Source organism: Trichosurus vulpecula, chromosome 3 (genome assembly GCF_011100635.1).
Source record: "Trichosurus vulpecula isolate mTriVul1 chromosome 3, mTriVul1.pri, whole genome shotgun sequence".
NCBI lineage: Eukaryota > Metazoa > Chordata > Mammalia > Diprotodontia > Phalangeridae > Trichosurus > Trichosurus vulpecula.
The window spans coordinates 97,799,476-97,871,564 of NC_050575.1; the positions used below are offsets into that span (position 1 = coordinate 97,799,476).

The following is a 72,089-nucleotide window of genomic DNA, read 5'->3' on the forward strand; positions in this document are numbered from 1 at the left end:
ATCTTATATATATTTATGTATATCTGATGGAGCTAAGATTACTCAAAGATAAATTCTCCACATTTAATGGCAACTTTAGAAAATTAATTTCAATCATTTCCAGTTTGGCACAAATCTACATTAGGACTTTAGGGCACTGCACACCTAATAAGGAGGTTCTCTTCTCTGACCTTAAATTTGACTTAACCACGATACACACAATCTCTTCTTATAGCTCCTATACCACACTTTCCTAAGGATCAGGTTCAAGATAGGCAATTTAAGAAGTTCTTCAGGAGCACACAGGAGGGCACATGGTGTTTCCATTTATATGAATTAAACCCCAACAATTAATGGAAAAATAGAAAAAAAACATATGTGTATATGTATATGTACACACACGCACGCGCGCAAATGAAATTTCCCTTCAAATCTATTTAGGAAAAAAATTATGACAGTAGCTTTATTTTCATTAATAATTGTTTCTTTAACTCATCACAAATGAGTTAATAATCCCTTAAAAAAGCCACCTGGAATAGAAAGTTAAATGTAGTATGTTTGCAAGGGAGAGAGCTTACTTATTTTCTGTCTTGAAGAATATTGCACAACCATCAACATGTTTTCTTTCCTGTTCTGACATTGTCCTAGCTCTAGATTTCGGACTAAAGAATCCATTATAGCCGCGCTCCTTTAGCTCTACCAGAAAAAACTGTAATACTGTTCAGTTTCAACCTCCTGAAAAATCATAAACAGCAAAGTATTTCAGTTCCCTAAAAACAAATTCATTATGACACAAACTATTACAAGCATACCCTACCTACTATAATTATTTGGTTATATTAAAACATAATGTTAGGTGAAAAGGGGCAGTCAGTATCAAAGGATCACTACCTGTTAATGGATGATGATATTACAGCTGACTTTAGTTATAATGTATTAACCTTTTATTGCAAAAAGGCATTGGTCAGGGCAATCTTATAAAGGGTATGCCTGTATACCTACATGTTATTTGAAAAGTGTTGCACTTGAGTTACAGAGACAGGAACTGCAAAGGCCCATTCCCTTTTTTCAGTACATTTTCTCACCTGCTTGTTTTTCATTTTACAAGTACAAACTGCCCAGATCAATTCTTTTGGTACCCAGGAACACAGAAAAAACCTAAGATGTAAAGATGCTGTTTTACCCAGGCAATTTCAAAGTAGTTAATTATAATGTCATTCTAGAGACTGGTGTGTAAGCACCACACATGTAAATTTTCCATAAAGTCAATGTGCCCTAATCAAGATGGTGCTAAAATAAAAAGAAAATCCCATATACACAGCTCCATTTTCCCAGGTACTTCAGACTAAAATATGTTGCAGCAGTGAGGACAATGTTGGCCACACTCAGCTATTATCAAAAGCTGAAATTAATTCACCAGGGCAGTACAGGGTCGCTGTGGGAAGTTGATAGTCGTTTGCCCACTAGGTCTCGAACCTAGGGGATTAATGCTAAAGCTGGATTACAGGAAACTTATAAATATAGGAACGCAAATAACGTATACTTCATTTGTTCCTTACTCTGGCAATTCTGAAAGATGAGATTTTGTACATTTAAACAAAAGCTTTTCTCTATAAATTACCTGAAGACTTATGATGTCAGCATTGCAGCTCAAGATCTCCTGCATAATGGCTTTTTTTCTGTACTCCCAAGTAAGTGCCCATGATGGACAATACCCATATAACTGCCGAGTTGCATACTTATCACAAAGAACGTTGTAGCACATGACAGAAAACAAAGCTGTAGGAAAAAAAATCATTTAACTTATTTATATACATTTCAGAAAAAAAGATTTTTACATTCTTTAATGCTAAACTTTGATTTAAGGTGCCTTAATTTAGAGGATAACATAATACTGATAAAAACAAAACAGTTCAGACTTGGTTTTTAGACATTCAATGCATTAGCCTCTAAAATGCAAGGTTTCCAAGGTTCTCCAATTCTTCCCCCTTCTTCTCTCCCCACCCAAACAACACTCATGGAGAAACATGTAAAATTGATAGAAAGTTATATTGAAAGCCAAGTCTTGTTCACTTCTGCAGAACTACACAGTTAACTTTTGTGAAAGCATAAGTAAAATCCTGTTACAACTAATTATGAAGTATTATACAAATTATTTTCATCAAATTTAGAATTTCAAAGGGCATCAAAGTCAACTGGCAAACCTCTTAGTCAAGCAAGAATTTTGTTGTCCTGAAAGTCTACTGAATCAAATGCTGCTTGATGCACGTGGGGCATTACCTAGGTCTTGAAGATTTTGATTTAATGTCTATCAAATAATGTTAGCAATAAGAGGACCTCAGATACCATGTAAAATCACAGATGAGAAAAGTGAGGCTCAGTCCAAAGTATAAGTGAACTAGGGCTAGAACTAAAATCTATCAAATTCCAAGCCAGTCCTCTTTCCATTACATCATGCAAATATCTTTTTGCTGGAACTAAATCTGACTGTACTTTACAGGGCACAGAAGCTGGGCATGCCTATGGAGAAGTTTAGTTTTCAAACTGTGATTATTAGGATTTTACAAATTAAGTCCATTGTAGACAGATTTCTTACAAAGACTACTTTAAAAATGACCACAATTATTGGTATGCCCTGACTTTAATTATATTTAATAAAAACTAGTAGGAAAAAAAAAGCAAACAAAAACAATGCTACCAACCAGTTGGCCTTGTTCTGTCTGGTTCTTGTAACATAATCCAAGATCTTGGAGGTGGTTGTTCTGTTGCCACTAGTGGAATATTAACACAAAATGAAATGACAATATTCTATTTGTCTTCCCAAAAAAGTAATCTAAACTAATTACCACTTACTTGTTTTTCCAGTACCTGCCAAATTATCAAGCAATAGTTCAGTAGCCTTCTTGTCCCATCTGGTTCCTGATAGAGGTTCAATATATCTTGTGTAAGTGGATTTCCTTGAAGTATTTTAAAAAAGCAAAATAAGACCCAATTTATAAGTATTCAATTTAGAAATATCAAAACTCTGAATATTAATTAATTTGAAATTTCATAAACTAGATTAGCCTAAATTATTTTAAATGAAATTGTGCTTTAGTCAGGAAAAAAATCTTGACAGACAATAGCAAAAGCCAAGAAATAAACTTTTTTTTTCTCTTTGGATTTTAATCAGATTAAATGAAAAGGTAAAAGTAATTAATGTATAAGTATGAAACCTGTTTGCTTCTCAGGCTACAGTACTCTCTCAGCTCATGGGTAAATTAGTTAACAAAGACAAATAGATTAATTTCGGCCTATATAGTAAAGAATGAAGAGTACTGAACTTAAGAGCCAAAGGATGTGGTTTGAAGCAGTGGTTCTCACTTAATTGGTTTATTGGCAAGTCAGAACTTTGCTGGCCCTCATTTTCTTCATCTAGAGATAATAATACTTAAATACCTGGCTGTGGTAGAGAACATGCTTTGTAAAAACCAAACCACTATATAAAAGTGAACTTTATTATTACTGTGACTATCAGTACTTGGAAGACCAAGTTACCATGTTTATCAACTTCAAAGACAATAAAAAAGTGGAAGGTGCAGCTCTTGTACTAGCCAATGGAATAAGGATCTAAAAAGATTTCTGACAAACTGGAAAGATAGGCCCAATTTAACATGATGAAATTTAACATGGTAAATGTAATTTTCAGTAATTATTTCTTGAATTTAGTATATATAAAGTTGTATAGCTTTTTTTTTAACTTAAGCACAAAAGCACAGGACAGCAGCACGGTAAAAAACAGCATTGCATTCACATCTCAAACAATATGCCATAATAAATTCCCATATAGTAAGGATCTAAATACAAAAAACTTAAAATATGAACAAGAAGAAATATATTGCAATTGCATTTTTTCTTGAGTATTTTTGTTTTTATATTATTTTCATTTTCAAATATATCCTTTTCCCTCCCATTACTAGCTATCCCTTATAAGAAAAAATATAAATGAGAAAAAAAATTTCATCAGCAAAATCAACCTGTCTATGGTGTCCGATAACATATTCAATAATCCACATCACATCATCCACCCCTTCTTATCCGTCAAGGAGGGGTGGGGGTAGGTGAAGGTAGAGGAAGGATTATTTTCTCATCTTTGGAACCAAGTTTGGTCATTATAATTACATAGTATCCAGTTTGGGGCTTTTATTTTTTTGATTCCTGTTCTTCCACGTACATTGCTATAGTCACTGAGCACACTGTTTTCCTGTTTCTACTTATTTCACTCTTCATTAGTTCCTAAAAGTCTAGAATGAAGCTCATGTCGAGTAGAGATCATTTCATTCTTTTTTTTTGGAGGGGTGAAGGCAGGGTATTTGGGTTAAGTGACTTTTCAAGGTCACACAGCTAAGTCAAGTGTCTGAGGCCGCATTTGAACTCAGGTCCTCCTAACTCCGAGACTGATGCTCTACTCACTGCACCACCTAGCTACCCCCATTTCATTCTTTATACTTGTATCCCCAGGGCCTGGCACAGTGCCTGAAACATAATACATACTGTTTATCAATTGATGTTTCTGAGGACAGTATTTCATTACATTCTTGTACCACAATTTGCATAGCTATTTAGCAACCAATGGGCACGTACTGTTTCCAGTTCTTTGCTACCACAAAAGGGTTGGTATAAATATTTTGGCATATATTGGACCCTTCTGTTTCTGATCTTCATAGGTATATATGCTTGGCTGTGAGACATGTGGGTCAGAGTATATGGGCATTTTAATCATATTTTTAATATAATTCAAAACTGACTTCCAAAAAAGTTGGACCAATTCATAGGTGTACCAGAGTAGTGTTTGTGTTTCTGCAGCCCTTCAAATGTTTATTACTTCCATCTTTCGTAATCTTCGCCAGACTGCAGGTGTAAAGTGACACTATTTTTGTGATTATTAGTGATTTGGATCAATCTTTCATATAGTTGTTAATAGATGGCAATTCTTTTGAGGACTTTCTGTTCACATCTTTTGACCACTTAATTATTGGAGGCCACTTAAATTATTTTTGTTAATTGCCCACATATTTTGGGTAACAGACACTTATTCAATATGTTTAATGCAAATATCACCCCAGTCAACACCACCTTGCCTTGTTATCCTAGCTGCACTAATTTTCTTTGTGCAAAAGTACAACTGAAATTATCCTATTATCTTCTGAAACAGGATACTTTAGTTACTATCTTGCTAAAGTTATTATATACACTGAAAAAAACTCTACTGGTATAAGGAACTCAGAATGAGGAAACTCTTGCGACCAATGCAGAATTCTATTTCTGTGTGCCAGAGGCAGCACCTGAACTTCAGGCCTCCATAGCTCCCAAGCTGGTTTTCTATCCACTAACCCATGCTTCTATAGATCAATGGACAGATAATGTGAAAAAGCCCTAGAAGTTTTATTATAACCTTAAAATGAACCAACAGTGTAACCTGACTGCTAAAAAAAATTATGGCAATCTTAGGCTAATTAAAAGAAGTATACAGAACAATAAAAGAGAAAATGCAGCCACATATTATACGGTGCGAAAACATTGGAATATTTTTTTCAAATCTGAGTACTAAATTTTAAAAGTTTATTGACAGAGTTAAGTATGTCCAGAAAAAGGCAACTAGGATGACTTGTCTGGAAATCACCAAACATGAGGAAATGTTAACACATAAAAAGAAACTGGACATGGTTAGCCTGGACAAGAGAAGACTCATGAAGGACCTGAAAGTCATCTTTAAATATCTAAAGGGCAGTTGTGTGGAAGAGGAAAAGAGTTATTCTACACAGTTACAGAAGAAAGAAAATAGTACTGATGGGTGGACATTATAGGTAGTAATAATTGGGTTCAATGTAAAGATCTTTTTCATAATTAAGATTTGTTTAAAAAATGAATTGCTTTATTCCTTGTCCCTCTAAGTATTCAAACAAAAGGCTGGATCTTTTTCAGGGATGCTGTAGAAGGGACTTCTGCATGAGGTATGAAGTTCTAAGTAACAACTCGTGTTACTTCAACTCTCAAGATTCTATTAACCATTCTTAATTTCTGAAGGCTTTCCTTGTGAGAAAAGTAGCTACAAGTCATGTGACAAAACGATCAAAGTGTGGAGTCAAAACCAGAAAGAAGTTTTATAAACAAACAAACAAACAAAAAGATTAAAGGAGAGAAAGATGGGAGGCAGATTGGAACAATGATCAAGTGAGAAAAGATATCAAATAGAACTGACCAGTGGGGAGAAAAACTTTGTAGAGATAAACGGAATTGAGATAGAAATGCTTAATCAGGACTGAAGGTGCTCTTCAAATAAAATTTTTTTGGCTTTTTTTTAGGTGGCGAAAAACTTGAGCATTTTTTTCCTTTTACTTAAATGAATTTTTTTCCTATTTTTCTAAACTTCCTACTTAATTACAAAAATGTCGACTACTTCTCAACTTTAGTCCACCCAGACAACAAAGCAAAATGCAAAAACAAAAAAAGCATACCTTTTAGACCTAAAGTCTGCAACTGAAACAGTTTTCCCAGCTCAAAAGGTAGAACTCGTAACAGGTTGTTATTTAAATGGAGTTCCCTATTGGAAAAAAAAAGTTTCGGGCAGTGAGAAGTCAACGTTAGGCTTCACTAAAGGTTTTTAAATTTATTCCTTGGGAAATAAACTCTGGGGAAATAAATGATTTTTAAAATATATTCTAGTCTGAATCTAGTCTAGTATACAGGGTGCAAAATAGACTAAGTGATGATAAGGCAGTTTAGCATTTATAATTAGAAAATGGAAGGTTAGAAAAGGTTACATGACCTTGCAGAAACATTCAAAAGAATTTTAGATTACTCTTCTGTGATAAATTATTCTTTCAATTTATTCAATGTTCATTAAGATTTACAAATACAGCAGACTTCTGCACACTGTTAAAATCATTCACAATTGGACCTTGGGTGCTACCAAGTATAATAACCAGTAGAAATATCAGTTAGTAATAAAGGCAAACACCTGCAACACAATTCTTTGATATGTACTCATGAAGACTGTTCCTGTAATCCCTAGCGCTTTCATTTATATTTTAAATCACCTATTCACCACTCAGTAAAACTAAAGGACTCTACTAAAAAGAGGGCAGGAAAAAGAGGATTTGGAATAATGTCAGTATTTTATCTCCTGGGTAAATGTATTTGATTCAGCTTCCTTTTCTGGCCAAAAACTACTACCACACTGAACTCTTAAGAATTTCATTTGCATATTTTTCTTAAAACTTATTTTCTTATTACATAAGGCTGGAGCGTACTCCATTTCAACTTGAGTGGAACCAACAAAGCTTTGCTCTTTTGCTTTAAATGGACCATGACAGGAAACAAGTAAAATGGAATCACAGAAGTGACAAAAGCTATTTATCTGCACATACTACATGCGAAGCAGTGTTCTAGGCATTAACAGAGATATAAAAATAAAGACATGATCCCTACTCTCATGAAGTTTATAATCTAGCAGAGAGAATACAAGTACACAAATATGCAATACTATAAAATATTATACAGTAACTTAGAAAATAAGCAAAGTGCCAAGAAGAAAGTCATTTCCAGCCTGGGAAAGGGGATGGGGATGGCAGTGGGTGGGGGGGGAGGAGGCTGGGGAGAACAGTAAAAGTTTCAGCTAAGCTGGACCTAGGTTTGCAAAAGCATAGCAGAGATAAGTGGCAAAGGAAGGAGAAATGGGAATTCTAAGCATAGGAAATGGTTGTAACAGGCTCATAAATGGTAATAAGTCTGTCTGTGTGTAAGAGCTAAGTAGAAATGGTAGACCAAGGGAGACAATATACAAAATTTGCTTTACAAGGTAATATAGCTGGGACATACTCTGTACACAGAAGTTATCCCCAAATCTAGCTAGGAATTAAGCATAGTATAGCTGAAATCTTTAACCCTAACTATTCAGCCAAATTTTTATAATACATTTGGTTCAAATATTACACAGAACATTAACAGTCTGTTCTACAATATAAAGGGTCTGCAACACAATTTAAGGTAAAGAACTACTAACGAATGCATTTTAATTGTTTTCAAGATTACTCATGATGTAACAGTGTCTGAGGGTGCCTGGTTTTACATTAAGTCAAGTATATTTACCTGAGTGACACCATGTTTCCGAGTTCTGCTGGTAAACTACGGATTTTATTAGAGGACATGTCCAGATAAACCAAATTCTGAAGCTTGGCAATGTCTGAAGGAATGCGGGATAAAGAATTGTCACTGAGATGCAAAGCTGTCAAGTGGGTCAGTGACCATAAAGATGAGCTTAAGCTTCTTACTTTTCCTAAAGAAAAAAAGTAATCTAAAGATTTCATATCATTTTCCCCTCAACACTCAGTTCCAAAATGAAGCAAAAATTAGGGTTTAACAAACCACTTTAAAATAGTCATACAATGTACACACAAATAAATTCTAATTTGCTTAAAAACTTTTTTTGCTTAAAGTTATGAATTGTCATGGGCACACTAAAATTTTTAAAGGATTGTCCTAAAACAGGAAATAATTTATCATTTAACTTGAGATTTGTCAATATTTTAGGTAGAAAGAAATTAATCATTTGTATCTATAATAAAGGGGCAGCCAGGTGGCACAATGTTTACAGCATCTGGTCTAGAGTTAAGACTAAGGCACTCCCTAGCTGTGTGACCCTGGGCAAGTTGCTTAATTCTGTTTGAGTCAGTTTCCTCGTCTATCAAATGAGCTGGAGAAGGAAATGGCACAACATTCCAGCATCTTTGCCAGGAAAACCCCAGATGGGGTCATAAAAAGGTGAACACAACTAAACAACAACAAATCTATATAAACTCCATCATACTTAGACATGAGTTTTAGCTTAGATTCCTGTCAAGAAATAACTTGAGATTAGTAAGCTACGCTGTGCATATTCCTACTCATCATAATAGTGATGCTTCTAACTTGATTAATAGATCCAGTGTGCCAACAGCGCTTAAGTGGCAACAACATTCACAACACATTAAGCCCTAAGCCTATATTAGAGACAAATAACACTGCCAAAAACGAGTAGCTTTTAGAGAATGGTTGTCTTTCACTGGTAAACTGAGGGTAAGTCATCAAGTTAAAGTACTAGTAAGCCAGAATATGGAATCAAAGAAATGATTATGCTTCTAGAGAGTATTAAGCCTGATCCCTGACCCAAGATGAATACAATATACTCTGGTTTCCACAATCTCTTCAGAAACTACCCCATAATCTTTGGTGGTCACTGGTGAGATCTCATGGAAAAATGCTAGCTTTAGAGAACCAATTTTCTAAAACTTCAAAACTATCTCAAACCCAGAAGCTATTTTCTCCACTGTGCAACATTTAGAAGGGGGTACCACAGGAAGGTATGCATTGTCTGGTAGAGTCACTATACTGATTAGCAGTTCTGTTTAGCTGTTTTCCTTCATTATATGGGAAGGGTCAATGAGGAGGCTGAAAATTTATACTGGGAAGTGACTGGTATATAAAACAAAAATTATCAATAAAACTTTTAAGAGCAGCACATTAATTTTGAAATAGTGCATTTTAGGGGTTTTATTCATTCAACAAAAACATCTGTGAGTACTTCCTACGTACTAGGTGCTGTAGGGAAAACAAAGAAGCATAAAAATGGATGTCTTCCCTCATGGAGCTGCTAATCAATTTGGGGGGAGTCAAACACATGAAATAAAAGCAATCAATATGAAACTACAATTTTAAAAGCATCTTTTGCAAGAACACCTAAGAAGCATGTAATACAGAAAAAGGAAATTTTCAGTAGGAATTTAAAAAGATTTTTGGTTATCTAAGGACTCAAGAAATACAGACAACCACAAACTGTCACTGTGATAAGTTAATGTTTGTTTTCTCTTATGATGTAAATCATTAGCAACATTATAACTAGTCTCCCTGCAAGAAAAGGCTAAAAGATTTAAAGAATACATTTTTACACGTGGTTTACTAAAGAGGATGAAGGAAACTCTCTAGAGAATTAGTCAAAAAATTTCCCAAGTAGGAAAGGGAATACAAAGTCAAGAAGGGGATAAGTAGGAAAATATGACACTTGAAAAAAAAGAAAAGAAATTTTGCGCCACTGAACCTATGCAGCAGGTTCTTTCTCTTCATAAAGAGTTCAAGATCAGGCAGAGTCAAGATGGTGGAGTAGAAGCAGGGACCTGATTGAGCTCTCCCCATAAACCCCTCAAATACCTGTAAAAAATTACTCTAAACAAATCTAGAGCAGCAGAAGCCACAAAATGACAAGAGTGAAGCAGATTTCCAGCCCAAAACAATCTGGAAGGCCCACAGGAACGGTCTGTGCTTGGCACAGAGTGCAGCCCAGCCTGGGCCGCCTGCACAGACAGGACTGGAGCAGGCGTCATGGCACTGAATCCCACAAACTCCAAAGACAGCTTCAAAGGTCAGTGGAAAGCTCTCTCTCACATGGGTGAGAGAGGAGCATGGTCTGGCCCTAGTCTCAGGGTGGCAGCAGCAGCTGCTTCTGGAGCTCTCAGCCTATAGATGGTAGGAGAACTGAGAGGCTGATCGGGTTGCAGTCCTTGGTGACTGTCCTGGGGTGAGGAGGAGCGCTGGCATGGCAGAGCTGGTGGCAGCTGTGGAGAGGGAACCCTCCTCACAGTTCCAGGGCCGAAAAGGTGCTTGTGGTTGCTCACAGACCAGAGCTCAGGCCAGGAGAGGAGTAAACACCTATCTTTTGATCATACCACTTTGGAGGAACCGAGAATTTAGAGATTTTACAGAGATATCTCTGAAAACAACTGTACAAAACCCCTGAAACTTGGGGCAGTACCCCCACTTAACAAAGAACTCAAAGTTGAATAATTGGCTGGGAAAATGAGCAAACAGAGGAAAAAGAATAAGACTGCAGAAGGCTACTTTCTTGGTGAAAAGGAGTTTTCTTACACACTTACTAACAAGGAAGATCAAGGCATGCAGCCAGAGGAAGACACAAGGGTAAGGCCAAAGCCTCCAAGAAAAATATGAAATGGTCTCAAGCCATGGAAGAGCTCAAAAGGATTCTGAAAATCAAGCAAGAGAAGGGGAGGAAAAACTGGGAAGAGAAATGAGTGATGCAAGAAAATCATGGAAAACTAGTCAACAGCTTGCTAAAGACCCCAAAAATGCTGAAGAAAATAGCACCTTTAAAAATAGACTAACCCAATGGAAAGAGAGGTCCAAAAAGCCAATGAGGAAGAATGCCTTAAAAAGCAGAACTGGCCAAATGGAAAAGGGCACTGAAGCTCACTGAAGAAAATAATTCCTTAAAAATCAGAATGGAGCCAATGAAAGCTAATGACTATGAGAAACCAAAAAATTATAAAACAAAACCAAAGGAATGAAAAAATACACAACAATGTGAAATATCTCATTGGAAAAACAACTGGCCTGGAAAATAGATCCAGGAGAGATAATTTAAGAGAATCCAAAGGAAAACTTCTAAGAATACTGTAGCCAAATTCCAGAGTTCCCAGGTCAAGGAGAAGTACTACGAGCAGCCAGAAAGAAATAATTTAAGTATTGTGGAAATACAATCAGGATAACACAAGATTTAGCAGCTTCTACATTAAGGGATTGGAGAGCTCGGAATATGATATTCCAGAGGTCAAAGGAAATAGGATTAAAACCAAGAATTACCCACCCAGCAAAACTGAGTATAATATCTCAGGGGAAAAAATGGAATTTCAATGAAATAGAGGACTTCCAAGCATCCTTGTTGAAAAGACCAGAGCTGAATAGAAAATTTGACTTTCAAATACAAGAATCAAGAGAAACATGAAAAGGTAAACAGGAAAGAGAAGCCATAAGGCACTTATTAAAGTTGAACTGTGTACATTCCTACATGGAAAGATGATACCTGCAACTCAAGAGACCTTTCTCAGTATTAGGGACTTAGGGGGGAGAAATATATATATGCACATGTATGTACATGTATTTATGTGTGTGTGTATATATGATAATATCTATATATTATATATATGAGATAGAGGGCACAGGGTGAGCTGAATATGAAGGGATAATACCTAAAAATAAAATTAAGTGTGAGAGGAATGTACTGGGAAAAAGAAAAAGGGAGAGGTAGAATGTAGTAAATCATCTCACATAAAATAGGCAAGAAAGAGCTTTGACAATGGAGGGGAAGAGCGGAGAGGAGAGAGGGAATAAGTGAGTCTTACTCTCATCGGATTTGGCTTAAGGAGGCAATAACATACACACTCAATTGGGTATGGAAATCTATCTTACTCTACAAAAAAGCAGGGGAAGTGGATAAGGTGGGGAGATAACAGAAGGGATGGCAGATTGGGGGAAGGGGCAATCAGAAGCAAACACTTTTGTGGAGCAACAGGTCAAAGAAGAGAACAGAATAAACGGAGGGTGGCACAGGATAGAGGGTAATATAGTTAGTCCTTTACAACATGACTGTTATAGAAGCGTTTGCATGACTACACATGTATAACTACATCGAATTGCTTGCTTTCTCAATGAAGGTGGGTGGGAGGGAGCGAATGTGAAACTCAAGGCTATAAAAATGAATGTTAAAAATTGTTTTTACATGCAATGGGAAATAAGATATACAGACAATGGGGTATAGAAATCTTGCCCTATAAGAAATAGAATGGAAAGGGATAAGAGAAGGGGGGTGGGGGGAGTAATAGAAGGGAGGGCAGATTCGAAGAAGAGGTAATCAAATGCACACTGTCATGGGGTGTGGAGAGGAGAGATGGGGAGAAAATTTGGAATTCAGAATCTTGTAGAAGTGAATGTTGAAAACTGCAAATATATATATATATGAAAAGAGTTCAAGATCTTTTCAAGTAAGACTGTCAGGAGACCCAAAGGACACAGAAAAGCCTCAGGTATGGAGCATCTGCTTGTTTCTATCTACCACCCTTCAGAGAGCAGGCTCAAATGTTAACCATTTTTCTTGTCAATTAACAAATTAGAAAATCTCACTCTGTCTCATTACACTAAAACAGCATGCCAAGAATATTCAAGAGCTAATTAAACTACACAAGAGGATAAGTGTAGCCTGGCTGGATAGGTCATGTGAAAAGGATATGGGGATTTTAGATGGCCACAAGCTTAATATCAACTGACACTGTAATGCAGTTGCTGAAAAAAAAATCAATGTTAAGTTTATCTGAATTTTTTTTTCTTTCTTTTATAAGGGATAACTTGGGGTGGGGAGCAGATAGGGTGGAGAAAAGGGGAAGGACACATTTGGAAATGAAAGTGTATAAAAACAAAATATATACTTTTAATTTAAACACTGAAGTTTAAATTACCAGAAGGGTGAGGGGGGCAAGAAAAGAGCACTATATACAATTCTACACTAAAATGCCTTTGTTAGCTAGTCAATTGCGATTCTATTTCCTGATACTCCAAAGGATTAAACTATCCTTCATCACAACATCTCCTGGCCAGGGATACTGCATTTACATACGTGAACACATATACATGTGATAAAATAATATCCCATCATAAGCTTTAAACATTTCTTTTTTTAATAACCCATTTCACCAAGGCTTACCACTTATTTCAAGCTCTGCCCAGTGTGATTTCTTCCCATTGGCTGTCCTCTGAGGACATAATTGTGTACATCCTCCGGGGGTCAGGTGGATCGTACTTTTCTTTGGGCATGCCTGTTGAATTAAGAGAAAACAATGTGTACACTTATTATGTCTGTATATATCATTTATATAAAATACAAAAAAATTATAATTGGTTTAACTTGTGCTTAAATTTACTAAAATCATGCCCTAAATGTTAAACACTTAACAAGTAAAACAATAAAATTTAAATAAGCTGAATATAAAATCTCTCTAAAAATATACTTGAAAACAAAAGCAATATCTTCAAGAGAGAAGACTTAAAAGCTTTAAAATTCCTTTTCCATATTCAGGGTGTCTGAAAGGTCTTAAGGCTTAAAGATTAAGACTTTTGGAAAATACTATATCAGAAACCACTGAAAAGTTAGTAGGGAGGGGATGCTATTCATTCAATGGTTACTAATGCTTTTTTTCTTGTTTTGGAGAAAAAATGCAACAAAACAAAATTACCCAAAGCACTTTTATAATATTTTTGGTTTTATCCATTAGATTTTATTGGAAAGAAGACACATGAATGAAGGAATAGCTTAAGGGATGTGTGTGTGTTGTGTATGTGCATGCACAAGCACACGGATAAATGAAAACATTTACACATTTGCTTATTTATTTTAATTTGTGAGGCACCTTTCTAACACATTTGTTTAAATACAGTACTATTATTAAATGGGGAAAACTACTTTGACATGATTCAGTACATTCTAAAGTATTACTATCCTAACCTATATCCCCTAATTTTTTTGTGAAAAAGTACCTTTCTCCCTAAAGCCCTGAGAGCACTTGGGTCACAGACAAGATGCTGACAGGTAAGTCTCTGAGCAAGCATGGAAAGAAGGAGATAAAATAAGAGTATTAAGGCTTTGAGAAGCATGGCAGAAGAGGGCATCACTGCCAGTTACGATGTATTCTCTTTCAGGAACTTTGGAAAACCCTGAAGGGGGAAGGGTATGGTAGGCAATGTAGTAGCAGTAACTAGCCTTATAAATATAGAAAGTATGGGCTGGCGGGGGGGGGGGGGGGGGGGGGGGGCAGCTGAGTGGCGCAATGAATACAGCACCGGCCCTGGAGCCAGGAGGACCTGAGTTCAAATCCAGCCTCAGACACTTGATACTTTTATTAGCTGTGTGACTTTGGGGAAGTCACTTAACCCCAATTGCCTTGCCTTCCCCTCCAAAAAAAAAAGTAACTTAGAAATTTCTTACAAGTAAGATTCTATGATCTACCTGTAAACACCATATTTTCACTGAGACTTACAGTTAAACTGAGTTTTAAAAGACAGCTAAACTGTCATCTATTATATAATCAGCAACCGAAATCAGTGAAAAAAATTTTTATAACTGCTCTGGGGGGCAGCAGTGTATCCCAAACTGCAAAACACCAAACCAAACAAAAAAAACCTAAAACACCTTACTATCCTAGTTCTTGGCTTTTAATACTAAAGGCTTCACACAATTTTGGTGAAATGCCACAAAGATTTCACCCAAATATTCCACCCAAAGGAAGTTATAGCCATCAGAAAAATATTTTCTCTCATTTCATAAAACGCCTCTAGGATATTTCACTAACAAAATTACAAGTTTTCAAAATTTAAGTAAGTATATCAAAGTAATCTTAAGAAGGGTAAGAGGAAAATGTTAACTTTTATTCAAATGAGATACATAGTAAATTACCAAATGATCCATCCTAGCACCTAATGCTACCATTGCTAAGAATGCTACTGGCCATAAACTGAGAATTTGTTGATGACACAGGACTCACATAGGGACCCTGGAATGCAACAGCATCATAAAATTAGTAATGACAAAGGAAAGCTGGGAATAATAAAAATATATGCTCCTAGGTTATAGGAAAATAAATCTTTAAATGTTTAGAAAATATAAGTCAAGACTCACAAAGAAGAAATTTCTACTATACAAATTATCCCAGGGAGGAAGAAAAAAGTGAAGAATCTAAAGAAAGTGTAAAACATTGTAAAAGCATACAGCAAAATGGAAAGCAGAGATAATCCAGAATGAACATTAAAAAATAGCACAAATTTTTAAAACATCAGAAAGGCAAAAGCTGATACATATGTCAAGGGGAAATCTAAAGATATCATAAAAAGCATTTTTAGCTATGTTCAAAAAAAGGAAGAGAAACAATAGGGCACTATTGCTTCAAAAGAAACTCGTCTAAGTTGTTTCTCCCTTCTCTGACACGGAAAGTGTCTTCAAATTGGGAAAGTAGAACACCATAAAGAAGGTATTACAGCCTGAAAGCTCCTTAGTCAGATTTTCTAAACACTTCAGCAGCTATCACATTCTATATTACACTTATTTAAATAAATGTCTTATCTCTCCTGTTAAACTATAAATTCCTTCAAGAGAGGAACCATGATTCACATTGGTCATTTCTACATGTCCCTCATTACAAATAATAGTATTTTGCATTTAGCAGATACTCAAACATGCTTAACTAAAAATAGTACTTGTATTATTTCTCCTGATTTTTACACCAATTATTTCAAAATTTCAGCGCCTATGTCCAGAAGAATTATATTCTAGGGAGCTAAAGAAGTAGATTACCCACAGCCCTGAGGAATCATGACAAATGGAAGATGCATAAAAACTAGAGATTGGACAAAGGTCTCAATTTTCAAAAGAAGTTAAAAAAATGGATTAAAAAAGTACAGGCAAGTATGACATCAAATGCCTGGGAAAGTTTTAGAACAGATTACTAAAAAGTGCATTTGTAGTCTCTTAAGGAAGGGAAGCAGTTACTACAAGAAGTCACTATGTGTTCATACATACCATAGAGCTCTAGAACTTGAAGATAGGGAAAGTTTCCTATCGAACCTACAGGTGGCAAAGCAATAAAGAATAGCTGGCATGTTGTAGGAAAAAATTCAAAAATCAAAAAAATCTAGCTAGGTTAAAACAAATGTTAAAAACAAAATTACATTTCGTTATAAGGACTACAGCTGTGATTTAATTGGCGTAAGAGAACTCTTGGTTGAGAAACCTAACTGCGTCTCCCCAATGCAGCTATCTTATCTGCAAATGACAGTCTTAAGAGAGTTAACTCAAGGAAAGGTTAAGTGTAAGCACATGGTCATATAGATAATTTGTCAGAGGTGGGACTTGAGCCCAAGTCTTCCTGACTGCAAAACTGGCTGGTTCTCTATCCACAATGTCATGCTGCCCCTTAATATTATAACAAAGATGAGTACAAAGTTCTACCCTGAGTTTAAAAAAAAAAATCAATTGCACAAAGATGGGAAAGAGGAGACATTGCTCAAGAGTGGTTCACGTGAAATATTTGTAGATTATACTAGATTACAGCCTCTAAAAAAAGCCAATAAAATCTTATGCTGCATCAATATAAGTACAGTGTTTAAAATGAAGGAGGTAATATAGTCCCATGGTACAACATGCTGTTTAGATCAAACACCTACTCAATTCTGAGTATTTCATTTTTAAAAGAACACTGACAAAACAAACAAAATAATACAGGAAGATGACCAAGATAGTAAATTGCTTAGAGACTTCTATCATGTAAAAGATTGTTGAAGGAATGAAGGATATTTGGCTTGGACAAGAGAGGACTCAAATATTTCAAGGACAATCATGTGGAAAAGAAAGGTATTCTTTGTAGTTCCAGCAGGCATAACCACAAACCATGAATCTCAGAGACATCAATTTCTAACAATTAGAGGTGCAGAGCTGTCCATCACTAACCTATTCATACCCCTTTACCTAGAGATCCTACAAGTGGGCAAAGACCTCAAAGATATCCCAGACAGTGAAAAGGGTGCTATCAAATATCAAAATATTCATAGCAACTCTTTTTGTAGCAACAAATAGATTATAAACAAAGTGAGTTCACATCGGTTGAAGGATGGTTAGAAAAACTGCAGAAAATGGAGATAACATATACATACATACAATTCACATTCGTAACTTTATTATAAATAACAAATGCATTCGGAGAAACATAATATGATCTATATGAACTGACAGACTGAAGTAAGCAGATAAGAAAACAGTATGGATGATAACTACAATAATGCAGATGAGAACAATAAAATGAATATAAGGTGACTATAATGTCCAAACTTTGCCACAGTGAAGAGCATGCATCTCCCTCCTTGGGAAAGAAATGTGAGAGACACTATATCTAAAGAATATCTTAATGTTGCATATGTAGTCACACATGGATTACCATGCCAGTTGGTTTTAATTGTTTGGCATTGCTGTTACAAAGAAATATTTATGGTGAAAATAAAAAGGGAAGCAAAAGGTTATCTATAAAAATCATTTTTTAAATTTAAGTTACAGCTGTCCAGAACTGTAACAGGATGTCTAACAAGGTAGTGAGATTCCTCATTACTGGAATGGTTAAAGGAAAGGCTATATGACCATTTGTTAAGGATACTGTATAGATGATTCTAGTTTTCATTAGAAGGCTGACCCATTATGATCCATTTTCAGCTTTCAGAATCTATTATTCCAAATTACAAATGCATGATGTATACAAACTCTGCTATACTGTTTAAATTTAATCTTTCCATTCTGTCAAATTAAGTGATGTAAATTTTTCTACTTATCTACTTATATATTGTTTATTAAGTATTAAAAAATACTTACTAGGTACTTAAAATGTGTAAGATACTTTTAAAATAGAAAACTAACTTTTTGGTTTAACAAAAGAAATATGTATAAGGTTACAAATGGTGAGCTGAAATAAAGTTATGTAAGAAGTAAGAAAATTTATGCTATAAAGCAATTCATAACATCATCTTTGAGGGAAAAAAATCTATCAAATGAAAGTCTTTCAAAAGTTACCAAAATCTCAATGGTGAATAAAATACAGTTAAAAATGCACACAAAATTCAATCTGTATTTGTATTTTTTTTTCCAGTACCCATATTTAATTTTTAAAAACCACCCCCCAAAAAAAACCTAGAGGAAAATTTTGGTATGTAAATTTAGCTTGAGACATCTGAAGCTTATTTCACAGATAGATAAAATTCACAGTATTTTTATTTCATAGTAGAAACACTTTTTAGGAATGATTATCCAGAATCTAAGCTTTATTCTAGTACATTCAGGGAATACTGTTTGTTTCAACAAGGGGTACTTGATATTTATCAATCTAAAGACAGAATATGTCAAATACCTAATTATAAACATAATGCCTTTATAGTAAACATATGAAAATGTTTAAACATGTGACTACAAACCACTTGCGGTTTGTATATTTGTGTGTGTGTGTGTGTGGCTGATAATCTTATAGAGTTTATACCAACTTTGTAGAAAGGGGCTTCAGAAAGCTGAAATACTACTCCAATTGCCTTTACTTGAATTGAGATCATTTAAATGTTCAAATATTTCACAATGCAATTATTTAATTCATTAGATGTACTCAAAATAGTCTTTGATTACATTTCTACAACCATCAGTTAATTTAAGATGATGATGTGAAGGGATTTTCCTTTATGTGAGGAAGGGTTCATGAACCAAAACTAAAATTCAAGGTATACATTTAATCATACCAAAAAATCTTGCTTAATGACAAAAATTCAAATAAAGGAATATACTAGCCAAGTAGCAACTTCATAAAACCCCGAGACAAAAATACTGTACATAAAAATTCAGTATAAAATATTAAGTTTTATTTGTACCAATCTTATTCAAGACTTTAAAATCAAAATATTCTTTCTAACAGATTAAAAACACCCCAAATCTTCCCACCTTATTTACCTAAACTTTGGTGAACCACTGAGTTAAACTCAATCTCAGCTCAGTAAAGAAAATGCCAATTTTAAGACAAAACATTTTCCCATTTTTATATTCACTAATTTCTCCTTTTCTACAATATCTGTGCTTGATTCAGCTCCCAATAAGAGTTTTTATGGAGCTCTGCATGTGTGCAAAAGGAGCAGTATTCAATGTTTGAGTAACATTGCCTTGACCAGAACATAAGTGTTTGCAAAGAGTCTGGAGGTGTCAAAGCCAACACCTGTTAAATATTCACTAGGATTACCTTTTGGTTAAGAAACTACACATGCTTTGTAGGAACCGTGTTTCCACAGAATAGTTTGAAAACTACAGCTATAAAGGAATTTTCAGAAGTGGTCTTTTGAAATCTGGTATTTCACATGATTCCCGTGAACTTAATTAGCAATCAATCATCAATCATTTCTTCACCCAGAATGTACCAACTAATATGCTAGGTCCTGGGGATACAAAAAAAGAGTGCCCTGAAGAACTTCTATTCTATAGGGTAGTCAAATTTAGTGCATAACAAAACAAATACAAAGAAGATGGTAATTATTGGGGAAGAAAGGCACTAGTAGCTGGGTAGAATACAAACTGAGTCTTGAAGGAAACCAGAGACTGTTAGAGGTGAAGGTGAGAAGTGAGTGGATTCTAGGCATGGGGGACAATCAATACAGAGGCATAAAAACGAGATACAGTGCTGGACCACAGTGCTTCAAGGGGGGTAATGTGTAATTAGGCTAGAAAAGTAAGTTAGGATCAGGCTGTGAAAAACTTTGAATGGACAAAATAACGAATTGGAAGTAAAAAGGATCCACTGGAGCTTGAGTGGGGAATGACAGAGTCAGACCAGGAAGAACACTTTGGCAGCTGAATGGATGATGGATTAAAATGGGGATAGACTTAAGGCAGGGAGACCAATTAGAAGGCTAGTGCAATATTCTGGGCAAGAGGTAATGATAGCCTGAAATAGGATGGTGGTTGTTAAGAAGGGGATAGATGTGAGAGCTGTTGTTGAACTATAAATTTAAAGATGTAGGAAATGACCAGATAAGTTGGGTAAGGGAGAGGAATCAAGGAGAACAACAAAGTTGTGAACCTGGGTATCTGTGAAGTATGGTAGGGACTTGGAAAGGCATGGGCTTGGGGGAAAGTTATGAGATCTCTTTTGCACATGTTAAATCTGAGATACCTATGGGACATACAGTTCAAAATGTTGGTAATGTGGGACTGATGCTCAGGAAAGAAATGAGAAAGAACATTAAATAAAAGTTATATCTGCATTGAGATCATCAGACCCAAGAGGTCACCAAGTGAGTGACTATAAAGAAAGAGAAGCATCCATAGCGTAGAACCAAACCATGCTTTGCCCTAACTGTAGGCATATTACATTTAGGGAATAAACTATGGATGATGATCTAGCAAAGGAGACTGGGTAGGAGAGATCAGATATGTAAGGAAAAGAACCAAGAGAGAACAGTGTCAAGAGACTATCCAGGAGGAAAGGGTTGTCTACAGGTGAAGAAAGATAAGGATTGAGAAAAAGCCATTAGATTTAGCACTTGAGATCACTAGTATCTTTGAAGAGAGCAGATTCTTCTGAATGATAAGGCTATAAGTTAGACTGCAAAGGGCTAAAAAGATAGAAAGTGGAGGTTACAAAGTACACACACCTTTTCCTTAGACTGACTTTGAAAGGGAAGAGAGATAATGTGAGGGTCTGATAGGGCCAAGTGAGGGTTGTAGTAGTAGGGAAGGAACCAGCTGGGAAGGGGAAGAGAAGTTGAGACAAAAGGAAAGGGATAGCATCAAGGTACATGAAGAGAAGGGTTAGCTTTACTGACAAGGGCCACTTCTTCAACAGCTTACGTAAAGGAGAAAAGAATAGAGCACAGATTAAAAAGTATCTAGTGTTTCAATCTTACAAAATAAGAAAAAATCCACTAAATTTAAAGCCATGAATAGAAATTGGTTTCTTAAGAGGCATCTGGTGAAAGAGATTAAGATTAAAAACAGTTCATAGCATAAATGCAAAATGCTAATAGAATTTACATTCATTGTCTCATGTAAACTTGCCATTTGAAATAATGTCATATAGTAATCTGACACCCAATTCTCAAACTGGAAAGATTGGCCTCCTTGCTATTCCTCACAGGACACTGCATTTCCTAACCTGGGCATGCTCACTGGCTGTCCCTCATACCTGTAATTATTTCCTTCCTCATCTTCTTCTTGGCTTTCCTGAAATCCAGCTAAAATCCCACGTAGTACAAGAAGCCTTTCCTGATCTCCTTTAATGCTAGTCCCTGCCCTCTGTTGATTATCTCCAACTTATTTGCATACATCTTGTTTGTACAGAGTAGTTCACACGTTGTTTCCCCCTTAGACTGTAAGCTCCCTGAGAAAAAGGACTGTCTTTTGCCTTTGTTCCCCGTACCTAACACAGTGCCAGGCATATAGCAGGAACTTAATAAATGCTTACTAACAAAGAGAATTTCAGGAGGCTACTCAAGAACAATAAAGCAGCTTTAAAACTATCATGTAAAATGAATTATATCCCTCCCAATCAAGCTGTGTATCATAAAAACTTACTGTTTCACATGTTTTTTTTCCTGTTCCTTGTATAAAGAAGCATTCAAGTTTTTTGAAATTCATAAAAAGAAAAATGTCTTAAGATAAAATGCATACTTGACTAAAGCCATTTTTTTTTTTTGCATTCAGAAACAGCTCTTCCTTAAATACATCATTTTGTATTTGTCCCTACTAACTTCACTAGATAAAATGCTGACCATTTTGGTTTTTCTAAGACCTTTAGAGAATTCTAAACTATCGTCAATTGGCAAGGTCCCCTCTCCCAACTTTTTCTAATCTGCCAATTCGATCACTATTCTATTTCATTATCTGGATCACAGATAAATTCCCCCTAATAGTTTTACTGTCTAAAAACATAATCTATAACTTGTAATTCAAGATTTTCTCCCCAAAATCTCACCCAATTCTACAGACAAAAAAAAAATATACCATTTAAACTGTAATGTGTACAGTTCCGATGTTCTTTGTGGTTAGTTATCGTATGACTACAGGCTAATGGGGGCGGGCGATAGGGAAAGGGGCTACTGGCAAAATCAATTAATTAATTTAGAAGTTGCAAATGCTATGGCAGTACTTTCTGCATCAGTCAACATATCTTTCTGAGAAATTACCATGGGCAGGAAAACATGGTAAGACCTGTTGGGCAAATAATGTAGCAAGACCTGACCCTTGTTTTCAAGAAATGCATAAATCTAGTTAAAAGATATTTGAAATCCTAAAGTTGTATCATCTGATCTTCAGTGACCACCAAGTGACATTAATGATTTTAACAAACACAAAGTTTTGCCATACAAAAATTTTGGAATTTGGATGCTCAAGGAATTGGATGTTTGGAATAATCAAGGTCGATAAATGTTGATCCCTATAAGGATCTTTTTATTTTGCTTTAACCATATTGGATGGAAATTTTTCTAAAGCAGTATTGACATTCTTATGTTACTGAACAAAATATACTTTTTCTTAATGTATTACAATCCAGTAATGCTCGAAAAGGGCTAGAAATCACGTAATAAGCCAGTAGGCAAAATATATAGAGGTAAAAAGTAAGGCCGGGGCAGCTAGGTGGTGCAATGAGGTAAAGCACCAGCCCTGGATTCAAGGAAGGACCTGAGTTCAAATTCAGCCTCAGACACTCGACACACTAGCTGTGTGACCCTGGGCAAGTCGCTTAACCCCAAACTGCCCTGCCTTTCCCCTTCCAAAAAAATAAAAAATAAATAAAAAAGATAAACCATTAAAAAAAGAGTGAGGCCCTTTCTTCAAAGGTCTGTGATTTCATCAGTGTGGTCACTCCACCATATCACCTTATTAACTTAGTAGAGAGTCTTCTGGAATTGCCGTAGCCCCCCCCCCCCAAAAAAAAAAAAACCATCTTATAGCTAACCTGGTAATGAGCCTCTTGTTAGCGCTAGGCCTAACAGATACAATGTGGGCATCTAGGTGGCACAGTGGACAGTGCGCCAGACCTGGGTCAGGAAGACCCATCTTCCTAAGTTCAAATCTAGCCTCAGATACTCTAGCTGTGTGACCCTGGATATGTCACTGCACCTTGTTTGCCTCAGTTTCCTCACCTGTAAATGAGCTGGTGAAGGAAAGTGCAAACCACTCCATTATCTCTGCCAAGAAACTCACAAATGAGAAAAAGAAAACCCCAAATGGGGTCATGAATAGTCAAACACCACTAAAAAACAACTAAACAAGAGATCCAGTACTCTAGACTGAAAACCAAGTTTCCAGCTTGATAGAACATGCTCTGACAGCATTGTCTTCATAAATCTTCAGTGTCTATTAGGTATATATTCCCAAAATAGTCAAAGACAAGAAAAGGGGGGTTATACCAACATTCATAGCAGGCACTTTTTGTAGTAGCAAAGACCATCAACTGAGAATGGCTAACACTGTGGCACATGAATAGAATATTATTTTACTATAATAAAATCAATACTAAGGAATTTAGGAATTCAGAAGCATGGAAGACTTATATGAATGGATGCACAGTAAAAGAACTTAAAAAATCAACTTAGAAAAACAATATATAATAAAACAGCTACAAATGTAAAGAGCAGTTAAAAGAAACTGAATACTATATAATTATAATGATCAAACTTGGCCCCAGAGATGAGAAGATGCATTTTTCTCTGTTTCTTTGCAGAGGTGAGGGGGTATGGTTGTAGAATATTATATACACTGTAATTTTCAGCTGATGTTTTTGATTAGCTTTGCTGAGCTAATTTTTCCCTCTTTTTTTCTTCTTTGTTTAAAAAGGAAAGACTCACAAGGTAAGGGATTATTAGAAAATGAAGGTGACAAAATATAAAGATATCTAAAAAATTTTTTAAGGGAAAAAATAAATTGTTTTTGTAGGGGCATCTAAGCTCTAAGAAGTATCAAAAGACTTTAACAGAAGAAGGACTTCTATAGAATATAATAGTTCCTAACCAATAGCCTTAAGATTTACAAAGAGCTTTCTTCTTATAATAACCCTTTGAAAGGTAGGCAGTTCAAGTATAATCACTCAACACTTTATAGATGGGTAAATGAAGGCTCAAGAAGTTAACTGACTTCTCATGAAGACAAGTGACAAAAATTAAGATCAGATCCAGATCTTCTGTGTCCAAATTCGGCGGAGGGGGGGGGGGGGAGGGGGAGGAACAAATAAGACAAACAAAAAAAAATTTTGAAGATTAATGGTCCTCTATCTGGCTAAAGTGTTCGGACGAGTTGAGAAATTTGTAATTATAGGCAATGGGAGGGGCACAAAGATAACCAAGACCATCCTTACATCAGGAAGCCTGGGAATATGACACACACAAAGCAGTTCGAGTATAGAAGAGATAACTGTCACAAGGGTTTTTTAAAAAATCTTTTCTTGTTTTGCAAAGGTCAGGACTCTAAGTGCGGGAAGGAAATTGAATTTATTCTGAACACTCAACGTGTTTTTCTCCCCCACACTTTTTAAAATCTGTTATAAGGGGTAGACTGCTAGAAGAAGGATATATTTGGAAATGATACAAGGTAAAGAACAAAAGGCATTAATTTAAAAAAAACTTTAAGAAAAAACAGGAGAGTGGGGGGAAAAGCTGTATTTGAGGCAACAGGGGGCTAATTTGAATGACTATCAACAAACATTTATTAAGCACTGAGAAAGGCACTGTGCTAAACACTGACAAATACAAGGAAAAATTGAAGAGTTAACATTTCTAATAGAAGGAGGCATAAGAAGAGGTAATATGTATATGTCAATTAATCAATCAATAAACATTTATTAAGCCCCTACAATATGCCAGGCACTAAGTTAAGCACAGGGGATACAAAAAAGGAAAATGGCAGTCACTGCTCACAAGGAGTTCACAATACAATGAGGGAAATAACAAGCAAACAAATATATACACACAAGCTACATTACGGGATAAATAAGAAATAATTAACAAGAAAAGGTTAGTAGAATAAGAGCTTAGAAAAGCTTGCTGTAAAAGACGGGATTTTTAGTTGGGACTAAAGGAAGTCAGGAATCAAAGTTGAGGAAGGAGAGCATTTCAGATCTAAGGAAGGGCCAGAGAAAATGCCTGGAAACCAGCAATGGAGTGTCTTGTTGATGGACAGCCAGGAGACCAATGTCACTGGAATCAAAGAATACATGTTGGGGAATAAATGTAAGAAGGCTGAAAAGGTAGGTGAGGGGCTGGGTTATAAAAGGCTTTGAATGCTGGAGAATATTATATTTGATCCTAGAGGCAATAGAGAGCCACTGGAGTTATTAAGTGAGGAGAGTGGTGGGGTAATACGGTCAGACCTGCACTTTAGGAAAATCACTTTGGTGGCTGAGTGGAAAATGGATTGGAGTGGGGAGGCTCGAGGCAGGCATACCCACTAGCAGGGTATTGCAACAGCTCAGGTGTCGAGGGGATGGGGCTCTGCTAGAGTGCTGGCAGTGTCAGAAGAGAAATGGGGAGATAAAAAGAGATACTGCAAAGGTGAAACTGATAGGCCTTGACAACAGTTTGGATATGAGGGTAAGAGATAGTAAGAGATGATTCCTACGCTGCAAGCCTGAGGGACTAGGAGGATAGTGTTGCCCTCTACAGTAACAGGGAAGGTAGGAGGGGGGAGGTTTTAGGGAATTGTGTTTTGGAGTTTAAGATGTTTACTAGACATTTCAGTTGGAGACATCTGAAAGGCAGAAAACCAGATGGTGAGACTGGAGGTGAGCAGAAAGGCTGGGACAGGTTAGGTAGGTTTGAGAATCATCAGCAAAGAAATGGTTACTAACTGCATGGAAGCTGATGAGATCGCCACTTGAGATAGTACAGAGGAAGAAGAAAAGGCCAGAATAGAACCCAGTGAGAAGCCATGAAATGAACGAGGAGACTTGAGAAGGAACAGTCTGATAGTAGGACAATCAGAAGAAAGTGTTGTCTCAAAAACTTAGAGAGAAAAGTATATTAAGAAGACCAACAGTATCAAAGGCTATGGAGTGTCGTGGAGAATGAAGACCGACAAAAGGTCATTGCATTGGCAACTAAGAGCTCATTCGTTACTTTAGAAAGAGCAGTTTCTAGTAGGATGAGGATGGAAGCCAGATTGTAAGGGGTTAAGAAGAGAATGAGAGGAAAGAAAGTGCAGGCATTTATTGTAGAGTTTTTTAAAGGAGTTTAGCTACAAAGGTAGAACAAATAGTGGGGATGGAAGATTAGTGAAGGTTTTTGGTGGGGAGGACACAGGAGTGTCTGTAGACAGTAGAGAATCAGACAGAAAGAGTAAACAGAAAGAGATAGAAATAAATGATAAAGTGGGAATGACAGAAGGGGAAAAAGCTGTTGGAAGATGGCAAGATGCAATGGGATTGCTTAAGCATAGAGATCAGCCTTAGGTAAGGATAGCAGTAGTGAAGGATCATTTAAGCTTGTGTAACAAATTTGTAGCTTTTCTGTATAGGCAGTGTTTGCATTATGTGTATATGTATGTATGTTACAAGATAGGTACAAAGTTGATACAAGTAATCTTAAAGGGGTCAGCATTAGCGGCTGCAGGAAAAGACTAGGAAAGGTCTCCTGCAGAAAAGGGTGCTTGAGCTGAGTAGGTCTCAAAGTAAGCCAGGAATGCTTGTCAGCATCTCAAGTCGTCCTCGCAGCTTAGCTCTAGGCACACAACTTTAGAGTCCAGCCAAACTGTCCTTCTTCCTTTCCCTCATACTCCTGTCTCCCTTTGTGTGGCATTGCATAGGCTATCTTCCATGGCTGCAGTGTGAATGCTCCTCACTTCTGGGAATCCTTAATTTCCTTTAAACTTAGCTATATCTAGACTTCCTATAAAAGGCTTTTTGATCTTTTCCTTGTCCCCAGCTGCTACTATCTCTCTCTCTGATACCACATTGCATCCATTCTATATAAATTTAAACAGGTATTGTCTCTCCAAATAGAACAGGAAGTCCTTCAGGGCAGGAATTGTATCATTTCTATTTTTGTATCCCTAGGCCTAGCTATACATTTGGCACATAGTAGGTGATCAATAAATGTTGTTGATTGAGATCTTCTGAAGATCTGGCTTAATTAAGCCAAACACAGTATGTAAACCTGCTATTCAATTGCTTAGAGGACTATTTTCATATTGATTTGACACTCCAGGCTCTAAAGATATTCCTTAGTCCAACTGGTAGGATTTATTTGGCAGGTCAAGAAACTGAGGCTATCTTGTCTTATTCCTGGCAAAGGAAGAAGGCTTTCAAGTTCTCTTATACATAAGTTTACTGGAATTTAATCAGTAAGATTATTCCTGCCAACATTTTCCTAAACAATGTATTTTTTTTTCCTTTTAAAGGACAAGGTCACTTTAAATTTCATTTTTACTTAAATCAAATGACTAATTCTGGTATGTTAAAGTCCTAAACTATCTAGTTTCTGTATTTCAAACTGTTCTCCCTAAAACTCCTTTTCCCTTTGTTGAAGATAACAATTAGATACACATTTAAATCTGTATTATTTAAAGTTATTTCTATTTTATGGCTCTCTGAAACGACTTGATGTCTGAATCCACCCCAATTCTCCTCCAAAATCTCGGAGAAAGCATTATAATGCAGATTCACTGCCATTTAGCTATTTATTAGTTGCTAATGTAAAATTATCTATTAGAATTACAAAGGCCATTCCAAAAGTAACTATAACAAAACCAAACAGATGTATATTCCTGAATCTAATCTCAAACAAAAGTAAAGCCAAATATAAGTTACATATAAATGAAGAACTTCATTAAGTAAAATAAATGTTTAAATAAATGTGCTGAAGATTTAGAGGTTACTTCTGGTAAAAAGCTGCACTCTCATCCTCAAAAAAAGGGGTGGGGAAATCAAAGGTAGAAATGTGCATTTATTAAACACTTTTGTGCCAGGTACTGTGCTAGACTGGGGATACGAGTATAAGAATGAAACAATCCCGACTTGCAAGACACTTAGTTAACTGATAAAAATGGTCTCAGTTCAAAATCTTTGATATTTCACTGGTGTAAAGAACTTGAGGAGTCCGTCAACTAATGCAGATCAAGAACTGCTCTGCAACTTAAAGTCTTAAAGTTACCTGGGGGCACTGAGAGATTACGTGATTTGCCCAGGCCAGACAGTATGTATCCGAGGTGGGACTTGAACCAGGTCTTCCTGACTCCAAGGCTGGTCCTCTATCCACTATGTCATGCTAATCTGAAATGCATAAAAACACTCAAATATGGAAAACAGGTCGGGTTCCTAATATCACAGTTATGGATTTTTGATATTATTGAATAAATTAAAGCCAAACAAGAAATAAGACACTCCTCATTATTTACACTGGTAACTATAAATGCTGTGTTCCTGCAGATTTTCCCAAATTTTCTTTATCCTACTTTGTTTTTATAATCCTCATTCCCTCTTCTCTAGATAGCCACAATACTCAATCATTTCTAATCTACATGCTTTCCAGTTGTCTAGTTCAACAGATCAATGAATAACAAAATTGACATTGATTAATTAGCATTTATTAAGCACCTATACTATGTACCAGAAACTGTACATATTATTTCCATATCACTAAAATAACTGGAATATGGCCTCATCCCATCTATTCAATCTACAAGTCCAATTTTGAAACATAAGCTCTTTGATTGAGGGCAAGACGGTTTTTGCTTTTTTCTCTGAATCCTCAAAATCTATCCAGTCCAGCACATAGTAGGCACCTAAATACTTAATGATTAACTGACTGGATTTGTGGATCTAGTTAGAAAGTCCCACAGGTTGTAGTCTCCTGGCTACATAAACTGGCCACCAACAGATCTGGATATGTAGCATTTCTGAACCATTCTCTCTTCCAATTCTAGCTCCCTTCAAAACCTCAGCTCAGGTGTCACCCTCCTATAAACACTTTCTCCTAATACTCCTTCCCATTATTATGTTAGAGAGAGAGAGAGAGAGAGAGAGCGAGAGAGAGAGAGAGAGAGAGAGATGTGATGTGTGCTGTGTGTGTGTGTGTGTGTGTTTTGGTCTTCAGATATCTCAGTATGCCTTTTACGCAGCAGGTACTAAATGTTTTTGAATGAACAGGCTGATCTAGAAAAATGAAATGTTAACAGAGGCAACTACGTAGAGTAACGGATCTGTGATCAGGAATACCTGAGTTTAAATCCAGCCTCAGACACCTATTAGTCTATGTGACAGTAGGCAAGTCATTTAACCTCTGTCTGCTTCAGTTTACTTGACTGTAATACAGGGAAAATAAGAGCATCTACCTGCCAAGATATGCCTTGAGGATCAAGAAGATCTCTGTAAAGCACTGCCTTGGAACATAGTAGGTGATTAATAAATGCATATACCTTTCCCCTTTCTCATTAATAAGGGTAAGTGTAAAGTTCTACAGGTAGATCTTTAAAAGAAATCATACTAGAAGAAAAACTTATCATCATGATCAATAAGGTACATACTACCAAGAACATAATAGGGGAGGCATGATCTGACATTATTATAAGTAAGACTTGGCACTTTTGTGTACTGTAACCTAAATGGTAGTTAGAAAGAGGCAGGTTTTGGCCAATATATGAAAAAACTTCCTAAAGATTAGTGTTATCTAGAATAATGCGTTGCTTCATCCCTAGAAGTCTTTAATTGGACTACTTAACGAGGGGATCTTGTAGAAGAGAATAATATTTGAGTACAAGTTAGATTAGGTGACTTCTGGTGTCCCTTCAAACAGGTTCTGTGAAGTGGAAATGTTTGGCCTGAAGAAGGGACAATAGAGGATGCATGAGCATGGTCTTCAAATATCTGAGGGGTATGAAGTGAAATATACGGTGTGTCCCAAAAGTCTTAGTGCAGTTTTAGGTTACTAAAGGTTTAAACCACACTAAGACTTTTGGGAACACCCTTAAAATAACAAAGTAACAAAAACCATTTAGTAATAGCTGCAAATCATAACCAGTATGTTATAAATGAAAGACTGGATTTACTTAGAAAACCTGAGCTCAAATCCAATCTTGCTTGTTACTAGTAGAAATGAAGAAATTAAGGAACAGAAATTATTGGTTAAATGATCTCTAAGCTTCCTTCCAGCTTTAAATTCTATGATCATATATTATTGCTAGGGGAGGTAATTTAGGCTGATGGGTGGGAAGCTGGCCTCAAAGTTGGGAAGACAAGAGTTCAAGTACCACTTTTAATAAATCCTTGAAAATCGCAATCTCTCACTGATATTTAATGGCAAAAGAAGTTTCCCCCTCAACAAGTTCCCTATACCAGCAGTGTCAAACTCAATAGAAAGGGATGTCTGAAGGCAACATACTGACTTAGAAACCACAAATTAACATCATCTATGTTGTACTGTATTTTTACTTATTTTGTTAAACATTTCCCAATTACATTTTAATTTGATTTCAGCTTAACTATTGGTAGGAGTAGATGACTTTTAAAGTCTCTTACTTGGATGGACATGGTGATAAAATCTATTATTACCTAACCCTCCCAATTCTGTATCATTGGCTAAGCAGGGCTTAGCCAAGTCATTGATAAATATCAGCAGAACAGCGCCAGGGAAAGAATCCTATAGATAGTACTACTAAAGATACTTTCTTCACATATGGTGACTAATCAACAGTCTCTGGATACTGCTATTCATCCAATCATGTAACTACTCAATTGGACCATTGAATGAGAACTGAAAGGCTCCTTCATCCATGTCCACATTCCTCAGCTGTTATATGCATTTTTACATGGGTCTTTTTCAAATGATGCATACTTTTATGCAGGACAAGAGTACTGTCACTTGTACATGCAAAGCTAAATAAAAACAGCACTTAAACTGATTAAAAAAAAAACTTCCTTCTGTGCTACTGTTCCCTACTTAAAGGAGTCCATTATTAAATCAATTCATGAGCCATTCAGAATGATACACACCTATATTATTAGAGTTAACATTCCAGAAGCATACCATTCTCTTAAATATGCAAATCAGTTTGTACAACAGAAGACCCCTGACTACCATAAATGACTTGAGAATGGTCTTTCTCCTTTAATGATGTTCTTTTTTTTCTTACTTCTTAAATCACACATAATTTAATAAAATGTCAAGTGACGTAAAATAACTAATTTCTTGATCCTATGTTTAGTTAGTACTTCTAAATCACTAACCATCAGGCTACTGATAGGAAAGTCAGACAGATCCTTTGAGGAAGAAAAGAAGAAAAAAGTTACAAAGAACAGAAAATTATGCTACACATGGCAAGGAAACAGGTGCTACAACTGTTTGAGTCATAAATTCTATTTTTTTATGTTCCAATATGTATTACTGAATTTGCATTTAAGCTAAAAACCATGACAGCAGATTATAAGTATTAAAAACTATTTATACTCCAACCACAATACTTCAAGAGATGGGATTTTATCAGCGTAGCAGGGCAGATACTCCTTCAGCCTATTTAGACTAATGTCTACACACCACAGTATGTTTTTTGTGTGTTGCTATTGCCAAAAAAAAAAAAATATCATCTACTGGCTAATGTTAACCTTCTGTTAATAAGCTTTTTCACATTTAGCTAGGATAATTCTTGGATGACAGACACACAGTTCATTGCCAAAATTGTACTTGAAGCATTCACAGCTTGCTACAGCCTGCTACAGCTTCCATTCTGCTGGCATGGTGTTTGAGAACCCAGGGTCATACATCCATGCCAGCATAAAACAGCAGAACAGGCCCTTAGTTTCAATATTCCATGAAACGGCAGAACAATGAGAGGAAAAAAAGTTGCCTATGTATAATTGATACCATATTACTTGCCTTCTCAAGGGATGGGGGATGGGAGAGAATTTGAAACTCAAAATTTTTTGAAAGTAAATGTTAAAAAAAATACATGTGATTGGGAAATATTTAATGAAATAAATAAAAATATATTTAAAAAAAATGAAAAACAATTCAAATGAACATTTAAATCCAACCAATATTTATTAAGTGCCTACTATATGCAAAGCATCAAGCTGAGTGCTGAAGGTATAAAAAGAAAAAAGTCCTGGCACTCAAGGAACTTATATTCTCCAGGCTAAAATATTATTAGTTCATTTACAAAAAAGAGGCAACCAGGCCCACCCAAAATTTGAAAAAAATTGAGGGTTATTTAAAACTAAAAGAATTTCTGGTTTCAATTTCAGATGCACAAGAATTAAATACATTGCCTCCCTAGAACTTAAAGCTTGACTGTTTTACAAGAATACCTTTAAATGGATTTCATGTTTTGCTAAACCTTTCCCAAGTATAACGTTAAATAATCCTTTAATTTTACACATCTGGACAGGGTTATTAAAAGGTATTCCCAATAGTAGCATTAAAATTCAAGATACAATAGTGAATAGTAAGTACAATTTAATATATCTGCAGACTATCTAACACCTACAATGATATAGCTAAGTTTAGATACTAAGAGGCACCTCTTTATTACTCTTCCCATGAAATGTCACTCTGACTTATCAAGAAAACTAAAATGGTGGGTACAGGTGAGATGATTCAAAACTACAGAAAGAAACTAAAATTGAAGCCAACAATAAAACTCACCTTAAGTCCCAGTCTTATGCCCAAATCACATTTCTACTTTTGTATTAAGAATTCAATTATTTACAGCAACTCACAGTTATATAGTGCTTTCAGGTTTACAAAGTACTCTCTCTAAACAAGTCTGTGAGGTAATTGGTACAAATATTATCTCCATTTTCAGATGATTAAAGTAGAGCCCAAAGAGATGAAATGATTTGTCCACGGTTAATATATGTAATTAAGTGGTGAAGATGTATTTAAATCAGGGGTCAGTGGATTTTTTTCTAGTTATCATACTGCCTTCTTAACCATTGTGACATTCTATAATTCATTTGTTAAAGATCTAAAGTAATCTGAATGTAATATATACCCTACTATACACCAAATTACATGGATTATGAATTTAAATGACCATATATGAACATAAGTGAAAATCAAGAGGGATTTAAAATCTTAAAGATTATTAAAGTTAATCAGTCAACAAGCATTTATTAAATGCCTATTATATGTCAGGTACTGTCCTAAGCACCAGGGATACAGAGAGAAGAAAGAATAAGACAAAACAAAACAAAACAAAAAGTCCCTTATCTCAAGGATCTAGTATGTTTCTTCCCTTTTTTGGTATCACAGATAAAAGTATTTTTTTTTTTTCAAAACAGATCTTATGGATCTGTGATCCCATCTACATTGGCAATCCCTTTAACAGTTGATTCAAATCATCCAGTCCTTTTTATCCTATGAAACTTATGTTCATGTCTTTTCAAAAAAATCATTCCTGGGAAGGGAAGGGAAATGAAGAAAAGAACGTGTGCATCCTCCTCAGTGGCGACCTTCCCTCTGGGTCTTAATGTGAGTGTTTGTACAGCTTGAGTGATCACTCAGTCTCAGTATATGACTAGCCTGCTCCATCATGACCACCTTTCCAAATTTAAACTTCTTTGAGGAAGAAATTAAAGAAATGCATCAGTAATAATGACTTTTCTTGGCAACTAGAGGTCTGGAGCTACAATTACAGCTTTGTGACAACTAAGGTTTTCTCACCAGAAAACTTAAAAATATTATTATCCAAAAATCCCAAAATTATTGCCATTAAAACTAATGGTGCCAGATTGCCCCTACTAAAATGTTTTTTCCCCAGTGTTGTAGGTGGGATACATGTATCTATAAACCTATAAATTCATAAATACAAGGATACATGTATTCACAGACCTCAATGTATCAATGGCAATATAATTTTATGCATTTAAAAAACTGTATATATAACAGGAAATAATGAGTTCTTCTGCATTAGCAAATGATTTCGGGGTTTTCCACTTAATAAAGTCTCATTTTAGAGTTGGAAGTTTTCCTAACCAACTCTGCCTGATTAACTGAATTATGGGCAGTAAGAAACTTCTGGAATTTTATAATCATTTAATGAAGTGTTTCACTTGACAATATAGTATACAGGATATGAATAAAATGTAATGAGATTGAGTCCTAACTAGATACATTAAGAGATATAGTCTAATAAAGCTTAAGCCACATTTGGAATTACTATCAAAACCAGTTAGACACAAATGGTGTTGTTCTTTTATAGTCACACCTCTGAGTAAAAAACAGAATTACCCAGTTGATTTACCTACCTTATCCACCAGACTCAGTGACTCTGAAAGACTTTTGGCTGTTTTCAGATAATAACTCGACCCTCAAAAGGTAGAAAGAATGAATACTGAATTAGGAATCAAAAGACCTGGGTTCTAGTTCAAGCTCTGATACTGATTAATATTTAGGTAAGTCACAACTTCTTTGGGCCTGGCTCTCTCATCTGTAAAATGAGTAAGTTAGATTATATGCTTTTAAGCATCTTAAAGCTCTTTTAAAAAAAAAAAGCCCAACTTTACAATTATAACTCAATGACTAAGAATTGCCACCACTTGAATATACTTAGAAATAGATGTAGACTCAAGACAAACCCCAGAGATAATCTAAAAATGTTTGAAGCAACAGAATCATCACTAAAACACAGAACTTCCCATAGTACCTTGTAAGAGGCAAAACTTCTGTTGTTTCTATCTACAAGTTTTATTATTTTTGTTTTTATAAGTTTTTCAAAACCTTAGTCATATTTCATACTTAAATTTTTATTTCTACACAATCACCTTTATTTCTCTTTGAAACTGTTTCAAGAATCCAAAGAGAAAAGTTTTATTGGGCCTATACAAACAAGAGTAAAGTAAATAAAATTAATGTAAATTTGGACATAATCATGTAAACACATGATGTATTTCTCATTGCAAATCCCAGAATGTCAAGATGACAATTTGAAATGTTTAATTCTTCTGAATTAGTTTTCATAAGTCAGTTCTTGATTCTAGGTCCAATTCCAAAAAAAAAAAAAAGGGAAAATGGATTCAAACTAATAACTAGTTATATTTTAAAACTTAGTTCTCACACTACTAGACAGACAAATTACTACAGCACAGAAAAATAGAACCCAGGAGGACCTGGGTTCAAATTCCACCTGAAGACACTATTTCCTGCGTGACCTTGGCAAGGAATTTATTCTGTCTCAGTTTCCTTATCTGCAAAATAGAGATAATAGCACTTACCTCTCACATAGTTGTTACGAAAAAGGCAAGTGAAAACTTAAGTACTCTGCAAACCATACAGCACTATATGTTTCAACTATTACCAATAATGCAAAACCTGTGTTCAAAAGTCTAAATCAGAACACTGAACTTGTAGTCTGCCACTAATTCTTTATGTGACCTTGGGCAGGCCACTTGAGTTTCCTCACCTTCAAAATGAGGGGGTTTGGACTATAGGATCTTTTAGGTCCTTCCAGCTCTAACAATGCTCTAATGTTAGTGTTACTGTTCCAGTTAATCTCTTTTAAAAAAAAATCTGCTTCCATGAATCACTGGATACAAGAATATTAATATAAACATGCATACACCCATCTGCACATGAAGCCAAAGTGAATACAATTCCCTCCCCTGAAAATCAAAGTTACACAAGTTATCCAAGAAGTAGTTATTTCATCCTTGTTACAAACTTAGCCTATTGCCTAGTCTCTCCTACTAGCTGCATACAAAATTACTCACTCTGATTTACCAAAAAAAAAATAAAAAAACCAAAAAAACAAACCCATCCCCAAGCAGCAGGCATGTCCTTGGAGTTATCCCAAGAACGGAATTGGAAGCAATCCTCTACTGCTGATTCCTCGCATGTGTATGCCTCAGTCTCAGCCACTTACCTGCTCGTCATCTTAAGTCCCACCCACCTTCCTTCGGTTTCCCAGCGCTTTCTGTCAATCAAAGCCCTAACTCTCTTTCCTGACGGTTTCAGACTCAGCCTCTGACTGCTCGCTGCCGTGGTGGCTTTTTTTTAGTGCCAACTAGGCCTCAGCATCCCGACCTGCAGCGGCAGCAACAGTAGTTGCAGATGCTTATCAAAACAACGGACAGCCCAGCTTTAACGAGCAGCTCTGTGGTGTGGGGTTGTTTTTTTTTCCTCCCCACTTTCACGGGACAAAAAAAAAAAAAGTTGTGGTTTTGTTGTCGTTAAATTGTTGGTGCTTCCGTGCTTGTTGGGGGGTTGGGGAGCGGGGAAGAGCGAGAGAAATCGCACCCGGGGCTGAGATGAATGAGAGGAAACGGAGCTCGAGGCGGGGAGGGCGCTAAGGGAGGAGTAGGAGGAGGTGGCGGTGATGGAGGTGGCAGCGACATCCTGGGTCCCCAGCCCGGGGCGGGGGGCGTGTGAGCCCCTCGGCCTGGGCGGGTCAAGGATGTGAAGTTTCGGGGGAAGACAACTTCTCCCGGGCGATCGGCTGCTCCTGCAGGGGGGGATCTCGGGGGGCAGGAAGAGGAGCCTCAGTGCCGTGGAGCCCCGCGAGGGGCGCACAGCCCAGGGAGCCCGCCCGCTCCGGCTCCCCTCCCCCTTCCCCCTCCCCCCTTACCCCCTCCCTCCCCGAGCCTGGCACCCTTCTCCGGCCCTTCCTCAGCCTCGGCCCCTTCCCCGCCCGGGCTGGCCTGAGGGGTCCCCCTGCCCAGCGCTCACCTCTCGGGGTTCGCCTCCTTCCTCCGCCTCCTCCTCCTCCCTGTGAGTGCAGCGGGGTCTGACCTCTGGAACCACCATACCAGTCCCCCCAGCTGCCGCCGCGCCGCCGCCGCGCCGCCGCCGCCGCCTCAGCCTCAGCCTCCCGCTGTTCTTTGTTCCCTCCGAGGGCCCCGCGGCCGCCCGCCTGGAGCCCGGCCGCCGCCGCCGCTACTCCCTCCACCAGCACCTCCTCTCCGCCGCCGCTTCTTCTTCGCCACCGCCCTCCTCGCCTTCCCCGCCGCCGTCTCCTCCTCGTCGTCGTCGCCGCCAGCGCCGCCACCGCCGCCTCCTCCTCCTCGCCCCCCTCGTTTTCATTGAAAGCAAACAAGCATCATGGCGGCGGCCGCCGTCCCCAGCCAGCGAGAGCCCACACAGCAGCCCCGGTTCCCAACATCCCCGCCGCCCATTGGCCGCGGGCTCTGGACGCGACCATTCGGGGGCCAGCTCGGGGAGCAACAAAACAAACGCCTCTGCCTCCCCTACTCCCCCCCGCAGAGGGCTGCAGTTGAGCTGGCCTGCCCCGTTTGCTCCCTCCCCTTCTTCTCTTCTCCCATCTTTTCTTGTCCTCTTTCCTTTTCCTCTCTTTCTCTTCTCTCTTCTCCTTCTCCTTCTCTTCTTTTTTGTTCTCTCCTCTTCTCCATCTCTCTCCCTGTCGTCTCCTCTTTTCTTTCTCCTTATCTCTCCTCTACTTTACCTCTCTTCTCCTTCCTCTCCCTGTTCTCTCTTCTATCCTCTCTTCTCCTGTCTCTTCTTTTCTTTTCTCTCTCTCTGTCTCTGTCTCTCTCTCTGTCTGTCTGTCTCTGTCTTTGTCTCTCTGTCTGTCTCTGTCTGCCTCTCTCTCTCTCTCTCTCTCTCTCTCTCTCTCCCTCTCTCCTCCCTCCTCCCCTTCTTGTTCTTTTCTCTACTCTCTCCTGCCCTCCCAACCTCTTTTTCTCTCCTTTTTCTTTTATCCCCTCCCACCCTCTATTCATTTGTAGCAGAAAGAGTAGGACTCCCAACTCTGACACTTATTAGCCCTGAGACCTTGGGCAAGTCAATTCACCTCTCTGAGCCTCAGTTTCTTCCACTGTACAATAGAGATAATAATAGCTTGCACTTCCTACTTCACTGTGTAGCCTGCACTTAGTAGGTGCTTAGTAAATGCTAATTGACTAATAGATGACTAGAGAAAACACTTTGTAAACCTGAAAGCTGTATATAAATGTAAAAAAATTATTGTTACTTCCCTTTATCAACCTGTTCAGATTTTTTGTGATAGACTGTTGCCCCCAAGGTCATTCCCTCTCCTTTCAGGGTCCTCACTGACTTCTTTTCTGCTAGTATCCCTGCCCTGCTGCCTTCGGACTCTAAGGCATGTTGTTATTCCCTCACATAGCTGAACCTTCCACTTTATGAACCTCGATAATTTTGCTTCACCTCAGCTGCACAAAGGTCATAAACTTGCTCTCACCGTCTCCCATAATTCTTCCAACTCTCTGATCCAGATCTGAAATTCTTCCTTCCATCGTAACTTCCTATCCTTCCATTCTTACTGAATCTCGCCCCTAAAACTCTTCTGTGTCGTCTCCCTGCTTTCCCAGTGTACCTTTCCTTCTCTGGCCCACCTTAGTAATGTAGTGAACTACTCCTTTCCAAGTCACCAGTCTAATCATGCTCTTCCTCTACCCTTGTTTCTTTTCTCTATCCCCACTCACACCTTGACAAACCCCAATCTTGGGGTGGTCCCACCTTTCCTACTCCCATCCAAATGATGCTGAATAGAAGTATCCTCTATTCATTCATGTTATGTAACCTCAACTGAGCTCTCACTGCTGTAAGATAATTCTTTCATTCTTCTCTGACTTACATTCTCTCATACTCTTCACAGCAGCTATTCCAAATCTTCTCTCTTTAAATCTCCTACACTGTCCTTTACCATCCCCACCTCAGCTGAAGACAGTGACTCCCACTTTACTAAGAAAATAGAGGCATCCATGGAGAACCCCCCTTTTTTCCTTTTCTAGATATAAAAACTGCTCTATATCATCCCGCATTCACTATTCCTTTGCTCCAGTCTCTGACAAAGAGATGCTTCATCTCTCCAAGGTCAACACCTCTCTGGGTACCCATGGTCCTATATCCTTACTTCAATCATTTCTTTAATCTTCAATCTATCTTTATCTTCGGGGTCCTTCCTAAGCATACCTGTTCTCCCTAATCGAAAGAAAGAAAGAAAGAAAGAAGAAAGAAAGAAAGAAAGAAAGAAAGAAGAAAGAAGGAAAGAAAGAAAGAGAAGGAAGGAAGAAGAAGGAAGGAAGGAAGAAAGGAAGGAAGGAAGAAAGGAAAGAAGAAAAAAACTCTTCACTTCAAGCTATCTATATCTCTCCTCTCTTTCATAGCTAAACTCCTAGAAATAGCTGATTGCCTCCATCACTTTCATCTCACTCTTTTCTCAACCCTTAGCAATCTGGCTTCCAACCCCACCACCACACAGAAACTGCTCTTTCCAAGGTCAAATGGCTGTTTGTCATTCTCATTCTTCTTGACCTCTCTGCAGTTTGTTTATTTGGGTTTGGTTGTGTTTTTTACGCCGCTGGCCACTTAATGAGTTTGTATACTGTCTCCTCCCTCAACTCTTTCTGTCCTTTCTATCAGCTCTTTCCTGGCTCTCCTCGTTTGATCATTCTTTTTTTATTTTCTTATGATATAGCATCTTCTATAACTGAACTCCTAATCATAGGTGTCCCTCTAGACACTGTCCTGGGCCTTCTCATCAGTTCCCATATCGTTGCAATGCAGCTAATTTTCAAATCTATAGAGTTCTAATTTCTTTTTGAGCTCCAGTCCTTCATCACCAATTGCTTGCAAGATAGCTCCAAAAAGATGTCCCATAAGCATTTCAAATTCGCAGCCCTCAAACAGCCCTCACATTAACTTCCCCCTCATACCTTTATCTCTTCTAAACTTCCTCATTTTTGATGAGTGCCACCACTATTCTAATCACTCAGTTTTGCAACTTCAAATTCATCCCTGACTCTTCCCTCTCCCTCATCCCCTACATCCAATAATTTGCCAAATCTAGTTGATTCTACTCCACATTATCTCTCATGATCATCTTCATGCATAAGACCTAATGCACATTCTAATTCAGGTCCTTATCACCTTCCCCTAGACTTTCTCTAATTGGTTTCCCTGCATCCACTCTTACCTCTCTTCAATCCACTTTCCACATAGCTGTCAAACCAATCTTCTTAAATCACAGAACTGATCATGTCACTAACCTACTCAAGAATCTGCAGTAGCTCTCTATTGACTTTAAAAAAAATAAACTGCTCAGCTTGACATTTAAAGCCCTTCACACCCCACCTTTCCAGTCTTATTTTTCATTCTTCTTCTTCACGTACTCTACATTCTAATCAAACCAGCCTACTTATTTTCCTGAACTCGACACCCCATCTTCTATCTCCATGCCTTGTGTGGGCTGTTTCCCATTCTTGGAATGCCTTCCCTCTTCAGCCCTCCTCTTAGAATCCTTAATTTCTCTCAAGGCTTAGTTCAGGTGCCACTTCCCATAAGAAGGCCTATGGCAGATTGGTGACAGATCTAGACTCAGACATTTAGTAGCTCTGTGACCCTGGGCAAGTTACTTATCCTCTATCTCAATTTCCTCAACTATAAAATGGGGATAATAAAAGCACCTACCTTATAGGGTTGTTGTGAGGCTCAAATGATATTATTGGTAAAACACTTAGCACAGTGCCTGGCACATAGCAGATGCTTGATAATTTCATGTTTCCTTCCTTTCTCACTAATGCTCACTTTCTTCAAATGATCTTGTATTCACTTATCTGTGTACATACTGTGCCCTCCCCCACTAGGATTCAAGGAAAATTTCAATTCACCAAGCTTTTAGTATCCATCTGCTACTGCTGGGTACTGTGCTCGAATTATAGTTTTGAGGGCAAGGACTTTTTTCCTTTAATCTTTCTGTCCCTAGTCCCTAGCATCTAGTACATTACCTCTTTGTCTTCAGAATCAGAGCTCAAATTTGGTAATCAAAGCCCTCTGCTACTGTAGGAGAAACTGAGGCTGGCAGATCCCTTGAGCACTGGAGTTCTGTGCTGTGGTGGGCTAAGCTAATTGGGTATCCTCATTAAGTTTAACATTAATATAGTGAACTGCTAGGAGTGAAGCCCACCAGGCTGCCTGAAGAGGGGAGAACATGCCCAAGTCAGAAACTGAGCCGGTCAAGACCTTGGGTGGTCAATGGCTCCTCCTCTTCCAGCCTAGGCAAGATAGGGATACCTAATCTTTTTGTTTTTAAAGCATCAAAGTTCAACTCCACATGTGTTTAATAAATGCTTATTGAGTTGAATTGAGTTTTTTTCTCTCCTTCCCTTCTCCAAGTTTCTTTATCCCTCCTTTCCCCTTTCCTCTCTTCTCCACCCTCCCCTTTTCTTCTCCTCTCTTCCTCTCCTCTTTCTTTACCACTTCTCTCCTCCTTCAACTTTCTACCTTTCTCCACTTTTTTTCATTTCCTCCCTCACTTCTGCCCCTATGAGTCCCAGGTTTCCTGTCCTCTCCAGCACCAAGAATTCAGTAGTCATGCCCTAGGTGAGTCACTAACACCTTTTTCCTGTTCCCTGGCTTTACTGCTTTGTGCTGATAAGGCAGCTTGGAGGAGGTGGATATAAGCAGGCTATTACCCCCACCCCCACCCCCACCCCGAGGCTAGAGGCATGGAAGGTGAGTAAGAAATGGATGATAGAATACTTGCTTATTTTAATTCCTTGTTAATTAGATTGCAATCTACTCTAAATGAATGCCCCTTCTCCTTACTATGTTGTCAAATTTGTCTAATTCTATAAGGGCAAGGGTCAATTCAGCTTAGACAGCTACCTCCAGCATGAATCTTTTCTTGATCCACAATCTGCTTGGCTTCTCCTTCTAAAAATGAACTTGTATTTATTTTTTATATATTCTATGATTATATATGATTGTATATATATATATATATATATATATATATATATATATATATAAGTATATGCATGTCATCTCTCCAGTTAGAATGTAAGCTCCTGGAGGGTAAGAACTGTTTTTCTTTCGTCTCTGTATCACCAAAAGCTTAGTTCAAACTCACTTCCTAAACAGAACCCCTTATCTTTTTTCCTAAATCCTTCCATATTCGCAACTTGCCTATTACCGTCCAAAGTAACACCATCCTTGCAGTTACCTAAGCTTGCAGCCTCAATGTCATCCTCTCCTCTTTGGCACTCATCTTACATATCCATTTTGTTGTCAAATCTTGCCATTTTAACCTTCAAAACGTCTTTTATATGTGTTCCTTTCTCTCCAGTCATTATGCTTGTAGAGGCTCTCACCACATAACACCTGGGCTATTTCAACAGCCTTCTACTTGGCCTCCCTGCCTCAGTCTCTCCCTACTCCAACTCATCATCCTCTTAAGTGCAAAAGGGATCTTGCTAAAGCACAGGTCTGCCCATGCCACCCCACTAATCAATAAAATCCGGTGATTCCCTGTTGTCTCTAGAATCGAATATAAACTCATCTTTGGCATTTAAAGCTCTTCACAGTCTGTCTCCTTCCTTCCTACCTTTCCAGTCTTCTAATATTTACTTCCCTGTGTATACTATATTCTATGATCTAGCTACATTGGCCTACTTTATGTTCCTAATGCAGGACACTAATTTTCCAGTTCTATGCATTTGCACTGGCTGTCCCTAATACCTGGCATGCTCTGCTTCCTCACTTCTACCGCCCTGCTTCTCTGGATTTCTTCCTCTGGATTCAGCTTCTACTTTCTATAGGAGGCCTTTCTCTCTACTTTCCCCTCTCTCCAGTCCCTTCCCCCTAAAATTAACTTCGATTTGCACTGTGTATAGCTTGTGGGCCCATAGTTATTTGCAGGTCGTCTCCCATTACAATGTGAGTTCCTTCAGAGGTCTTTGAACTTCATGTATCTCCAGTACTTATCGTAGTACCTGGCACAAAGTAACTGCTTAGTAAATTCTTATTGGCTGACACAAGTAGGTGCTTAATAAATGCTTGCCAATGGTTGAACTACTCCTACAATATTACTACTAATTAAAATGGTAGAAATAGATATACTAAATGGTACAAAGTGCCAATAAAATAGTAAATGGGAGCAATAGGTTATAAACTGAAAGTGTCATGCATTAGAATCAAGTCTGAAATTATCTCACTTTACCGCTTCTTTGAGGGAAATATGTGTTGGAACCTAAGCTTTCCGGATGCCATGTGTGCCCTGAACCTTAAAATAAAGGGATATCCTAGTCCTTGGGAAGGTCATCCTGTGGTGTTCTTGCCTATGCCTGTCTACCTACCTATACCTGGAGACAATACCCTTTCAAGTACCAAGACTTCAGCATTCATGTCCTAGGTGAGTCACTAACACCCCTTTCCTGTTCCCTGGCTTACTGCATTGTGCTGATAAGGCAGCTTGGAGGAGGTGGATTCAAGCAGGCTATTACCCCCAGGGACTGGAGGCATGGGAGGTGATAGTTTTAAGTGATGGGTGATGGAATGCTTGCTTAGTTTAATTCCTTGTTATTTAGTTTAAGGTCTACTCTCAGTGAATGTCACTTCTCCTTACTATGTTGTCAGATTTGTTTGACTCTATATGGGTAAGGGTCATTTCAGAGGAAAAATAAAGATTTGAAAGCAGTAGTTCTGAACAAATAGTAGACCCAAATAGGTTCTAGCATCCATGTTACCATCCTCCTTCTTCTGATCCCCCTTTTTCCTTTTCTTCACTTAAACAAGCCAAACTGAGATAGAACACCATTATTATACTACTCCCCGTGGAGTCTGACTTCCTGCTTTGACTGTTGGCCTGAAGCTCTCTAGGAACTTGTATTGCCATTATTAGGGAGGTAAGGCTATTGAACTGTGAAGTTAGGGAACCAGCAATTGCTGTCAGTAGTCAATTAACATTTGTTAAATGCCTACTGGGGTGGATGGGGTGTACAGAGAGGAGTAGCATTTCTGGTGAGGGCTGAAGCAGCCCTTTTCCAGGCTGCTTATCTACCTTTAGTGTCCCACTCAACTCTTACCTGTGGCTCCAAGAAGTTGTAGCATGGGCAGTGACCATGCCCCAGTAAAACTATCTTGGCAGGTGAGTTAAACCAGGTTGGAGGTAACTGACAGGCCTTAAACTCATTGGTGAGGTAAGAGGATATCTACCCTAAGACTTCCCTAATGGAATGGGCAAATGAGAACAATCTGTTCCAATGATCATGAAGGTGGCTGAAGAAGGCTCTACGGAGAGCTTACAGCTTGGTCAAACATCAAAAATGCCAAAGTCATCCACTGCATCCTGAGCCATGGCCAGTCATCTTGACTTTTGTGTCACTACTTGACTTCGATGACTCTGGAAGGGAGAGTAAGGCTTACAACTTTCTACAATTCTGCCTCACTTAAATCAAATTCATGAGCAAGTCAAGATGCCCTCCCTCCGTGATGTCATTGGTCCTCTTCAAAACAAAGGACAAACAACAAGTGCCTACTATGTGCCAGGCAATGTGCTAAGTGCTAAGGATCCAAAGAAAGAAAAAAAAAACAGTCTCTGCTCTCAAGGAACTCACAGTCTATTGGGAGAGACAACATGCAAATAACTGTGTATAGACAAGATATATGCAGAATAAATTGGGGGTAGTCTCAGAGGAAGTAGTCTCAGAGGACTGGGAAATGCTTCTTGAAGAAGGTCATACTTTAATGAAACTTGAAGAAAGCCAAGGAAGCCAAAAGGCAGAGATGAGGAGGAGTATTCCAATCAATCATTCAATAAACATCTGTTAAGTGCTTACTATGTGCCAGACCATACCAAGAGATACAAAAAGAGGCAAAAGACAGTCCTTGCCCTCAAGGAGCTTACTTGAGGAATAGCTAGTAAAAATGTTCACAGAATTGGGAGACAGAGAGTTATGTGTGAGAGATCGCAAGGAGACCAGTGTTGTTGGATTGCAGAGTATGTGGATGAGAATCAAATCTAAGCAGACTGGAAAGGAAGGAAGGAGCCAGATTCTCAAGGGTTTTGAAAAGCAACCAAAGGATTTCATATTTGTTCCTGAAGCTAATAGAGAACCACTGGTAGTTTGGGGTGGGGCACGGGTGGGGAGAGGGGTAGGGAAGAGTCTGTTTGAGGGGTACCCTGAGAAGGGCAGTACATTGAGGATACTTGCACTCAGTAGATAAAAAGGTAAAGAGAACAGTTAATGGGTTCCTGTTGAGCTTGTCCTAATATCCATTAGCTGTATAACAAGTACCTTAGAAAAGAGGCAAAGAGAACATTTTAATGCCAGGTAAGATCTTTCTCACAGTAGAGCATGTGAAAGCCCAGAAGGTCCATTATCCCTGTGTCTTTCCTGATTTTATTATTTATCCCCCTGTATTGAGTGGCCCCAGGGGGAAGTGTTACATGCTGAGATATGCTCTAAGATGCCTGTGGTCTTAGGTAGAGAGAAGTGCTAGACCACGATGTCTTTTTGCCACAAGGTCAGTGATAGCTATGACTTTGATAATACCTTCAGAGAGCTTCTCTATTCTTTTTTGGGCATGCTTATGTCCAAAGTTCAGTGTAGTCAGAAGTCATATGATTAGGATATGGTTTTTTTCCCTGGTTAGGTAGCATAGTCCATAGAGCCCCTGCCTTGCAGTCAGGAGGACCTGAGTTCAAATCTAGCCTCAGACGCTTGCTATCTATGTGACCTTGGGCAAGTCACTTAACCCTGTTGGCCTCATTGTCCTCATCTGTAAAGTGAATTGGAGAAGGAAATAGCAACCACTGCAGTATCTGCCAAGAAAATCCCAAATAGAGTCACAGAGAGCAGGATATGACTGAAACAACTCAACAACAACTTGGTGAACACTTTTTTGTGCAAATAATATTTTATTTTCTCCAATTATATGTAAAGATAGTTTCAACATACACCTTTATAAGATTTTGAGTTCCAATTTTTTTTCACCCTCCCACTTCCCTCCTACCTACCTCCCCAAGACAGCTAGCAATCTAATATAGGCTATACTAAACATATTTCCCCATTAGTCATGTTGTGAAAGAAGAAACAGAACAAAAGGAAAAAAAGACAGGAAAAAAAAGAAAATGAAAATAGTACGCTTCCATCTGTGTTCAGAGTCCATCAGTTCTTTCTCTGGATATGGATGGCATTTTCCATCATGGGTCTTTAGGAATTGTCTTAGATCTTTGCATTGCTGAGACTCTTATCAAAGTAGGTCATCATGCAATGTGGCTGTTACTGTGTACAATGTTCTCCTGGTTCTGCTCACTTTGCTCAGCATTAGTTTATGTAAATCTTTCCAGGTTTTTCTGAAATCTTCCTGCTCATCATTTCTTATAGCACAGTAGTATTCCATTACATTCATATGCCGCCACTTGTTTAGTCATGCCCCAATTGATAGACATTCTCTCAATTTCCAATTCTTTGCCCTGGTAAATGCTTTCTAAGGAATGTAGTGCATTCTTACCTGAAAGCCACCAGGTGGTGCTATTGTCCGTGGTCCTTCTAGTAGGGGGTGACCAGTTAGTGTTCAGAAAAGCTATACCTACATGAACGGCTTTGGGCTGTGATGGCAATAGGGAGCCAAATTTTCCAGGTTTTCCTACTCTGATAGGGCCTCCCTGCACTACTAAGACAATCAGCCATTCACCCCTTATCCCAATTCACCACTAAAAGGAGAGAAAAAAAGCAGAACTTCAGGGATCACATAAATTAACTCCCTCCCCCCCCACCCCACTCCTTTTACAGTTGAAGAAACTGAGGCCAAAAGAGAAGAGGCTTGCTCAGGGTAACACAGTGAATCAGAGGCCAAAAAAACGGCAGGATTCCAGAGCTTCAGACTCTCAAGCTAAGGAACTTTCTACTTTCTTCCATTCATTGTGTTTCATGAAACCAAAGCAATTTCAAAGATGAATCACAGGTTGTCAGTCACATGTATTTAATTTTCTTTCTACCTTTTTTTTTGTTAGTGGGAACTCTACACAGTTTTTTTTGCCAAACAATTCAATAAATATTGATAAAAGGATTACCGTTTGAGGTCCTATGCTCCTGTGTACTGTCTGAAGAACTCTTTTGTTTCAGGAGACAGTGCAATCCTGTGTTTAGGTCATGCCAGTCTCCAATTTGTCAACAGCTTGAGTTCCAGGTTGTCTTCCTGAGACTCTCCCTTTGAGACGTGAATCCCTGAGGAGATTCAAGGTCTTCATGTCCCATCTGGAAATTTGTTCTACCTCTCAAAAATTGTATGACTGTGCCAGCTTCCCAGATTGGGCTTGAAGTGCTATGTCAGCAATGTTTGAAGGACACAAACTGTAGCAAGTTAGATATTTAAAACATAAAGAGCTTTTATGGTGCATCAGCTAATATAGAATCTGGAAAAATGCATGCAAGGCAGGTAGCATTTTTTTCCCTCTAAAAATATTCTGGAAATGCATTTTGCTTTCTTTCCCCCGGGCATAAGAATTCCCAATAACCATCCCTATCCCCTCTCAATATACACAGAATATCTTTCCTTGTTAAATAACACCCCGTGACACATTGATGTTCCCCACATGACACACTGTTGCTTTCTAAGACCAGAGGTTAGTTTGGTGGAAGTAGAGTCAGCAAGATTAATTATTTGTAACCCAAGCCAAGAACCACAAGGTTTGGGTTTATATGTACTTGGGAAATTTATCATTAATTTGTTTTTGTCTTGTGTCTCCACCTAGGGTTTTCCCCTGAGAATATCAGAATATAGTTCATGTCTCAATTTCTGTGGATGATAATAAAAGGGCCATGCAAGCACACAAGCTATCAGAATCTATTAAATAGCCAGGGTAATCTCTTGACTTTCTAGGATCACCTGAAATGTCATTGCCTGAAATGGTCGACTCACTTTTTGATCTCAGTTACCTCTCCCCTCTGATTGGGGTTCTGAAGGGTAGATCTCAGTTACCTCTCCCCTCTGATTGGGGTTCTGAAGGGTAGAGCGATAAACTCCCAAAGCCTTCCTTTCTGGAGGGCTCAACTCAGAACCTTCCAGGTAACTCTCCATTTTCCACCAGCATTTCTATTTTGTTTTAGTTCTATGGAACATCATGCTCCCGTGCCAGGTACCCCCAGTTGTTGTTGTTGATCAGTTGTGTCCAACTCATGGCCCCATGTGGGATTTTATTGGCAAAGATACTGAAATGCTTTGCCATTTCCTTCCCCAGCACATTTTACAGGTGAGGAAACTAAGGCAAACAGCTAGTAGTGAGGCTGGATGTGAACTTAGGAAAATGTCTTCCTGATTCTAAGCCCAGTGCTCTATCCACTGTACCGCCTGGCACCCCCTGGTGTCTTTCCCCCTTTTCAGCTTCCTTTTCGATTGAATTAGATTAGATTACAAGCTCCTTGAGGACAGGAATCACCCATCTTTTCCTTAATTATATCCCAGCACTTAGCACAGTGCCTGGCACATAGTAGATGCTTAATAAATATTTATTGAATTGAAAAGACAGCTTTTAGTTAATCCCATATGAAAAATGTAAAAAAAAAGCACAAACAGAAGTTCGTAAACAGTCAAAATCAACTCTTCTCCCTCTACAATGAGTCTTACCTTCTCCCAGAGACCTATACTAGCCTCCAGATACATAGTACCACCCTGTGCTTGAGACTCCTGCAGAAGGGGGATGTACCAGAGGTTGCTAGAGAGTCTTGTCTTTTCCACAGGACCCAAACAGTCTGCATAATTCACTGTAGAAGTGATAGACAAGGTACAAATTTGTGCTTCCGTATTGCATCTCAGTCTTCAAGCTCCACATGTTATTCTTTCTTTTTCCTGAACAGGAATTTGGCCTTGATAAGGAACTTGGAGTTTTCCAGGAAATTCTCCTCTCCCCCTCCAGCAGCTTAAGTCCAGGAATTCTCATCACTCCACCACTGCCCCTGGATTCTGGCACCTCTTGGGTCATATGATTCCCCACTCCAAGAATTCTTTGGCATCAATGCCACTGTTTCTCTATAACTTCCATTTCTGTGGCTAAGGGGTTTCCTGGGAAACTGTGCAGGCGTCACACTCTAGGGACTCAAGACTGTTCTGTGTGTGTGTGTGTGTGTGTGTGTGTGTGTGTGTGTGTACACATATGCTTTCTGATATCAGCAGAAGAGCTCCATCAACTCTACTTTGCTCTGGCTTTATTATATGCCTCCCTGCTTACTTGCTTATTTGCTCTGTCTGCTCCTTTATGTAACCCTAATCCAAGTGTCGAGCTCAGATCTTCAGTGGCCATGTTATTTCAACATATCATATAGGCAGGTCCACTCTTTCCACAGGAAGATGTGTCAAAATCACAGCAAGGAGCTCACCTTTTTAACCTCCTCGTGTTGAGCAAGCTTCTCATTCACACCCCATTAAGGAAATGTCTCCACTCATCTCAGTGGGAATGTCCACACCTAGTTGGGGGAGATGTCTTCAGGCTATTCCTGGTTACACCCTCCATTATGATAATAATAACAGTTAACTGCCATTTATAAGTTTCCTCATCTGTAAAACAAGGCGGTTGAACAATGGATGACTTCTGAGACCCTTGCAAGTCTAGATTTATAAACCTGTGCAGTGCTTTATGATTTGTAAAGTATTTTATATATGTAACCTGGGCATCTCAGGGCATGTTCACTTCTAATATGGCAAAACCACTGAGAGGGGTCTTTTGAGCCTTCCCAGTTTGGCTAACATGGAACCTGTGTACCCTGAGTTCCCTACCACATGGATGGGGGCACTGTCCTTTGTTTGGCTGCCTGCATCTTTAAACAAGATGGCATCCTTTCCCACTACTCTTTTCTGCCATCTTTTCTGCTGCACTGTTTTTGGCAGCTTTTATCTTCTTTGTCCAGCATAGACACCATGAACTGAATTGGTGAGAAGGAAAGGAATGTCCTTCCCCTGCTCCTTCTCTTTTACCAGCCTCTGATAAATGCATCTAGGGGTGTTTGTTTCTGTTCTTTGTCCTCAGTTTCAGGTACTGGAGGTGATCTCCTTAGGACCAGGAATTCAAGCCATGGAAACCTTGGAACTAAGATTGTGGGAGGGGTGTGTGAAGCCCCAGATTGCATATACATTAATTTATTCAATGAATAAATTTCCACAAAAATATATATAACTTTGAGGAATTGCTGCTGAATCACCACAGGAGCTTTGGTACTCATCTCTCCTTCTGGACCCAGGCATGGGATTGGACCAAGTTAAGTTCTGGGGAGTCTAGCCTCTAGTGTGGGAGCCTCTCTTTTTCACATTCAATTTATTAAACTCTTCCCTGGGACCCCCAGGGATAATTTTTACTTGTGGCTTATATCTAGTGCTTTCCCAAAAAGAGAGAAGTAAAAAATGCGCTCAATGTACATTATGAATCAGATATGGGACAGATCATTTATTGCTACACACAAAAGGAATGATAAACACAGGATTCTCCCAAGAGCACATAAGAACAGACTTAAACAAGGATTCAGCAAATTCTCTGGTGCAATCTGCCAGGAGGATGATACTTAAACTTCATCAAAACATAAAGTCATGTGTGAGATCACTGATTAGGCATTTTCCATTTTACCTTAGCTCTGCATACATGCTTCATCACAAACCTAAACCTCTTCTAAGCTTTGTGCTCAGCTACTTCTGAAAGTCCTATTTTGCTGCAAATAAACATTCTTTCATAGACCCAGGAGCTTTAGACCTTTCAGAATCACAAGTTTATCTCTAAAGTCCAGACACAGTAAACCTAGAGACTCTCTGAGTCCTAGGTAAAGAGAAAAGCCTTCCTACATGAAACCTTTCCTGGACTTCATCTCAGGAATAATGTTCAATCTACTTAGGAAATGAAACAGAAAGTGAAAAAGGTAGCCAAGGTCCTGGACCTCAAGACAAGGATACTCTACAACCTATATCCCTGGCCCTAGGCAGGCCCTTTGGGTGCACTGTCTAGTAGTCAGTACTGCCCCACCCCCTTCCACCATGCAGCTGTTTTACTGAGAGAAAAAGACCCTCCCTCCTCCCTCCCACCCCCCACTGGCCTCGTGGCCCAGCACAATTCTCTGAACTCTGGAGCCACACCCATGATGCTGAGATCTGCTGGGTCTTTAACCCAGTCAAACCCTATTAAGTCTATTTCCCATACAGAACATTCTATCTCCTGCCTCTGCCTTTGTACATATGGTCTGGGACTCATTGCCTCTTCACCTTTCATGCAGAGAATCCCTAGGTTTCCTCAGAACTCAGCTCTACTGCCATTTCCTATAAGAATCCTTTCCTGAACTCTTTCCGCCATCCCCCAGTTGTTAGCCATCTCTCCTTGAAATTACTTTTTTCTACACTTTGTATTTACTTACTGTGTACATGTTGTACCCCCTAGTAGAATGTCAGCTCCTTGAAGGCAGAGACTGTTTGATTTTTGTCTTTGTATTTCCAGTGCTTAACATAGTACTTGGTATATAGTAGATGTTTGATCAATATCGATTGGACTGTATTTCATTCTTTCTTCAATACCCATGAGTGGCTTTCCATTTGGATGAAGTCCAAACCTGATTTTCCTTCCTTAACCCCCACTGCTTTTTGTACCCTGGGTTACTCTTCTCTAATCAGATCCTTCAGTTTTCTATCTCCCTGCCTTTCCTCCACCATTCCCTAGTGCTAGAATACCCTCTCTCCCAGCTGATTCCCTTCCCCTCATTGACTACTGAACTCTTCTTACTCATCTTGAGTAAGGTTGAGTCTTTGGTGGTAGCTTCTGTCCATGGGGTGCATAACATTTTGTCAAAGACTCAAAGAACATGAATGGTCCATAGAAACTTGGGTATTTTGGGGGATTTTTCATTCCTTTGGCTAATAGTCTAGGAAACCTAGGAAAATCCCCAGCAGATATCAACTAGTACATGGAGAGCAACTTGCCTTGGATGAACACAAGTCACAATATTTGACCCCAGGAAGTTCTGAGTTCACATCCTGCCTTAAACAGTTGCTACATGCTGTATGGACAAGTAAATGTTATTGAAACGAGAAGGAAAACAAGTCATAACCCTTAGAAACTCAAGAGAAACCCTCCCAATGAATAGCACTTTCCAGAAGATGTGGGTAAATCCCAGTCACTTGTAGCCCTAAGTAGATTAGCTTCTGCCTCATTATGTTTCCAAGTACAACTGGTTTTTGGAGGCACTCTTAATTGCTTTCTCTTATCTACTTACTGTGCTCTGCTGGTGGAATGACTCAAAGACTCAACCTTCATTCCCTCTGCAAGCTTATAGTCCTGGTAGGTGCTTTGCTCTTCCCTTTTGTTACTTTAAGGTATTCCCGAGTGTGAACCACTTTTGCTCAGCGACAACATTGTCTTTTGGCCAGTCAAGACCCAGAGTCCTTCTCTACAGGCAAAATGCACTCCACGTTTTCTTGGTCTTTGCCACCAAGGGAAAAGGCCTTGAGAATTCTCCTGGCCCAATAGAAACCCTGTTCTTTCTCCCCACAGCGTAATACAGCAACTGTAGTGATGAGGGACCAGACCAGAGACTTCACAGAATCTCACAGCTGGGAAGGACCTCAGTAAACTGGCCCAACTCCTACCTGAACAGGAATACCTTTTACAAACATGGTCTAATCTTCATTACCTTTTAAATCACGTAATTTTTGACCGATAGGGTAGTTAGCAGAAAATTCAAATCAATAAAAATTTCTTAAACTCCTTTATATGCAGAACACTACGTTCAGCGGTGCCTTGAAATGAAAAGTCTGGTGTAACTCAAGCTCTGCTCTCAGGGAGCTCATCATTTAATGGACGATTTATTTTGTAAATACAAAAATGTGTTCCTTAGAGATCGTCTAATACTGGATAGGTGAGGGATAGTCCAAGGGCCATTGGTGGAACTGGTCTTTACATTTTATATTTAAGACATAAGAATGATCTTTGCATTTTATACTGAATATAATACCCCTAATCTAGCACAACCTTCTTGTTTTACAGAAAAGGAAACTGAGGCCCAAAGAGAGCTAGTGGCTTGCCTAGGGTCACAATCTTCTATTATTGACTGAGAAACAATACTGCATAGTAGAATGAGTGCTGCCTTTGTAGTCAGGAGTGACCTGGCTTCAAATCCTGGCTCTGACACAGTAGCTATGTGATCATGGGCAAATCGCTTAATTTCTCTGGGTTTAGTTTTCTCATCTGCAAAATCAGGATAATAATTGTAATATGTATCCTATAGTGACAATGTGGTGTAGGGGATAGAAAGTTGTCTCAGAGTCAGGAAGAGCCAAGTTCAAAACCAACCTTGCACACTTACTAGCTGTAGGACCCTGGACGAGTCACACAAATTTCTGTTTACCTCCATTTCCTCATATGTAAAATGAGGGAAATAATTGAGCCACCTTCTGGTTAAATTTTCATGCTAATGAATGTGTTCTTGCAAGATAATCCCTAGTCTTTCTGACTAGGGAGTCTCCCAAAATCTCCAGAGGGCTTGGGGAGCAAGGCCTAAGATAGAATCCATGGAGGATGAACAACAGAGGAGAGACCAGCTGATCACACAGGACCATCAGGAATGATGCTGGACTAAAGGCTACTTTGAAATGAAGAGAGAGAGACACTCACTTCAGTTCACAAGCTAATAGTATCCTATTTTGAGATGGTTTACTCTTGCCCCAACCAAACCATCCATTTAAGCCATCCTTAAAACAAATGCTCATTCTGACTATTGTGCTATAAGAAATGATAAGCAAGATGATCTCAGAAAAACCTGGAAAGACTTACATAAACTGATGCAAAATGAAATGAACAGAACCAGGAGAACATAGTACTTAGTAACAGCAATATTGTATGATGATCAACTGTGGGTGACTTAGCTATTCTCAGCAATACAATGGTCCAAGACAATTCTGAGGAATTTAGGATGAAAAATACTATCCACGTCCAGAGAAAGAACAGATGGAGTCTGAATGCAGATCAAAGCATACTTTTTTCTTTATTTCTTTATTTTTCTTGGGGTTTTTTTTTTGGTCTGTGTTTTCTTTCACAACTTGACTGATATGGAAATATGTTTTGAATGACTGCACATGTATAACCTACATCAAACTGTTTGCCTTCTCAATGGTGGGGGGGGGGAGGGTAGGGAGGGAAGGAAAGAATTTAGAACTCAGAAAATTTTAAAACAAATGTTAAAAGTTGTTTTTATGTGTAATTAAGGAAAAATAAAATATTAAACAAACAAAAACCAAATGTTCATTCTGAAAGACTAAAAAGTTTAGTTAGGAGTGGGGAACCTACATCCCCAAGGTTACATGTGGCCCTCTATGTCCTCAAGTGTGGCCCTTTGACTGAATCCAAACTTCACAGGGCTGCACTTGAGGACCTAGAGAACCACATGTGACCTTAAGGCCATAGGTTCCCCACCCCTGGTTTAGATCAATGCAATGACAGACCACTACTCTATTGGCAGAAAGACTTTGGAGAGAGACAGAAGCAGAGTTCAAGAGACTTGGAGAAGAAGAAAAGCACAGACTTTGAATGGCTAATGAGAGCTCTCTAAAGCTATATACATGTGAAGAAACCCAGCCACCTAACACACCCCTTGATTCTCAGTGCCTGCAACACCAGAGACTGCTAAGAGCAGACTTCTTAGGTTAGATTGTTCTCTCCTTGGCTGAGCTAAGGTTTCAAGTAGATCCTGAGTTGCAAAATCCCCTGACTCTTGTGTATGCGATCATTTAATCTAATCCTCTAACTCCCCCAATTATGGTTTTATTACTTGCTTTGATAAACATGTTTGTTCTTTATCCATGATTGATTTTCATGTAATAAATGACTTGGGAAGAACCAAAGTTGGCTGTGAATAAGCTAACAACTTCTGTCCCATTGGGGCAATCAGAGAAAGTGGCTTTTATCCTGAAATCCTCCCAAAGAGTATGGTACCCTTAGCCTACAAATATTTCAAGTGTAATAGATATAATTCCTGTCCAATACACCCCTTAGAGATAGGAGAGTAGAGGAATAAACATCCAGCTACAACCTTGCTCCTGCTCCCTGCAAAGGTAAAAATAGCTATCTCCCTAGAGATGGAGTAAGTTTAATCCCAGATCCTATCTCTCTGTCTAAACTCATATTATAATACCTTCCTGGACATTGGTCCTGATAAGACTTTGGTGAGTGAAAGCTCACAACCCCATAGGCTTTCTGTTCAGTTAGTCTCCCACTGATCTGGGAATCTGGCTTTGTTACTATCCCTAACCAGAATATTATTGATACAAGAACGAATCCCTCCAACTCCAATTCTACAATCCAGAGCTTCAGTTTAGCAGTAGTGTGGTATAATGGAAAGAGCCCTGGATCTGGTGGCAGGGGACCTGGGTTTGAATCCCAGCCTCTGGCTCTTAGAGACTAGACAGATCACCTTGGGACAAATCACTTTATTTCTCTGGCTTTTGTTTCCTCATCTATAAGATGGGAGAAATAAATCTTACACTCTCTGCTCTCAGAGATGTTGCAGAGAAGGCACTTTGAAAACCTTGGAACACCTGAGAAAGAGGAGTTATATTTATCAACACCATTTATTGTCTGCCATGTTCCAAGCATTCTAGTCAATGCTGTATTTCAATGCTTTGAGGATCTGTGGTTTCAGCGGCACCCCTCCTCAGATACACGATGTGCCTCTTCCCTATCTTAGCAGATCAAAAGATCACAGATTTAGACCTGGAATGCCCTCATTTTGCAGATGAGGATCCTGAATACCAGAGAGGTTATGACTTGCCAAGAGTCACACAAGCAAGTACATATCTGAGACAGGATTTGAATCCAGGTCTTTCTGGATCCAGATCCAGCATTCTATCCACTAGGCCACTCAGATTCTTATATAGACTTTAGGAGTTGCTGTGACTGAGAAACTGTGGCCTTTCCTCTGGTGATGAAAAATCTTTGTACACTTAGGTTAATAAACACATAGCCCGCCATGGGGAAGACTTGAAGTCTTCCCAATGTAATAGGATTTTTTCAAGGCTGGCCACCACGGGCAAAGCCACAAAGAGCCCAGGATCACCTCATGCTATTAAAGACAAGTCAAGAAGCTAGGTGAGGACCTTAGAGAGGTAAGTGACCTGGGAGCCTAAAAAGAAAGAGAAGGTGGGGAGGGACTGCTTTACATATTCAAGAACGTTAAGGTTTTCAAGGAATTTTATTTTCCTAAAGTGCCAGTCCAATCATGTCACTACCCTCCCACCACCACTCAGCACACTCCAGTGGCTCCCTTTCACTTCCAGGATCAAATACAAAAGGCTCTATTTGGCATTCAAAGCCTTCTTACCTTTCCAGCCTTCTTACACCTCACTCCCCAAAACATACTCTTCCATCAAGTGATGCTGGCTTCCTGGATGTTCCATAAACAAGACATTCCATCTCTTGGCTCTAGGCATTTTCTCTGGCTATCCCCTGTCTCTCTGCCTCCTCCACTCTGCCTACTGATGACTGATTTCCTTTAAAGCCCAAATAAAATCCTACCCTCTACAGGAAGCCTTTCTGAACCCCTCTTAATTCTAGTGCCTTTCCGTTATTGATTATTTCCCATTTATCCTGTTTGCCTAAGCTCTTCCTCTAAAATGAGCTGCAGAAGGAAATGGCAAACCACTCCAATATCTTTGCCAAGAAAACCCCAAATAGAGTCACAAAGAATTGGACAAGAACTGAAAACTAGAAAATAATAACAATTGAAATTTATCCTGTATCTAGCTTGCTTTGTATATATTTGTTTGCATGTTGTCTCTCCCTAATATTAGAGTGTAAACTCCTTGAGGGCAGAGACTGTCTTTTCCCTCTTTTTGACTCAGTGCCTAGCACATACTAGGCATTTACTTAATAGATGTTTATTTCTTGATTGATTCACAACAACCCTGTGAAATAGGTGTTGAGTAGTAACAAGAACAGCTAACATTTATTTAGCTCTTCAAGATTTGCGAACTGCTTTATAGATATCTCATTTTAGCTTCACAACAACCTGAGAGGTAGGGGTGATTACTATCCCCATTTTATACATGAGGAATTGAGGCAGACAAATGCTGAGTTACTTGCCCAGGATCACTTGGTTAGCAAGTGCCTGAGGCTTGATTTGATTGCATCTTCCTGACGCTGTGTCCAGCACTGTAGCCAGAGACACCTAGCTATGTAGTGAACATATATATATATATGTACATGTGTGTATTTTATATACATACATACATACATACATATATATACACATATGTTTGGGCATATATGTGTGTGTTTTATAGGTATGTATCTGTGTATATATATATGTTTAGGTATATATATATATATATATATATATATATATATATATATATATATATATATATATATGTAATATGAGTGTATGTATTCCAGACCTGTGATTCCTTGGGTCTAGGGAAGTCCTAGTGTCGAACCTTCCTCTACCCAGGCAGGGCAGCAATTCTTTTTTAACTCCTAGCCTTAGAGAGTTAGGCACACAGCCTAGGGGGCACACAGCCAGGATGTGGCCAACTTCCTAACTCTGCATTCCAGGCTATGCTGTTTTATCCTTATCCCGGTGTTACAGGTAAGGATGCCAAGGCCCTGAGGAGCTGAGTAACTTGGGCTAGTCACAAAGCTGGTAAGAGCAATAATGGACATTTTGAGGTCTTCAAACCCACACCTCACTTGAGCCTCATAACAATTCTATGAGTTGACCCCATTCTTTTTGGCCAAACATATTTAGGGGACTCCTGATGAGTAAACTCCATCTTCAACACAGATCAGCACCTTCTCTGCAACTTAGAATCTTAAAGTGTTGCTCAGAGTACTGAATGGTTAATAATAATAATAATGCTGACACAAAATAATAATAACTAGCATTTTATAGCACTTACTGTATGCCAGGTGCTGAGCTAAGTGTTTTATAATTATTGCCTTATTTGATCCTCACAACAACGGAGGTGTTATTCTTATTTCTCTATCTTGAGCCTCAGCTCCCAGCGCTGCTGGAGCTTTTGGAGACCTCCAAGTCAGAAGGACTAGGGACTAGAACATATTAGTTAGCATGAAAGTTTAGCCAGCAGGTGGTGGTGTGAGTTCATTTCGCCTCTGTAAGAACTCAGCCCTTCGTCCTTTGTCATACCAGCCCTGATCCCACTCAGCCTCCATCGTAAGATTTCTACTTGAATCAGTAGAACTATTTCTTAATCAGAAGAATGACCACAACAAGAACTTCTTATCCCATACCCCTTCTTGCTGCCATCTACACTGCACACTCCTCCCGCACCCCCCCCCCCACCTTGTTTCCTTAGAAACAGGAAAAACATTGAGATGTTAGGAAAAACAGTCAGTCAAGAAACACTTAATTAAGGATTTATTATGTGCCAGGAAAAGTGCTGAGGTGGAGATATGAAGAAAGTGCAAAACAGTCTCTACTATCAAGAACTTGATATTCTAAACAAAATATAAACAGCAACTGGAGGGTGGAAACAAGGCTGAAGGGAGAATGAACATTCTGAGCCAAGGGGAGAGAAGCGGGTATGGATGGGATGGGAGTTTCTCCATGCTAGGTTGTGCTTAGGAAAGAGATGTAATTTACTGCCAGGACCATACTCAGAATCTTCCAGCATGATAGAATGTGTCAGAGTTCAGGCCTCATTGGCATAGCTTTGGAGAGCCCAGGGTTACTTCCACACCACAGTGAGACTGTCTAGAGGATAAGGCTAGGCAATATGATGGAGTGGTGCAGTGAAGTGGTTAGTGACCAGGGCTTCCAAGTCAGAATGATATAGTTTCGAATCCTCCCTCTGACATAATACTGGCTGTGTGACCCTGGCCCATCGCTTAACCTATAGTCTCCAAGCTACAGAACAATTTCTGTCTGGCATTGGTAAAGAGAATTTCCTTATCAGGGAGCTCCCTATATTAATGAAATCATAGATATGGACTTTAAAAAAAAGCTAGAAGTATAAGTTGGGGTTAGGGCAGCTAGGTGGTACAGTGGATAGAGTGCCAGCCTGGAGTCAGGAAAACTCATTTTCCTGAGTTCAAATCTGGCTTCAGATACCTACTAGCTGTTTGACCCTGGGCAAGTCACTTAACCTTGTTGGTCTCAGTTTCCTCATCTGTAAAATGAGCTGGAGAAGAAAATGGCAAACCACTTCAGTGTCTTTGTCACCAAAACCCCAGAAAGGGTCATGAAGAGTTAGACTGAAAAATGACTGAACAACAATAAAAAAGTTGGGGCTGGAACAGGGCTAAGAAAATATTCAATAAGTAATAGGTAGTGGGAAGCCACCAAAAGTTTTTGGTGATCTGTAATTAGCACCAGCCTTGCCTTGTGCCACAGTTACATCTTTTATAGACATTTTGGATCCTTTAACCCCTTTACCCTCTTTCCAAATGAATGTTGTTCTTGCCTGAAGATAGCCAGACCTTTCTGATGCCATTGGTCCTCTTCAAGAACAAAGGACAAACAACAGTCTGTCAGTAGTAGTAGTTGCCTCACTGATGACCCAGCTGGTCAGTTCCAATTAAACAATGCTGCTTCCTTCCTTCCTTTCTTCCTTCCTTCCTTCCTTCCTTCCTTCCTTCCTTCCTTCCTTCCTTCCTTCCTTCCTTCCTTCCTTCCTTCCTCCCTCCCTTTTTCTCTTCCTCCTTCCATACAGGGAATCATACACTTACATATGGGTGCTCTCCCCAAAGGAATATAAATTTTTAAAACTAGAGCTCCATTGGGCCAGGCTTTGATGAATCCATTCAGATTCAAATGGAACTCCTTGACTATGCATTGAACCCAATGGCTGTCACTGATTGGTCAATGGTGAGCTCCAGCCCAAGCTTTCTGTTGGTCATTGTTAGGGTTTTGATGGTTCAGGGTGAGTATAAATAGCAATTGTTTCTGTTCTGGCCAGAAACTCAGAGGGTCATAACCTCCCAGAATGATTTTTTGAGTAGGTAAAAGAGGCCATTTTTACCTCATTTCTTACCTAGCCTTAATCACTGATTAGATCTTACCTCAGACAAACTGAGACCTGGGAAAGACCTTAGCTTAAAAAGGGCCAAGGTCTCCTGATACATCCTGGGCCATCTCTTGTCATCCTGATCTATGTCTTGCCACTGGACCCAGATGGCTGTGGAGGAGAGAGTGAGGTTTTGCACAGCGCTGCCTCACTTAAATCCAGGTCACTTGCAAGTCAAGACATCACCTTTCTGATGTCATTGGCCCTCTTTGAGAACAAAGGACAAACAACAATCTGTTCTTGCCTGAAGGTAGCCAAGCAGAAGAGCAGAGCTGGGGACTGGGAAATCAGAAAAAGCGATTCCAGAGGTTTTTGTCTCCATCTCACTCCAGAGATATGGTATCAAAAGATTGAGGGACTCCAGAGATTTGCCTTAGCCTGTCAGAGAAACTGCTAGACTGGGTTCCCATGATACAGAGCCATGAAGAAACAGGAAATTAAAGGAGTGGGGGTGGGGAGGAAAGAGAAAGACAGAGAGAAACAGAGACAGAGTCAGAGATAGAGAAAGAAAGGGGAGAGAGAGAGAGAGAGAGAGAGAGAGAGAGAGAGAGAGAGAGAGAGAGAGAGAGAGAGAGAAACAGAAGGAGGCAGAGAGCACCTCCTAAGGCAAGACTTAGGCTGTTGGGGTGCCACAAAGAAGCTTTCATGTTTAGGACTGTGACTCTGAGAAATTATATACATATGTAAAGTCCCTCACATATAAAGACAATAAATAGGTGACTGTATGTAACAAATATGTGGAGACAAGGCTCCCGCATTTTAGGATAAATAGTGGTCAAAACTAGGCATATAAAACCCCTACAGGTAAAGAGTATTAGGGGAAATAAGGGAGTTTTCCCTGGAGTTGCACTCTACAAGAGGATAGGTACCCTGCTGGCAGGTTTAGTAGGAAGAGTTCAAGCATTTGTTTTGTTTCCTCCTCAAAAGCAAAAACAAAACAAACCACCAAAAACTTCCTTTTCTGATGTTGTGAACAGAGAGTTAATCTCTGCATATTGGGGTGGGAATCAAAATAGCATGCATACACTTTTCTAGTTTTCCTAGATGGGAGTTCTGAGTTGAGGGGAAATCCTCATAAAGTTCTCCAAAAGTGTACCAGGAACATTTCCATATCTAGAAGCTCTTTGATGCAAAGCAAAGCAGGCAAATGGCTATTTCAAAAGTGACTGGAAATCGGGATGTGCACAGAAATGTGTTGTGGAATTTTTTTAATACTTTTTTTGTTGTGGACTTAGTTTCCAATAAACACAAACATTTCAACATAGAGAGAAGAGTAAGAAAGAGGGACAAGAGTAAAGGAAGTGGGGGGAAGCCATATGAATGTCTCATAAGCAGGGTGAAGACTTTGATACCTCATAGCACCCCAATCACCACCAAACCAGTTTGTGAGAAACCTTTCAATTGACCAATCTGTAAGCATTTATTAAATGACTACTGTGTGTCAGCTGCTGTGCTAAGTTCTGAGAATACAGAGACAAAAATGAAATAGTCCTTACTTTCAAAGGGCTTGCATTCTGTTGAGGGAGACAACAAATATACACATACAGGTATTCAAAAAGCTTCCCAATCTTCTTCATGGAATTGTATGAGCTGCCCTTTATTAGAAGGGAATGCCTTTCATAGAGTTAGATATGTACCCTAGAAATTCAGAAGAAACTCCTCTGATTTACCAGGGCCTGGGATGACATTATGATGGTTGATTAAGACCTGAGAAGACAAATTCTTGTAGGGAGAACCCTCTCCCTCTATATCCCCCCACCCCAACCCCATAATCTATAAAATGAGGTGTGGAAACATCTTCCATTTTAAGACTCTTTACAAGTACATTCTCTCCTTTTGACTTCTAGGGAGGGGGAGGTTTTTCTCCTCAGTCCCACCACAGTATCAATGGCCACTTTCAGCAGAAGCACAAGGGAGGTGGAGACTTGTATTTGCTTGGAGACTGACATTTCTTAAAATTCTAATTTCTAGTCGTCTTCTTCTGCCTGTTTCCTTTTTTGTGTACAGGACAGGGACTAGCAACTTGAAAAAGGAATGTTTTACTGCCTTGGGGTTACTTTGTATGTTATTCTAAGTTTGAAAGTTTTTGAGATTCAGAGTTAGACAAGATAGATTTCCTTCCTCTTACAATTCTCAGAGAACAGCTAATAGGCTCTTACAAGTAAAGGACTAAAGCCATACCAAGAAGTGACCAAGAGATCTAGACCTTGTCGATCCTCTATAATAATTGCTGTGAGTGGCTAGGACAGTGCAAGTCTGAAGGGAATGGGAAGTATCTGTTCAGAAGGCTCATAAAAGATCTTGACCTTCCAGGGCAATATCATCATGAATGAAACTGATGTCTTCTCAGAAACGTTCTCATTTCCCACCCTGCTGCACTCATTTTGGACTTCCTTTGGCTTCTCTACCATGTTTCCTCAGGTACCTCCCCAACCCGTTTTCAGCTTTCTTTTGTATATTGTCTTGTCCCATTAGATTGTAAGAACCTTGAAGGCCCGGACTGTCTTGATTTTCTTCTTTTTTTTGTATTTGTGTCCCCAGTGCTTAACACAGTGCCTGACACATTGTAGGTGCTTAATAAAAGTCTATTGACTGACTGACTAACGGGCAATTTGAGTATTTTATGTCTCCTGAATTTCTTCATTTATGTCTACAAATATTATGCAGTTTTGGGGTTGGAGGAAATTAAAAAATGTGCCAAGCCTCATACTCCTATTCCTTTGTGAGAAGAGACCATTACCAAACCCTAGACATAAGCCATACCTAAGCTTTGTTTTTGAGATTCCCCGGAGTTTTACACTGGAGTAGGGGCAGAGGCAGAGGGAGAAAGTGACCCCTGTGGGGTCAGGCCTCCCCAAGATCAAACCTGAGTCATATGAACCTAGAGTTCTCCTGTGGGGGACCCTGAGCCACAAGGTATACAAGGTAATTTCTCAGTGAATAGCTACTAACAATTGGGAGAGGTGGAGAGAAAACAGATAAAGCCTTATATAAGACATGATATTTAAGCTAGTAGCAAGTACATAGGTAGAAAATGGCAAAGCTGGGAATTGAACCCAGGTCTTCTGCCCCCAAATTACCAGGACTTTCCCCACTGTAACATAATGAATTTGGGAGAGGAGAATGTGTGAGGAGCCTCAGAAAGAAGGCTGGGAGGAGGTAGAGAGAGGCTCTAACAGTATCTGCAAATGCTGGGATGATTGTGTGGGAGCGGGACAACCTCTTGGAGTTTCCCAGCATTTCCACGACCTGAAGTTTATGGGAAAGGGGGATAAGGAAGGGAAAGAGGGAGAATAAGGAAGAGGTAAACAGAGAAGAAGGAAGGACAGGACATGGGCAGGAGAGGAGGAGGAGGAAGAGGAGGAGGAGAGCACATTCTGAATGTAAGAAGATAAAATCAGGGCTGAGAGATAGTCTTCGTTGGGAAATCCCAGGACCAACTGTTTTTGAAATTGTTGGGAAAACAGAGGTAGAGGAGGGATGACTCAAAGGGAGGGATGTGCCTAGGAGAAGATGTATCCCAAGGCTCAGAGAAAGAAGCCAAGCAGTGAGCCAGAGATAATTCTTAGGAGTGGGAAAGAGCGAATGGGAAAGAAAGGCCTCTGGATATTTTCAGGTCTAAATGCTGCCTACCAGACCACAGTGTGTCTCTCTTATCAGAGAAATGGGAAGGCAGTGTATCTGGGCCTGGAAACCAGCCTGGGGATTGTCCCAACATACAGCCCAGGAACTCTCTTCCCTGGTCAATAGGGTCAGACAGGCCAGGGTATCTTATGTCTGGGGAGGAAAGTCTGGCCCTGCCTGTACACTTAGAGCGCAGCCAAGTGATTACAGCCATAGACTCATCACTGGGATAGGAAAGATGTGAGTAAGGGTTCACCCTGTGTGTGTGTGCAACCCCTGGAGCATAAATTTTTTTTAAAAAAGTAGAGATGACCTCAATCACTCAACGGGGATCAATGCTTCTCTTCCAGAGCCCATGCAGACTATAATACATCCCCACCACCTTTGCATTCTGTTCCATTCTTGTTTACATCTTTGAGTAAACTCTCTGTAGAGATGATTCTCGAAGCCAAGACCCAAGGGAAGTCTTCCTTTGATTCTTTTCATGTTTTGTGCTTACAAGGGCAGTGTTCAGTTTATCCGTCTGTTATTGTTCACTTTCGTTACGTAATTGACCAGCCTCCTTTTCTAGCCATATTAACATAATAATAATGATGATACCTTATATAACAGATACTTTTTTAAAAACTAGCTGGGAAGGTAGTAGTATAGTTTGGCTCTAACGAGACAAATGCTTTTTCATGTCAAGCCATAAGCACGGTAGGATCTTTCAGTCAATTGTGAAATTGTGAAGGTGGTCCATTGTTGAATCTCTCTTCCAAAAGCCTGTTTGTTCCCTACTAATACCTCATCAAGGATACTCTGTTGTTGTTGTTCATTTGTTTCCATGGCAGCTGACTCTTTGAGACCCCATTTGGGGTTTTCTTGGCAAAGATAGTATAGTGGTTTGGCATTTCCTTCTCCAGCTCATTTTACAGATGGGGAAACTGAGGCAGATAGTGACTTACCCAGAATCATACAACTAGTAAGCGTCTGAGGCTGTATTTGAACTTGGGCCTCCTGACTCCAAGCCTGATGCTCTATCCACTGTGTTACCTAGCTGCCATATACTCTGCATTCCACTATAAATAACTTTCACAAAAATTGTTGCATAAATGGGAGAGTAGGCATAGGTCAATAGTTGATGACTAATATATACACACACATATATACATATACACATATATATGTGTATACATGTGTACACATACATATGTGGGTATGTTGTACATATGTGTAGACACACAAATATATTGCGCTTTTCAAACTTTAAAGTGTTACATAGATGCTAATAGCGTTATTAGTTATTGCTGTTCTCTCAGTGATGTTTTTTCAGTATCAATAAGGTTTGAGGCTTTTTGGGTTTTGTTTTTTTTTTCTTGCACATTTCCCCAGACACCTGGGCCTAGAGTGTGAGTGCTCAGTGGAAAAGAACAAAGGATTCAATTTCCCATGAGGCCATGTACACATAGGGCAGGGAATTGGAAAAGAGACTTTTGGAGATTCATGTAGAAATCCCAAGAGATAGAGGAGCTTTAATGAGATGTCTTCTGGGAATAACAGAAACTGGTAGTGATATGTATTTCCTAAGGCGAACTGATTGGAAGTTTCATGAAGAAAGAGGGGTGCAGATACTGCCAGGGACATAGATGTCAAGGCTGTCTGTCCTGAAGATTCCAACGTCCACATTCTGCCTCCCCTCTCCAAGGGAGTTACGAATCTTTTGCAGAAAAGCTGTTCTGGGGAGAAGGCTAATATAAATGTACTCATTCAGGAATATGGCTGAGATAGTTTTCTGTGGGTTTCATTTCTATCCTAATTAAATGCTTTACTCTTTCAATGCTTTTCTTTACCTGGGTCTGTTTACTTAGTGAACAACTTATATCCTAGGACGAAGTTAACTTCAAATGTTTCTAGTTTTTGAAATGAGTGGAAGCAAAAGCAAGCCAGACAATTCCAGTGATTTGAATCTAATAATGTGGGTCTAGAGCTGATTGGACCACAAGCTACAATTACATTTATATGATACTTTACAATTACCATGCATTCTCTCCTCAAGTCCTCACAAGAAACTCCAGTCTAATTAAATTCAACTTGGATTTATTAAATGCCTACTATGTGGCAGGCACTATGCTAGGTGCTGGGGATACAAAGTCAAAACAAAATGATTGCTGCCCTCAAGGAGCTTACTTTCAAATGGGAGAAAACCACACATACACAGATAAACATTATATATATATATATATAACATATATACACATATCTATTAGAAATTGTAGATAAAAAGTATTTTCATGGAGTGGTGAGAACTAACACCTTGAATTGATAATTTGTGAAATTATAAAATTATGAAATGGGGGCAGGCATTCCCGGTTCTTTGGGTACTTGCTGAGAAAGACCATGATTGGCAAGTGGGAAACCAGGCAGCAATCACATTTTAATAAGGCACAGAGACAAGTGGCAAAAAGTGGAAAGGGAGACTGAGGCAGATTGTGGCATGGGAACAGGGAATGGAATGGAGAAACAGAAGAGGAGGAGGAGAGGCAGGGAACATCACTCGACACAGATTAGAGTTGGGAGCACTAGACAGAATGGACCCAATGGAAATGGAAAAGGACTGGGAGGCAGGAGTCTGAGGTCTCATTTTTACAGGGTTTTTTTTTTTGTTTAAAACAGACCAACTCCTCTCTGTTCCACCTTAAGGTTAGTTCATTAACACATACAAATCATCCAGAAGTTATCAGTAAAACTTCAAAGTCATCACTCCAAAGTTATCAGCCTCTTTTTGATGTTCTGCTCCTCTGGAACCATGGAGGTCTGGATTTTGTCTGGAATTGACATGTCATAGGACCAGAAACCTTGACAAGCAGCGCCTAGATGATTTCTCCTGATTCAGCACGTATTACTAGCATGTAAATTTTAGAATGTGGGATACAATTTGTAAATTATACTCCTTTGATCTTTGGGTGGCTTTGTATGTGACTTCTAGGTTCTCTATGGCAAGCTAATTTCCTACTAAAACTTATTGATTAAAAGAGGAGGGGATGGTCATGGGGACCAGAACAAGATCCAATTTTAACACACACCGGGAAGGGTCAGGCAAGATCTTGTTTGGGAAGTGGTGCCTGAACTGAATCATAGTATCATGGATATTCATCAGTATTATTGATTTCAGTATTATTATCACCCCCATTTTACATACAAGGAAAGTAGTTCCCAGGCTGTTCTTTCTACTGCACCTTTCTTTTGGTGGTTAATGGGTTAATGAGATATTACTGGATAGAAAATGCTCCTCTATGAAGATATTAACAATAATGGTATTCTCAGTCAATACTAGCACACGCTTTTCCAACTCCTCCAAAAATAAAGGTTTTCTTAGTCACAGGAGTAAACTCATGGAACAGTGTCATAAGAGATCAGTGGTAGCTGTTGTGGTTGAGTAGGTTCAATTGATATGCCCCAGGTCACACAGCCAGTAAATTTCTGAGCACAGATTTAACGTCAAGTCTTTTTAAGTACAGATCTAGCACTCTACCTGCTTCCTAACCTCTGAAAGGATCCTTTGATACTTGATGGAGCCATCACTGCTTCAGTGTGGGTAGCGTTTCCCTCTATGCAGACCATAGTCCCTCCATTCCTTCTTATTCAGTATTATTTCTATAATTTCTCTTTCTTTTTTCCCATAAAGCCCCTATAGAGGATTCTCTCAATGTGCTGAAGGTTCCTTCTTATTCTTTTAGTATTTCAAGGGAACTGCTTGGACTGTGTGTCCATTATCTCCCATTCCTATTCTATGAGCAGGTCACCTCCTTTTCCATTCATTCATACCCTCCATAATGGCTTCCATGCTACTTTTCTTACAGAAGTTATCATTAGCAATATAGTATATAGTCAGATTCTGCTAACCATGCATTTTCTATGTCCCTTTGAGTTCTTGGTCATTTTAATTCTTCTGAAATCATGACATTCCACAGTTCACAACTATATAGTGCCATTGAGAAAATTGGTGTTGAAGAGGTAGGTTTTTGCCACAGCAAGCAGCTTCAAATTATTGAAATATTGTGCCATTTCACAAGTGTGATCCAGCCTGATCTCCTTCTAACTTACTAAGCTCAAGACGTAGTTTATTACTCATCTGTAGCTTCTGTCCAGGATGTACATATTGATAAACCAACATGACAGCTATTCAATAAATCATATGCAATAATCTGGGAAATATGCATTTTCATTGATTTTGTTTTTCTGATGTCGATAAGAATGGTTGTATAGTAGATACAAAGCCAGGGTTGGAGTTAAGAAAATGTAGGTTCAAGCCCTATCTCCAAAAATATACTAGCTTTGTGCCCATTGGTAAGTCACCCTCTCCTTGCATTAGACAACTCTTTAAGACAATAAATTAAAGATAAGTTCATCTATATAGGGAGTATTCACAATAGGAGTTCTATACATTAATGAAATCATAGGTCCAGACCTAAAAAAAAAAAACAAAAAAACTTCAAAATCCATGGATCTCTTTCCTTTTACTATAGATTTCACTGAGCATATTTTATAGTTTGGCCAGGGGGAAGAGGGGTTATGTGATTAGCACAATAACACCTGCAAATCAGCTGATTTGAGAAGATAAACAGACTGGAAATGTGAGTAGATTCATGGAGGTTTAGAAAAATTCCAGGATGACTGATCCAAAGTAGATTCTTAGTAGGAACAAGGAATTTGGCTGGGGTCGGGGGAGTGCCTTAATGCTACTGCTTTTGGCTAAAGGGTGCTAAGGCATATTTTCTGCAGATGCTCAGAAATGCTTGAGGGTGATGTTCCAAAGATGTCAACTTTGGCCCATTCCTACCCCTCCCCCAACCCAACTCTCCTTGGGCCCTGTCAGAACCTGGGTGATTGGGACCAATTCAGAAGTCTGTTACTTGTTATTTAGGTTTCTGACAGAAAAAGTAAGATCAGATACCTTCAAATTCCCAAAGAATTTACTGGAAAGTCAGAAGAGTTATATCTCTGTGTGGTTTTGTCCTCCTTCAGTTCCCAATCTCACTGCTAGCATTCAAGTAAGCAGACTAGGTGGATTCAAAGGCCATCTGGATCTTAATGCATATCACACAAATATTGTGAAAATACTTAGTTAGAATCATGTGGTTTACTTCTCATAGCTCAGCAAAGAACATTTTGCAATATATCATTAGGAAATGCCTCAGAGAGAGAAGACTGATTAGAGATACAAGACTATTTGTCTTCCTAAAGATATCTTTGACAAGATTCTCTTGCATATTCATGACAAATTCAGAACAGATCTGAAACAAGCACATAAGTGGTAGCAGTTTTAGAAAGCATTCATAGTCTGCTGCTGTGAGCAGGGGAACAGGGAGTGAATAACAGCACAGTTGACTTCCCCTCCATCCACTTGCACATGAGGAAATGGGTAATGCATGGACAGGACAGGTAACAGTTGAGAGGGTCTCTGCCATCTTAGGAAAGCCCAGTGGGGAAAGGCAATGCAAAGCAGTCCCTGGCTTCTTTAGTGTTTGCCTTTGTCTGTCAATCTAGCTGTAATGACAAAGTTCAGCCCATAGACTCCATGTGCATGGGACACTCCTCTGCCTTTAATCTCAGCCTGTTGCCAAGTCGCAGTCTTTGTTCCATTCTGATTATTTCTATGTCTTGTACTTGCTTGGCTTCTTTTCTTTTCTTGCCCCCTGTCCCCTTCAAGGTCAAGGTCAGACAGAAAAAAAAACACTGAATAGTTTGATCTCAAGATAAATCCAAAATACAGCAGAACTTAGAAAGTACTGGAAAAAGACTTGTCCATCCACAGACTGCTTTGTCCCCCTCTTGCTTTGTTCTATAGCAAACCCTGTTTGAGGAGCTCCATAAAGATTGACTTTATTGATATACATAAGTATATGAGTGTGTGTATGTATGCATATGTGTAAATATATGCATATATAAATGTGTGTATGTATAAACATGTGCATTCTGGCCCCACTCTCTTAGGGAACCCTTAGGATTCCAAGGTACTCTGAGGAGTTTGTAGGTATCTCTTTTCTCAGTGGTTTGAGCCCCCACCCACCAGCTGTTTCCTCCATTATTAGGGGCCTATGACTAGCACTCAGTATGATTTAACCACTTAACAGCAGGTGACTTTTACAAAGGGATAGATACTTTATGAACACTTTCTCCAAAATAGAAATATTTTCTCCAAAATCTCAAGGACATACTAGCTCCTATACCTCTCTGGTGCCTGGGGCTCAAAAAACTTAGCTCAATTTCTACATAGCATTGGTCCCACCAAGTCCATGTCCAGAGGTGGCCTAACAGCCATACATATCCATTGCAGAGTTCCTCCCAAAGGCCACTCCTGAAGATCGTTCCTTGTACTTTGGGGCATTCATGCTCAGCTGGCTGTCATACCATGATTGAATCCTGACTCCCAGATTGCTGGGGCTCCTACTCCTGACCAAGATCATAAACCTATTCTTCTTTTACCTAGAATGAAAAATAGGAAATGAAAAGGCCCAGGAGGCCCCATTTCTAGTGGACTACTTGGCCTTGGGAGAGGGGGAGGGAAGAAGGCTCAGTGGCCTTTCCCCTTACAGTATCATCTCTCCTGTGGCACTGTCATGCCACCAGAGTGCAGCTGAAGACAGTGGGCAGAAAGAGGCAAAGAACAAGTAACTGAAGCGTATAAGTCTTTTGGAATGTCCCCAAAACCAATAATAAAAGAGCCTCACTTTTAACGTATGGTTAGCTGGCTGGAACCAGTTACAGAATGTCTGCTTCTTCTCTGGTGTCTCCAAAGTACTCTGACTCATTGTCAGTATTCTCCCAGAAGGAGGCTCCCTCCTTTTCCACATGCAGAGATGCAGTCCCAGGAGTTCTGCAGATTTACTCATCAATCAATCGACCAATAAACATTTATTAAGCACCTACTATGTGCCAGGGTCCTTCCTTACATACACATATACATCACTCACAGGTTGATGTCAGTTTAGTAAATGGGTAACACGTTCTCTACTCCCTTCCTGCTCATGAGCAAGGATCTATGGGGAGGGGACAGAAACCAAGGGAAACATTTAAATATTGAAATCCATTTGGTATACATAGTACTCAGGAAGCAAAAGAAGAGATTTTTGAAGGGAGAGAGGGGAAAGATGTTCTTCAGCCTTCACATGGGGTGGGGAGCTGCAGTCTAGGGCTCATAGAACTCGTAGATCTGCCAGGGAAGTTTGGCCATGGCTTCCATGTGAAGAACATTGGAAAACTATCAATAAAATGAGGAAACTACTGATGTAGCATGGTAAGGTTTGGTCCTCTCACAGCTGGATTGATGGTTTCTCTCTTGTGTAGCCTACCCAAGCTCTAGTTTGTGTCTCTCTGAGTTGGCTAGGTTGTGAAGTCAGATATCACACAGTCCAACAACCAATGAGCCCCATTAGGCTCATTTCCCAGTGGCAATACTCAAATGGATGTTTTTAAACATTTTATTCAGTTGTTTTTCAGTTATATCCAACTCTTCGTGACCCTGTTTGGGGTTTTCTTGACACAGATACTGGAGTAGCTTGGGATTTCCTTCTCCAGCTCATTTTACAGATAAGGAAACTGAAGCAAATAGGATTAAGTGACTTGCCCAGAGTCACACATCTAGTTAAGTGTCAGAAGGTGGATTTGATCTCACAAAAGATGAGTCTTCCTGATTCTAGGCTCAGAGGTCTACACACTGCACTGCCTAGCTGCCTGTTTTTAAACATTAGACTTCACCATTTGTTGACATCGTTCATGTCATAATTACAAAATATCCTAATTAAGACAATGTTCCTCAGTTAGCTAAATGATTCTCCAGATACAGACCCTGGCCAGTGAGGAGTTGGAGTGGAGCTCTGGATGGGTGGGTAATGGTTTCTTCATTTGCCAAGTTGAATATTTGGATGTTACAAGGATAGTAGCAGCAGGATATCTGTGATAAGGACTGAACATTTGATTCTACCAAACATTCACTAAGGGCCACACTATGTGCAAGACACCATGCTAGAAAACAGAGTGACAAAGACAAAAATGAAAAACTGCCCCTGTCCTCAAGGAGCTTACATTCTATTGGGGGATTCACTATAGAAACAGATTACAAAAAAAAAACCATAAAATCTATAGAAACCAAGTATAAAGGCATGCAACATTCAATTCAACAAGAATTTATTGAATGCTTACTATTTGCCAGGCACTGCGCTAGATGCTAAGGATAGAGAGACTAAATAAACAGATAAACACAAACAAGATATTTTGAAGAGGGAGAGAACAGTAACTACAGGGATGAGGAAAGGGATCACATAGAATGTATGAGCTTTGATAGAACTAAAAAAATTCCAAGA

At 39.1% G+C, this 72,089-nt stretch overlaps 1 pseudogene; it reads right to left on the minus strand.

Moving 5' to 3' along the window:
• Positions 1 to 553: 553 nt before the first annotated feature.
• Positions 554 to 37,163, minus strand: LOC118842144 (annotated as a pseudogene).
• Between the last annotated feature and the right edge of the window lie 34,926 nt (positions 37,164 to 72,089).